Here is a 69,771-nt window from a genome sequence, read left to right as displayed (position 1 = left end):
TCATATCTATATGGCAATAACTAACTATGGAAAACATAGCCTTGCTTCCTGGAAATCATGTTGTGAACATACGCAAACATGTGCAAGTTACTGGAATGAAGTGCTTATTTGGTGAAACAAGTTTACATCTAGAAAAAACTGTATCTAGTATAGTCTAAGTCTAGTAACATTCAAGAACCACATACAAATGCTGAGTCCGTTAGCATCACCAATAAACACTTAAATCATGTCAAATACCAACACTGTTATGAGTCAAAATGTTCACATTTTTTCTTTTAAATAGAGGGAAGATGCGCTATTGATCCAAAGGCAGAAAAGTACTGAAGAGATGACATCCTCAAAACAGAGGTAAGAAAAAAGAAATCAACATAAAATCTCCAAAACCAAAAAGAAAACCAATACTAATAAGTCAATACCATTTCCTCAATTACATTGTACACAGTCAAAAAGATTTATCCCAACCCTGATGACCCATATAACAGTTAACAAATTGGTGATTAAAAAATTCAATTTTGACTGAACTCAGAATGCATGAAAAACAGTTGCTTACCTCATTCTCCTCTCCAATCTGTTAAATCGCTTCGAGGTGCGTATAGCTTAGCAGCTCGCTCTTCTGCCTCAGTATCATTTACTATACCTCGGCATTTTGGGAAGCCACAGTAACAAGGAAGCCGTTCATCAATTGAGAAAAATCTGTAACATGAACAAAAGAAAGTCAGTGCAACAATAAATTAGGAAGAATTAGAATATATTTGGAAATTGGATTGCTGCACACACACACACAACTAAAACTAATACAAAAGTGAGCTTTACATGGTTCTTTCATGGTCCGTTTGCGAGTTGGATTTTGGAGGGTAATGGAGGGAAGGGAAAGGTTTCAGAGCCATCAAGAACATTTATGAGATGGCTATGAATCCTTCTCTTTCTCTTCTTTCCTCTGCAAAACTCAACTTGCAAACAGACCCTCGGTGGACAACTAGGCATGTCTGTAATCATTTGAAGAGGGAAACCTGTAATCATATGTGAGCTCTTCCCATTGTTTAATGTCTCTCTTTGCAAATATTATAATATGTTCATCGCCATTAACACTGATAACTCTTGAATAGCAATTTGGCTGCATACCAAAAAAAAAAGCCAGGTAAGCAATTAATCAAATCCTGGACTTAATACTACACCAAAATACATACCAATGTAAACATGGTTCAGTTCTGAATTAAAAAAAATTGAATTGCATTATTTCCAAACTTCAGTCACCAACATGTTGGTTTTGACATTAAGACCATTATATATCAGCACTACACAAAGCAACATAGTTTCATTTGATGGGGCACCTATGTAAAGTTAAAGGTTGTCTCTTTTTGGAATTTGTGCAGCTGCCCGGGTTTGAACCCAGGTGATGACACTTTATGTCCCACAGCTCAAGCAACTGAGCTGCTTCTTAGGGACCTATGTATAGTTATAGTTGTAGTTATAGTTAAATGTCTTGATCAAAATTTTCCACACAATATGCTACAATGGGGCCAAATTTCTCTGAAAATTACAAACAACAAACATTAAAAATTGGAAACCTTCCAGAATCTGATCCTCAAATAATTACCACAAACTGTAAACTGAAAATACAATCATGTGAACCCCATACATCAAAGCAAGAAGGCTAATTAAAATGATAATGGTCAGCAAATAGTATAAGAGAAATGTTAAATTAGGGGAAGGACGCACTGCACAAGAATGATTAATTAGATGAGCAATGCTTCCTGCTCTAGTAGCATCAATGACTCTCTCATCATCAATCCTAAACATATATGTCCCAGCACCCTGCATAATGAAAAGAGGCACCAGTTATGATATCCTGCATAATCATATACTTAACATTCAAGAAATTTGAGAACACTTACCACTAATGAATTGTATATAAAGTGTTCTCTTCGATCAGCTATGGTAGGTCTAACAAGTTCACCAGTGTATTCAATCACCTAAACATATAAAATTAACATGTCTATCCCATTAGGATGAAATACTATAATACAAAGGAGGCACAATAAAATGGAGAATGTTCTCTTTACCATGTCTCCACCTTTATGTGGGTGCTTTGCAAAGATGCCAAATCCATGTATTCTTGATTTCCCTTCATAAAAAGTTCAAACATTTTATTCTAAGACCGGGTAATTCCATAGCTAAATCTCAAATTATAAGACTCTAGCCAGTAATAGCCAACATTCAGTAAAAATTAAAATTGCCATTCTCCACACCACTTCCAAATATAAATAACAGAGAACTATTCCTACCAAATGCTAGCCGTTTCCGAAAGGTTTCCCTCATGTACTTATATTTCTCGGCAGTAGAAAGTATGTTGTTCGAAGTATCAATCAGAGAGGTTCTCAGCCTTTCCTGGCTACAAAAGAATTTAGCACAGACTCCTCTGCCAGAAGTCTCTATGTTGTTTGATGATCCATGTTGACAGTATCCACCAACCAAGTAAGGTTGATTCTCTACAAAGGAACGTTTCAATGATGCAGCTGCAAGTGCTTCAGGTTCCTTTCGGCCTCTCCTTCCGAAGTAATTGTATGGCTCTGCTCAAGAAGGAAAAAGACAGACCTTATTAAGCAAATTCTATCTTTAATAATTCAAATTGAACAATTTATACAAAGCAATAAGAGGAGGGGCCAAATAGATATCAAGAAGTGCATCTCCTTTGACCAATATGAAGCCTAAAATATAGAGATAAGAACATCCACTAAAATCTTTCCCATAAAAGATGAAGCCTAAAAAATACAAAAAATCATCAAAAGCAGAAGGTGACTGTTAGCAAACCCCCAATCACCCAGGTCCAAAGAAAGAATAATAAAGGGATAGCGGAATTAGCTTCAAACATAAGTGAGGGAGGAATTATGGCTCTCACATAACATATGGTAAATGTGGTAGGAAAGAGAAAGGAAGTGAGGAGTTTGTTAGGATCAGCAGAATCCTTATATAAAAAATTAAAAAAGAAATTTATTAAGAAGGGTATTAAACAGAACAAAAGATACACCTCGAAAGAGGCAATGGGCAGAACAGCAAAGGGAAGCTAAAAACATAACTATGTCCTAAATGAAAACCAGGCTGGAAAAGGAGCCCTTGAAATTCTAGCCAGAATAGCAAAGAGAAAGCACATCCAAGAATATTGGCTTCTTTAAAAGAGCTGATTACATGAACAAGAACTTATATAAAATAGCAAATTAAAAAGTGAGCAGAGCAAGAAGCCATATAACAACAACAGCAAGAACAACAACCAAAGCCGTTATCCCACTAGGTGGGATCGGCTACATGGATCGAACAACGCCATAATGTTTTATCATATTCATTGACAATGCATAGTGCTCTAAGTCTTTCTTTATCATTTCCCAATGGTTTTTCATGGTCTATCATAAATCCTGTTCATTGACAGAACAAGAAGCAATGTAGCAGAAAATTAACTAAGAGTCACTAAACATAATTTTGATTGTTTTTCCCCGGTTGCTGGAGGAGAAGCAAGTAAAGATAGGAATGGTACAATTTGCTTTAGTGAACAAAAATACGGTCAAGTATTATACCAGTTCGAGCACAACCAGACGGATTGGGTGGTGGTTCATAGTCTGAACATGGACCGACAACTCGAGCAATACGACCATCGGCAAAAGAAGGTTCAATAGATGGCTGCCTATGTTTCTTGCAGAAAGAGAGTAGGCGTATGCACTGATCTTCATCATCATCAAAAGATAGTAGATAGAGCCTGTCCTCATTCTCGAGCTATAAATCATAAAATTATAAAAATAAGCAAACAAATGAAATCAATCTTTTAGCTAATTATTGTATAAAAGCCAACACAACACTCTTGAAGTCAAAATGAAATCACTAACAAAACTTGTATTGGAAGAGGTAAAGGGGAGAATTACCTCAACACAGAGACCAGCAGCACGTGCACAAAGTGGGTGATATGCTACTCGACACGAATTGTTTGAACACTGCAGAATTGATTAGGGAAAACACAATTTAGAAGAAAAATTGCTTAGTGTGACAAATACTAACTAGCTCCACATACCATGAGTCCCAAATATATATCCATCATACAATATTTTCAAAACGACAGTGAAATTTATGTATGTTTCATTGTATCTTTAGGCAAAAGGAGGTTGTTTGCTGTGGTTTAGTTAGAAGAATTTGGTGTTACAGAAAATAATTGACTGCCTGTTCACACCAACCAAGCAAAACTCTACATAAGCTACTCTTTAATTAAAACTTGAAAGTCTTACTTGGATGCAGGCACCATAAGAAACCCCACATATGCTACATAACAACTTCCAGCGGTCCTGTTCAGATACAAAATTTACAAGATAAGAAGGAAAGCAAATAAAAACAGTTGGAGCATGTACTGACTTAGAACTGATAACACAATCATCATCTGACGACATTATGGCACAAGCCAATTGGTGGCAATTTAAAAAGGAAACATATAATCAAATTTTGTTAGCAGGAAAACTTAGAAACACGTGAAAAGAATAATTAATCATAAAGGCCTACCTTGCTGATTCTATCCAATCCATCAATAGGCTCCATTCTCTTAACATCAGCCAAGCAAGTTTCTGCAAAAATTCTAATCCTTAGCACATATAAGCAAATTAAAGAGTAAATTGGAGTAAATTAGGTCATAGACAGACGAACCAGGTATCCACATTGCACAAGCTAAATGAGCCCACCGGCCATCTGTTGTAGGCTTCATTGCACCTCCTAGAAGAAACTCAATTACAATAGTAAATGTCATGTAATTAAACTTTTAAGACAACATAAATATTAAGAGGTCTCGGCATACCTATGAGTGGACATAAACAGCAAGGTGGTGGAGAAGCAGAACCAAAACGACATAATTTGCATAACCATAGCACTCCATTAACAGGTTCAAGTTCTCCATAACATCTAGCATGGACCTAAGGGAGTATCACAATTCAAAGCTCAATATCAATAAAAGGATATAGTAGAGCTTTAATGGTTCATTAAGCAATAGCAGACAGAAGTTAACCAATTATTATTTTTATATAATCCAGAGAAAAAATTGCATTAAAATTTCAGGGGGTCATACCATCATTCTGCATTTGTCACACTGCAGAAATAGATTGTTCTCGTACTCCTTATAACATAAATAAGGCCCGGTTAGCCAGCAAGATAGGATCAGATTATAAACAAACAAGCCATAAAATTAACAATATTTCTATTCCCATTGAACAAATTGGGCCACAAGCGAAAGGAAAAATAAGAAATAGAAAAAATAAAAAGAACATGCTAAACAAGAAGGAGCTTTATGGAATTCAAGAAGGAAAAACTCTGTACCTCATCCATGTGGCACACATTGCACTTATCAAGATCAAACCAATTAATATGAACCTGCCTATAACCAAGAGGCAAGCCATTATATCTTCTGGAACCTGACTTCGAGATTGAGTTCTTAGAAGAGATTTTGGATTTAGATAATCCCTGGAAATAACAACACTTTCACAGTGAAAATTATGTAACAGGTAGACAAGTAGAAAAGTAAGTGTACTACAGAAAACACACTGGTTAGCTCAAGAACTTGGATATGGCATGAACAAAAAACAAGCAGAGAGAAAGAAAGAAATCAAATATGAAACTACAAAATGACCAAATAACTAGCAAAATAAATTAGACAATAGAGAGAAAGGAGCTGGTGAGTAGGTTGGTATTGCCTACAAAAATGTCAACTCTTGGCAACAGCAACCAAGCGCTATCCCACTGAGTGGCGACAGCTACATGTTGCAATTGACACCATTAAGCTATATTTAAAAAGAAAGGTCTCTTCAGTTCACCAAGTCTAATATAATAGATACTGCTTTTAGTGCTAGAGAAAGAGAGGAGACTAGCCACTTACACCAGAATTGTGCATGCTAGACCTGACTCAACCCCAAAAGAATTGTGCATGCTAGACCTGACTCAACCCCAAAAGCTAGTTCATGGGGTGAGGAATGACTAAGCCTTATAAGCACTACTTTGGCCATATTTCCATTTGACTTAGGACTATCTTAACACACCCCTCACGCCCGAGACTGGACGTCTAGAGCATGAAGTATGCAGTAGCGGCCTAACGTCATGATTGGGTCTGACTCTGATACCATATTAAATTTGTGCAGGCTAGGCCTCACTCAACACCAAAAGCTAGCTCATAGGGTGAGGGATGCACAAGCCTTATAAGCATTATTTTGACCATATTTTCATCCAATGTGGGACATTCTTAACAAATGCTAACAGGACACAGAAGAGACCCTTAGAGAGAATCCCATCCCTAGGATAGACCAACCCCCACCCAAAACCAAGATACACAATTCTGTTTAACTCTCCCAACCCAGCCCTCTCACATTTATCGCACTCTCCTCTAACAGAATTCACTGACATTCCTCTCTCTCCCCTTTGCCATGTCTTGCTAGGCAATTACAAGAATATCCCCAATGCATATTCATCCACCGCCTTTTCTTTAATTTATCCTAACATAAACTCCAGTAATAAGATATCTATCAGTCTCTGGGATATGGTACAATACTTCCTGCTTAATTTAATAAATTTACGAAGTTTTGACTCTATGTTCTCGGTCAGAAGTTTAAATTAACTTATAATTAAGTAGCATACCTGGATAAGTTTAGACACTTTGGGATTGGAGAAACCAAACATATCAGACCCAGATTTGTAGCCCCTTTCTACCCCACCTTCTGCAACAGATCCTTCAGAATCATCATTTTCCATTTTGTTTATCCTTTTGTATATTTGGTTCCAGCAAGCAGATGGTGTACAACCATTGAACTGCAACAAGCATTTATAATTAGATTTACACACGTGATAAGCATATGAGGTTGTTTTTTATTTCCTTTTGCAAGACGAGGAAACACAAGCCAAATAGTATGTGAAGATGGTTAAGAAATTTAACGACTAACAAAAAAAGACATAAATCCTGATATCAAAAGGAGGCATATTGCATGCCACCTTAATCACAATATTTTTCTCATTCAAATAGGAAAATGGAAGGAAAAAAGTGCAAAAATGAACCAAGCAGAGACTGGAAGTGTACTGTTGCCCCAAGTGAACCTTAATACAATGTCAGAGATTCAAATTGGAGAGAGTTTTACCTAACTACAACTACCCTAGCCATAAATTGTATGAGCAAAGTGTCAAAAACAAAAAAGTATAGAAAAGACCCACAAAATAATTGGTCAGAGAATGTGAAATACAGATGCAAGATGTTCAAAGGGGATGTTTTAAAAAAATAGTTACAGAAGCACAAATATCAGATGATTAAATATAAAATTATCAGAGATGCAAATACCGACAGCTGCAAAATCATTTCTCATAGTAAAAACCAACCTGCTCACCACCATCAATCGTCACTCTGAAAAGAGGTCGGTCCTTGGATTCTGGATCTCTCAACACCTCCATCTTGTAAGGGGCAGATACTTTAGGGTCTAAAAAATTAGGAGGAAAATAACTACAGGATAAGAACCACAAAGATGATGACTATAACATGTTTAACAGTTTGACATTTATTCAGAAATCCAACAAATAATATGACATGCAAAAATCCCAAACAAAGTAAAAAATGCTTCACCAGTAACTGAAGTAAACTTCCTCACTGCTGTGTAGCCTTCGGGCCAGATGGATCTTCCATCCCTGAAAGATGCAGAATCTTTAACTATTTTTCCTGGAAGAAGAGTTTTGCCTCCATGTGAGTACATTGGCTGTCACCAAAATGCCATCTAATAAAAGAAAAGTAAAACTTTGCTGGCATATAATTATAAAACATGCATGAGTAAATCCACATAGAAAAATCATTCAGCCGTGGTATTTTACTGAAAAGAAAAGCAACATCATTTTTTGTTGAAAATGCTGTGGCCTGCTCATTCTTGCATACAAAGATACTAAAGAATTTAAGTTTGAGACAATGACTTGTTCATTCTAGGAATAGGAGATATTAACGAATTTAATTTAAATTTTATCCCCTAGCTGTATAAAATTCTTTACAATATCAGTAAGCAAAAAGGTGCCACAAGCTACATCATTGTAGTTGCTAAAATATTCCACTTGTAAAAAATGCTTAACTGACTAGTATACAGGGCAATGTGTTTTAAATTGCACGTTGCAACAGCAATTGCAGTTACGGGAGGCTCCACAAGGCATCCCGAATGCAATTGCGGCCTCATTGGCTGCAATTTCCCGCAATTGTGGTAACCACAACGTAACCACAATTTAAAACACAAAGGTGTCTGTCAAATTCTTCATGTGACCAATGAGGCAAAGTTATATCCAGGTTTCCAGACATCAATCAAGTAAAGCTCAACTAAAACGAAAGGTTATCATGACAGGAAGAAATTCATAAGAACATAAAATACAATCTTGAAAATTTACCAAGGCTTTTAATTTGCATGTCTCCTACTTCATAAGGAAAAGTTGAAGTGCTTTCCATTTCCATCCAAGTTCCTTTGTCATTTAAACGATCTTCATCGGAATTCGTATATCCCCCATCTTCTCCACTGACATTGTTACAGTCATCAACTATACATCCTTTTTGCAACTCGATCATCGCCCGAGGAAGCCTTTGTTCACCTAAATACCTGTTTAAGTGAAATAGCAAAATCAACAATTTTGAGAAACCAACTAAAAAATATAAATCTGAATACCAAAGCACTGAATTAAAATGCTACATTACAGAGAATGGAGGTTCAACCCATTAAATTAACCAGGCTAGGGCTAATATACAAATAGTGCAGGTGATAGTATCGGGAGACATAACGCCTTAAGAACTACCCTTAGCAATCAAAGCATGCACATCAGAGACAGTGAATATAATATCATGAACCGTTAAAAATCAGGTAACATTGCCAAAACTATTAAAACATTAGGTAAGCTTTATGAAAGAAGAAGAAGAAAAAGAAGAGGAGAGTTCAATGAAAGAGAATAAAATATCCCAAAAAAGAGAAAATAAAATAAACACCTAGAAGCCAATCTCTGTATCAATCAAAGGAACAACTCTAGATAGGCCGTGAGCAGAACAGCACAACAAGCTTAAAAAAATAACCTCATCAAATATATTGTTAGTTTAATCCTGTTAAGAAGAGCAGCACTGGAAACAAGATTAACACAAGAAAATTCCTGAGTCAGGAGACCAAAATATTTTATCATTGCCAGAAGAAATATTAACAGATTCAAACAAAACAAGAAAGGACTCTAGTTCACTATCTTCTGAATTAAGCAAGTTCCTAAAAAATGAAGATCCCAAGAGAAGATAGATGAGGAAGAAGATGAATTATGAAGAGAAGAAACTCAAGAAAGCTGAAAGAGCCTTGGAAATCAATTGACATGTGAATAGAAAGAAAAATCAGTTGATCTAAATGTGCTTCGTCAGATTAATATCGTTATTTGTATTCCAAAATATAAATTTTGAATAATGGCTACTCTAGCACAATAAGGACCTGAGATAAATAAACAAGAACCTAAAACAGCAAAACATGCAACTTAGCCCTAACCTTGTCGAACAAGAATGCAAATAGCAATAGTTTCCTCCTCCAACTTTTTTCATGTTTTAGTTAACTGAAGTGAGAAGTGAAGAAGAGAAAAGGAAAAACATAATTCATTACCTTTTTGCCTCTTCTATACCTTCAATAAAACTAAGTTTCTTGCACTTTGAGTGTAGGTCAGTAAGAAGTCCGCTGATAAATGATTTCACATGCTGCACTCTAACCCTGGAAAACAGGAAGAATATACAAATAGAAAATTTCGTCTTAAAAGGAGGAATGAATGAATCATATAAATACAACAGTTACTCACTGAACGTTGAAAACATTTTTTCTATTTTAACAAAATATTAAACCTTGCGAAGTCATGAGTTCCAAAAAATTGGACAGGAACCGATCTTCCTCCTAAAAGCATTTTCAAACCCTTGCAGTTGCTAGCAAGTGATTCATCCAGAACAACAGCTGGCCACATTGCGTAGCCTGCAAAAATAAAATAAAACAACCTATAAAATAATTGAGAATTATAATAACAAAAATAACTGCTATAGCAGTTAGAACATTAATAATATCTAGAAGTAACTGAAATTGCTGGGGATAAACAAACCAGGTCATTTGAAGCAGACATAGTGTAATATCCCTAAAATAGAGTTTAAAAGAAAGATCTAAATTCAAAAATTAAATTAACAATGGAAAGCTTATAGTTTTTATGTTTTCTCTATTCTTTGCGGACTAAAATCTAAATATAAAGGCAAATTAAGATATCCGCATCCAACAATAGAACAACTGAGCAAGGTTGAGTGAAACCTGTTAGCTTGGCCCATACAATATCCCCAGGCTCAAAATCTTGACAATCATCCAAACTTGCAGCCAATGCAAGCATCTCTTCAATATCATAATCAGAGACATTACTGTCACGAACTTTGGCATAACTCAGATTCAAATGTTTTACATCGTCATGAGAAACATGGAATTTTACATTTTCTTTTGAAAGTATCAAATTTTCCTCATCACCATCATCATACTTGACCTGCAAATAGTTATTGAATAAAAGGATGAAATCCCAATTCTGAAATAACAAGTTCAATAATGTGGAATACACATAGATCATCCAAATACAAACTTTTAGTTTGAAGACAAGTAAGGACCATACATTATGAATCTTAGTTTCTGTATCATAACCTTTGACATAGCCAGAATATGACTTATCATCCATAGGCCAATAAACCTGCAGAAAATAAGGTAGATATGAATCAATTCTAGTTGTATGAACAAACCAGTGGAATGAATATATAACTATTAACAACCCAAAAGAAAAATAAAAAACATTACCTTGCATCGTAATCCAATGAATGACTCTGGATCAGCATTATCAAAACTCAACCTGCAATAAGTGAAATAAACGTTAATGAATGTTTCTCGTGACGACCAAATAGAAACCACAAACCCAATAAAAACAGAATTGCAAAGCTATCACAGAGCCAAACAAATCCGATTCCCCAACATATTCATGCAAAATTCAACTTCATCATGTTTTGGCTTCTTCAGTCCAAACAAACGTGTATGAAGAGAGAGAGAGAAACACTAAAAACAAAAGCAGATAAGTGAATTTTCCCAATTCCAAAAGTAAGATTTTCTCTTCATAAATGGTAAGTGAGATATAATGTTTAGGTAAGATATTCTCCTTCCTACCATACAGAAATCATAAACCAAAGAAAATCACAGTCATAATCACAAAAATTGTTGTTTCCTACTTTCCTATACTTTTAAGCAAAGCTCAACTTTACGAAGCTCCTGTTTCTTCCATCCAAACCAAATACATGACATTTTATTTAAAATGCAAAAAAATGCAGATACTGAACACAAATCGCATCTCCGTAACTGATGCCTTCAAAAATCATGAGATATTTAACATTTATGTACAATTTTCTCCTTCCTACCATATATAACAGAAACCACATATCCCAGGTGGAAAAATATTCTGAGCATTAATTGAAGAGACAAACATTTCCTATTTCCCTACGCATTGAAACAAAGATCAACTCATGAAGCTTCTGCTTCTTCAGTCCAAACCAACAAACAACAATTTAATAAAGAGCTCATAAAAATAAAAGCAGATACTCAACAAACACCAAAATATATTTCACTAAACTTCACAGTGCTTATGTTTCTTCAGCACAAATAAACAACATTGTTAGTGACTCACAGGGTTTCAAAATGTAGACAACTCACATGATGTGACGGTTGCAGCAGCCACTGCAACCGCATCATGGCGTTATTACAAGCCATATAAAAAAAGCAACCACAAAAATTTAACATTTATGCAAAAATTAACCCTTCCTACCAAGCAATTTTCTTTCAACTAGCTTATGTTTCTTCAGCACAATGCTACATCACACAGTGTGGACTTCATTTAACATTAACATCATTCCTACCATGCCGAAATAATAAAACAAAACATATTTCATTAAACTTAACAGAACTTATAAACAACATTGTCCACGAGTCGCGAGATTCTAAAATGCAATCACAATAAGAAGAAGAAAAAGAGAGAGAAAGATAATTACCCTGCCCATTTCTTCAAAGAACGAGATTCCGAAACTAACTTGGGAAAATTCTTGAAAGAACTAGCACCTATTTTCTTCTCAGAATTGCGACATTCTCTAAATCTAGACGCATCAAAATTACCACTACTAAACGAACTAAAATCCACAGCTAATTTCTCCAATTCACTATTCCCAATTCTCCTCTTCTTGTTAAACCTAGCTTCATCGAAGTTAACTCGATCGTTCAATGAATCATAAAACGACTTCGTTTTGGAGTCTCTCTTGCGTCTTCGGCGAGAGTAAACATATAGAAGCGGTGGTTTAGGTTTCAGAATCGGAAGATGAGGTGGTGGTAAAGACGATGTCGTTTTGGTTAGTAGCAAAACGACGTTGTCGTTTTGCGATTGTTGAGCTTTAACCTTCTTAGACATGACGGTGACACGTCGGCATGGTGACGTGGCGGAGTAGAGATGATCGAGTGGGAGGTATCGAATTGGTGTTCCTTCTTCTCTTCTATCAATGTTCATATCTTCTTCTTCTTCTTCTCCTTCTGCCATTAAGCACAATTGGAAAAAGTGATTTTTGTTAGGGTTTTTCGAATGTGTCAAAAAGATTCAGAATTGTATTGTTCTTTGTGGATTGGGGAAAAGTGATTATTTCAACTTCACCAAAAATTATTAATAATAATCTGTTTCCCGCCGTGACAAGAGAAGACTCAGAAAATGAAACTTCATCATGTAATGCGATGGGAGTAACAAGAAAATAAATTATCCAATAACTTATACACAGATGGTGTAAGAGATATTCATACATTTACTACATTATCTATTATTCATTTTTTATTATTGATTTTTTAAATAAAAGTAATATAAATGGATGGTGTATGATGGGTTGACTGTGCATAAATCTTTACATTGTCAATACACAAATTTTATAATCTTTTATTATTATTTACTTTTTAAAAATATTAATATAAATAAATATTTACAATGGAAATAGATATTATACTAAAGGCAATAGATTATCAACTATCAATTTGACATAAAAAAAATGTTCATAGATTAACATAAGGAAATAGATTATCAACTATCAATACATGTATTGGTCTAGTTGTGTAAAGTTCAATAAATCTCTAAAATGACTAAAAAGTTAAAATTTCATCTTTGTGATCAACAACACTTATTTTGATAGACAATCACACACCCTATAAGTTTAGAATAGGTTAATTTCTTATCTAAAAAGTAAAAAATACTCTTGATACTACAAAAAACGTATGAAATCGAGATAACAAATGAGTGAGTGACATTCATCGTCAAGATAGTTTTAAAGGATTAAGAACAGGTAACAGATATTTTCTGTCATGGAAATTTGAAATTCACTATAATTTTCAATAAGAAATATTATATGTATTTTCATTAAAAGTTGGTGGATGTCATTTTTATCTATGAACTATTTGTTAATATACTTTAATCAAATCCCAGAAAAATAATATTTTGTGGGCTAACTCTCTTAATGAATATTTTTTTATTTACAAGATTCGAATCTAAGATATTGTTTAAGGAAAATCAAATATGTACCACTTGAACTAAATAATAAATTACATTTGACTTTACATAATAATTTCAATAAATATTCGGTGTATTTTCACTAAATCTGTGGTGGCTGTCATTTTTATTTATTAAACTATTCGTTAATGTACTCTTTAGTGAATCTAATAAAATAATAAATTACATTTGACTTTAGATAATGATTGCTTGTAGTGAATTTCGGTGAGATATTATTTTTAATATCTCGATTGTTATACAATAAATTTTTGTTTAGTTTATTTTGTTCTTTTCAATAATTAATTTATCAACTTTCTTTAAAATTTCATTTGCTTTATAAATTTGGATTTTAAGAAGATAAAAATACTTTATAGGTGGTGGAAAATAAATTTTGTAATAAAAAATGTGTTTCAAACGAGGTGAATTGACATATGTTATTATTATGATAAAGTCAAGCAATATCACTGATGAAGTTTATTGGTGTTTCTTTTTAAAATTAATATTAGTAAATATTTGTTTTATCTTCAACTTTATTTTCTTTTATATTTTTAGAGTGACATTAAAATGATTTGTATCCAGTTGAAAATTCTTTATACTTTTTGATTTATGTAAGGTCTTTAGAGATATTCATGTTCAATTAAGTTGATCTTTCATTATTCTTTTATTGACGATTTGAACTTTTCACATTAGAATATATCTCTCTATAAGGATATTAAATTTAGAGTAGTCACCATAGATGGATTATGAACATAGATCACATATGGGTCATAAATATACATGTACCATAAACATAAACGAGGCTTGAACATAGACGATTTATTATATTTATATTTTCCTAATCTAAACAATTCAATATAATCTTACTCAATCGATTTGTAATTGGATAGTTTTAATTTGTATGTTTAAGTACACATATAATGTTAACCATTTTGCATATAAATACAACATTAAACAATTTATTTGTAAAATTTGATATAAGAAATTTATATGATAAAAACTTTCATTCCAATTGTTTGCTTTGTTATATTTATTATATATAAAAATAATGAAAGACAATTGATATGATTTAACTTGATATATATATATATATATATATTTATTTTTTATTGATTTATTTGATTATATGTCAATCAAATTGGACAAGGTTGACTTAATATATAGTGTTCAGGTTAAAAAAAACCATAAACTTGGTCATTGTTACAATATAGTGATAACAATAATATTCTAAGTAATATCTATTTACTATATATTAGTGTAATTAGACCATTCATTACTTTTATGTTAGAGATAATAATATTTAAATATAATACAATAAAAGTAATAACATACAACTATCAAATAAAAGTTAAAAAACTCTTACATTATTCCATACATATACTTTTCTAATATAATATAGTAAATAGCAGTATGTAATAATATATAACCAAGTAGAGACAAAACATAAAAGCTAGTGTTGTTTATGTATTAGGTAGAGTTGGTAGCCAAACCTATCAAAACAATACCTTCCTCTCACTTTTTTATGACTCCAAAATAAGTGAAAGGACCATCCATAGTACAATTGGTCATAACAATCCACAGAACATAACAAACAAAGTCAGCTAAAACATGTTATATGCACCAAACATCATGATGTTGAGTTTCCATGACTATATCTGTTACCCCATTTTTTATATCACTCAACTCTGATTAGTTGATAAAAAATTATTTAAATTAAAACTATAATTATTAAATATTGTTCTGACTAATCGTACATCCTGATACATGGAGTGGTACAAAGCTAGATGATAACATATGTACTCTTTGAGTTCCACTTCTAACATTATTCTCCACAAGTTTAACATACCCATTTGCTAACACATCTACCTATCCATACACCCCAAAAATTAATAAATAGAGGGAAAAAAGTTTTGGTTTCTTTTGGATGTGGTTTATGGAGGATATATGGTTTACTTTATACTTTTGAAAAAAATGCATTTATTTATTTTTAGAATATGTTTAGTATATTTAACAATTTCAAGCTGCTTTCTCAGAAAAAGTAGTAGATTATATTTCTATTTATAACTCCCATAAGTTGTAAATTACTTTCAAGACTATTTTTCACTTTTAATTGTTAATTTATACAAATAACTGTACTTTACATTGTAAAGATAATTCATTTTATATAATTTAAAAAGAATCATAAAATTATCTTTCACCAAATATAAATAAAATTAATTTATAATCTAATAATAATTAAGAGAGTTTAACACTTATTTATACAAAAAATAACATAAAGTTTTTTATAGTATTTTATTGATATTCTTTCATTTTTTTGGTAAGTAAATTGTCTCTTTCAGGGTGTATGTCTGTTACTCCAACAAATGTCGCTTACATGAATCAAACTCTTGATATTTTAGTCTTTATGAGATTTATCAGTGTTTTACACAAGAATATTTATTGACATATTATTTTTATTATGGATTAATTTAATTGTTACATATTAATGGTAAGTGAACTCCTTTTAATGTTATTTTCTTTGTTGGTATTAATGAAGAAACTATTTTCTGATAGTTGTAATAAAAGGAAGTTTAATAATAGTTAAAATGAAATTGAAAACTACAATGCAAAGTAGTTAAAAAACCATAAACGGAAACCCTAATCATATAAATACCCTTCACACTCTTCTTCTTCTTTCTTCTTCTCATTTCTCTCTCACTCTCTCTCTGTTATTCTTTGTTACTCTCGATCGAAACGCATCGTTTAGGGTTTTGATTTCTCATATTTTGATCAGAGATGGATCTTCCGAATCTCACTCTTATACTTCAAGCTGCTCTTAGTCCAAATCCCGATCAACGTAAGGCAGCTGAACTTAGCTTGAATCAGGTATCTTAATCTCTGTTTTTTTTTGAATTTCAGTTATTCAAGCATGTAACGTTTCAAATTTGTGTTGTTTTTGTTTTCTGTTAATGTAACTAGTGAATTTTGCTTCATTGATGGATTTTATGAGGTTTATGTGTGGTCATTTTATTCTCTAAATTGTAGGTGCGAGTCTTAGTTTTATGAAATTTGGTTGTAGATCAAAATTGTGATCTGTTTTTGCTTGTGTTTGATTTGATTCTATGTGTTGATGATCTTCTCGAGGAAGTGTTTATAAAGCATGGATACTTCAAAGCTGTATCACTTTTGTTATCTGCTGCTACTGGTGTCTATTTTGTTTATCAATATGTTTTTTGTGAATTTTGGTGTGGGTGCTAATTGAATGTAACAGTGCTTTAATCTTTGATGAATTTTGTAATTTGTGTGTGTTTTGTTTAATATATGTACAGTTCCAGTATGCACCTCAGCATCTGGTGAGGCTATTGCAAATCATTGTAGACAATAACTGTGACATGGGGGTCCGACAAGTAGCTAGTATCCATTTCAAGAACTTCATTGCAAAAAATTGGTCTCCTTATGAGTTTGGTATGCCTTTTATCATCTGTAAGAATTGGATAATCTATCCGTTGTTTGCTGATCATACTCTTCTTTCCGCCTTGATGTAGATCCCCAGCAGAAGATCTCTCAGAGTGATAAAGACGTGGTGAGGGATCACATTCTTGTGTTTCTAACTCAAGTTCCTCCTTTATTGAGGTACAGTTGTTGACCCATAGCTGCCTGGTCTATTTTGATACGTCTTGGTTTGTTGACTTCATCACACCGGTCTAAACTTAGTGGAACATTTCTTTTTCATAATGCCTGTTTGTTTGCATGATATTGACTTCTGTTCTTTGCTCGTGTTGTGTTTATAGGGTACAACTTGGTGAGTCCCTAAAAACAATTATACATTCCGATTACCCTGAGCAGTGGCCTCATCTTCTTGACTGGGTGAAGCATAACTTACAGGATCAACAAGTCTTTGGTGCATTATTCGTGCTTCGGATTCTTTCGAGAAAATACGAGTAAGTTTATATCTATCTCATTTTAGTTTGAAGAAATTGGGTTGTTGTTCTTGCTAATGCCTTGTACTATGTACTCTAAGTTTTTACTTCAGTCTCTGACTGTTAAAATAAATTAGGCCCACAGAGGTCATCACTTATATTCCATATTTTGAAAATATTTTCTTAGCTGCTATTTTTGTCCAAATAATCATTTTCCTTTACAAACCACAGAAGTGATAAGTCCCTCTTGGATATTTTTTCCTCATTTTTATAGTGCAATGTCTATGAATATGGGTGTGATGTTTTGGTCAGGTCACACTTGTTATGTGTGTGGGTGTGTGTATATCTGTCTTCTGCCTTTGTAGTATGAAAAGAAAAGTAAGTTTGGCAAATAATTAACATAAAATATATTTTGAAGGATAATTTCAAGCGTCATTTGAACTGTTGAAGATGAATGAAAGTTCGTGACACAACCGTAAAAATGATAAGATTTTTTTGAAATGTCTGGATAGAAAAAATAAATTAAGACAGGTGACATGGTTTCAGTAGGAAGGTATGAATCCCATTCAAGCCAGTATTATTATTTTATCTCCACCAATAAGATTCAAAATTGTGGAAGGTTTTTCTTTCCATATATTTTGATGTCTTGTTTAACAAGATCCTTTTGATTTTTGAACTTTCCTGTGAAACTTCTGTAGTGGTCCAAAATTATTCTTCTCATATATGTTAATTCCATTAACTAATTCATTTTCCTTTCTCAGGTTCAAGTCAGATGAGGAAAGGACACCGGTTTATCGCATTGTTGAGGAGACATTCCCTCACCTTCTCAACATATTTAACAAGCTTGTCAAGATTGTTAATCCATCACTTGAAGTAGCAGATTTAATCAAGCTTATCTGTAAAATATTCTGGTCCTCTATATATGTAAGCTTTCTCTTGTCACATATATTTCTTACATGAAGGGTTTATTGTCTGCATGATGCTGTAGGGCAAATCTTGTTCAAGATGTATGATGCATTTATTGACAGCCGTTCTGCAACACCTGTGATTTGTTTCACTCAGCATGTATTTCATTTTTACCCAATGCGGGTATTCTTTTTTTATTTAGCCCTGCCCTTGGGTTGATGTGTCTTTATGGCTTGAATATTAAATCTTGACAAAAAAAGAATAGGAAGTATGTTGTGATGTTTATATCTAAAGTAACACACCCTTCACAGTATAGTGAATGTTGTCCTCGATGTCAAGTATAAAGCAAAGTTTATGTCATGAACCCAAAAATAAAGAAACATCTTTACTGTCTTCGTAAATCCTAGTCTTGATTAACGTGCTGTGTACTCCAATAATCTTCCCAAAATTTTAATTTATTTTGCTTTTGGTTGAATCTTGCTATTACTGGGGTAAAATGAAAAGAGGAGAGATGACCTCTTTTTAAATTCAGAATGCATTATCAGTTGTCACTTCTTTTGATGCCTTTCTCCACTTGAGTTCACATAATTGACATGTGCTATTCTGGTTTTTTGTATAATTTATTTAGCTGGAGATTCCGAAGCAGCTGTTAGATCAAAATATTTTCAATGCATGGATGATGTTATTTTTTAATGAATTGGAGAGGTCTGTCCCCTTGGAAGGTCAGCCTGTTGATCCCGAGCTTAGAAAATCATGGGGTTGGTGGAAGGTCAAAAAATGGACTATTCACATTCTAAATAGGCTCTACACTCGGTATGTTTGAGGTGTGAATTATTTTGGCTAACAAATGTGAGCATTGATTCTGAATTTCTGTGGGCATTTCAATTTATCTTGCTACAGTTTTGGAGACTTGAAGCTGCAAAACCCTGAAAACAGAATTTTTGCTCAAATGTTTCAGAAGCATTATGCTGGGAAGATTTTGGAGTGCCACTTAAATTTGTTAAATGTTATTCGTGTTGGTGGATATTTACCTGACAGGGTTATCAACCTGATTCTTCAATATCTAAGTAACAGGTGCTTTTTTATGATTTTTGCGTTAAATTGCGGTGTCATTCCATGCCATTGATTCACATCACATCATAGCTTCCTTTCAATAACTACTGGTATATTTGAGTATTTGTGCTATTAATTATGATTTACATAGGGATTTGTATATTTAAGTTAATTTTGTGCTAAGCTCTTGATTTTTATGAGTGGTTAAATGTAATGGAATACCTTAGTTCTCTGGTGTTGCTATTAAGCTTTCAGGATAGTTGTGCTAATGTGATCACTCTCTCTGATTCTCTGCTATTATTGTCCCATTCACTGAACTTTATTAGAGAATAAGGGATAGTTAGTTAATAGTAGGCAGCTTGCTGTGCACTTCTCCTCCTATAGAAGCTTAGCTAGTTTCCTTGTAATCATTCAACCAATTGAATAAGAAATCAATCAGTTTCTCTCTTTCACTCTCTCTATTTCTCTAGTCCAGTTTCTCTATTTTACAAACTTTATGTGGTCACCCATAATTTGAAAGCCATGGTTGGTAAAGTAAACTATTCTATATTTGTTTTGCCTCAATCTGATGACTACAGTACTTGATCCTTTCTCAGTCACTGCCTTCTCATAGAATACATTGTCTATATCATATATAAAAGTAGTTGCCCTATGTAGGTTTGTTTTTACATTTCTCTAGATGCGCCCTCATCTTCTTAATTACTTTTATGATTCCCAATACTGCTTTTCATTTTTTACTCCTAATGATACTCTTCCTCAATTTTTTTTTACGTCAAATACTGTGGTGGTTGAGCATGTATGGTCATGTTGCCTATAGATTTTGTAGCTATCATTGATATTGGGAAAAAGAAAAACCCATTCTTGATGTTAGCACATTTATGCTGTTGATGATGTCATAGATAACATTATCGTAGATGTAACTATTTCATTTCTAATCTAATCTCCCATTTAGAAACTGGATCAGGTTTCAGTTGTTTGGGTAGCTGGGACATATTAAATCTAGAATTGAGCTGTTATGTTGAATGCTTTTATTTACTACTTCTGAGTTGTCATGTTGGAATTAATTTGTTGCCACTGAATTTTTACACATGCAGTATTTCAAGGAATAACATGTATGCTCTGCTGCAACCTCGACTTGATTTCCTTCTTTTTGAAATAGTTTTCCCCCTCATGTGCTTCAATGATAATGATCAAAAGCTTTGGGATGAAGATCCACATGAATATGTAAGGAAAGGCTATGGTAAGTGTTATTGGTGTGTAACCATGGAAAAAAATATTTAAACTCATTGTACTGGCATTGTTTATGACTTCTCATTTCTTTGTTACAGACATTATTGAAGATTTGTATAGCCCTAGGACTGCTGCCATGGATTTTGTGAGTGAGTTGGTTCGAAAACGCGGGAAGGAAAATCTTCAAAAGTTTATTCAATTCATAGTTGAAATTTTCAGAAGGTAAATATGTTGCTTATTGTTAGATTGAATAATCCATAATTGGGTGCAGTATTTATGTATTTGTTGTGCTAGGTATGATGAAGCTTCTTTGGAACACAAACCCTATAGGCAGAAAGATGGTGCTCTTCTTGCTATTGGGGCACTTTGTGACAAATTGAAGCAAACTGAGCCATATAAATCTGAACTTGAGCCCATGTTAGTGCAACATGTCTTTCCCGAGTTCAACAGCCATGTTGGCCACCTTAGGTCTAAGGCACGTTCTCTTATTGTACTTTTTATCTACATCTCTTCCCATGTTGGCCAAGTGTGCATTTTTTCCTTCCTCCTTTTGGGAGTGATAAGATTATTAGAATGACTATGCTTAACTTTACCCCAAAACCTAGCTCATGAGGGAAGTTGGGACTGTAGGAGAAATATAAACTGAGGTTGTAAAGAGAAGTGAGAAACGAAGAGAAAGAGAGAGAGAAAATGTAACTGCTTCTTAATGTGACAGTTACAGAAATTTGTTATTACTCAATTCAATGAATTACAAGTGTGTACACCTCTATTTGTACACGTGACAAGCTTGTTTAGTAAGCTAAACATAAGAGTAACTAAAATATTAGCTTTCATAGGAAGCTAACCTAATTATAAAGTGAAAATACAAGCCAAACCCTAAATAACTAGCACACTGTTATAAAAAAGATAACAATATGCTCTAATACGACCCCTTTGAAACCAAAGGTGGGTTATGGACAGATACAGTGTCCCAAACTTGAAGCTGATTCCTGAGAGTGATGAATCTAGTTGGGGATAGAGGCTTGGTAAGCATATCTGCAGTCTGAAAATTGACTGGGACGTGCTTGACTTGAATAGACTTGTTATGAATCTTTTCTCTAACAAAGAACAAATCAAGTTCAATGTGTTGTGTTCTTTGGTGGAGAAAGGATTATGAGCCGTGGCCACTGTACTAAGGTTGGTTGTCCATAGAAGTAGAGGTGCTGTGTAGGGAAACTGTAGTTCAGTAAGAAGAGATTGCACCCACATGAACTCTTGAGCAAACAATGCTAAGCTTCTGTATTCGTCCTCTGTACTGGATCTGGTGATAGTTTGCTGCTTCTTAGACCACCAAGTAATTACATTAGGACCTACAATGATACAAGCTCCTGATGTAGACCTCCTATCATCACAATCTGATTATTTAATTTAATTTCTTTTATTTGACTTCATCACAATCCTATCATCACAATCCGACTTCCTATCATCACAACATGAGCTAGAAATTTAATTTCTTTTATTTGACTTCATGTCAATTTCTCTATTCTTTATAATATAGGCTATGCTGATATTTTCCTTTGGAAAACAGGCGGCATGGGTTGCAGGACAGTATGCCCACATCAACTTCTCGGATCAGAACAACTTCCTGAAGGCATTGCACTGTGTTGTATCCAGAATCCAAGATTCTGAACTTCCTGTGCGTGTTGATTCTGTTTTTGCTTTGCGTTCTTTCATCGAAGCTTCCAAAGGTGTTTTTTACACCCCCTCTCTATTTGTGTTATTATATTTGAGCAATTCCTTCCATATTTGACAAAGGTTAATTTTCTTTCCTTATTAATACAGACTTGAATGATATCCGTCCTATCCTTCCTCAACTCCTTGATGGTATGCAATGTAAACTTTTTATCTGCATTTCTCATTTATTTGGCTTGCTGAACTAGTTTAACAAACATTTATACAGAGCTTTTCAAACTTATGAATGAGGTTGAGAATGAGGACCTTGTATTTACTTTGGAGACTATCGTGGACAAGTTTGGGGAAGAGATGGCACCTTATGCAATTGGGCTGTGCCAAAATCTGGTAGGATTTTTTTCCAGTACCTCTGTAGGAGACTGTGATTGGCTTTGAGAGCTTCTACTTTTTTGTAGAGTTACATTTTAGTTTTCTTTTTTTAACAGGCAGCTGCATTTTGGAGGTGTATGAACACTACAGAAGCTGATGATGAAGCTGATGATCCGGGTGCTCTGGCTGCAGTTGGTTGTTTACGTGCTATTAGCACAATCCTTGAATCAGTGAGCAGGCTTCCTCACCTTTTTGTTGAAATTGAGCCAACTTTGCTTCCCATAATGCGTAAAATGTTAACAACCGACGGTCAAGGTACTTTTCCCACCCCCTCATGTTTGGTTCTTGATTTGTAGGAAGAACTTGGGACAATCGTTATCCTGTAGCTTCAATATATCTACAGTATGCTTCTGTGCTTTAGTTTCGGTATTGTTAGATTGTTATTTTACTATAGTTTTGTGGCTTATTTCTACCATTTTTGTACTTGCCTACAGAGGTTTTTGAAGAAGTTTTGGAGATTGTCTCATATATGACTTTTTTCTCTCCAACAATATCGTTGGATATGTGGAGTCTTTGGCCATTAATGATGGAATCTCTGGCAGATTGGGCAATCGATTTCTTTCCAAGTATGGTGATCAACTACATTTTAAGTTTATTTCTGCTCTACTCATGTTCCAGTGCCTACTATAGATAATTGCTGGACGGCTAATTTCTTTATTGATGTTAAAGTTAGAGAGGGCATGTTTAGAAGCATCATTTAACAAATAGGTAAGCCAAAAGAAATGACATGGCCTTTTTCAGGTCAGATGAGATAATGTTTTTGTTGATAAGAAGATAAATATTATTAGAAAAGAAGGGAGAAAATTATAGGAGCATAAGAAATCCTCAGACAGAAAGAAACACCTAGAAAGGGACGTGCAAAGCATGCCAAATTTCCTCATATCTACCCCATGTTACTAAAAAGCCCATGGGTTTTACACCAGAGAGAAGCCAAAACTTAGCCCTGTCCCAGACATTAATCCAGGGGCGAAAAAGAATAATTGAAATTCTAGTTCCTTTCCAACCAAACACACCAAAGGACCGCAAAACCAAAACACTGCCATAGAATTTTGCCATCTTTACGAGATCCAAAACCTCTGAACTTAGTAAGCAGGAAAAAGTGCTGGTCCAAATGGGCAAATCCAAGACTCCTGGAAGATATGAAACAATCTACTCCAAAGAACATTCGCCGAGCAATGTAAAAAAAGATGAGGTTCACTTTCAGATTCTGAATGACAAATTATGCACTTATTAGGAGATAAAGCAGGTGGAGTTCCTGTTAAGGACAACATTCCAAACAAAAGACTTCCATATGGCTTTTTCCAAACAAAAAAAAAAGTTTCTTTTGTGGAAGTGTCTAGAACTGAGAAGGATTTTCATGTGAACTTTCCCGAGGGAACGATGCAGTGACAAATGAGATAAATTCTGTCTTCAAGCTTCCAATCTATAGTTCAATACGTTAAAGTATGATCGTCTTATGATGTCTGATCAGTTCTACAGTTTTTTCTATTTTCCTTTTCAAGCCATATAGGGAAATTGAGTCTTGAAAGTTTGGTTTAGAAACTTTTGCCTTGGTTGCTAAATGGCATTGGCACTTATTCTTTGGAGAGTAATTTATAACACTAAGTTGTTTAGAGTAAGTAGGGTTATAAATGAGATGTATATATCAACTCTGTGATTTTTTTAGGTCTCTGGTATCTTGTAGTTTGAGTGACAACACTCATGAATTCTTGAGAGAATTCGTTTGTTGGTAACTCCTTAGAGGTCTGTCCTTATCTCCAATTCTTTCTACGTTGCATACTTTGTGCCCGCGTTGTAAGTTGTGGTTACTACGATTGTGGTAATTGTGGTTGTTGCGATACAAATTACGGCCTATGTTGGGTGAATCTTTTTGTGATTAAAAAAGGCTTTTGAATTTGATGCCTCCGTCTGGATGCGGTCTAATGCGGTTGGTTGCATTGTGGCAACATCATTGCTATTTAGTGTTACACTGCAATTGCGGGGTGATGCAGTTGTGGAGGTCACTGCAACCACAATATTGCGGCCGCATCCACAATTTGATGCAATGTTGTGTGCATAAAATATTTCCTTTGTACTCGGACTCCCCATCTGAACTGGGATATCTAATTTAGTTAAACCTGAGTAATCAATTTATACTTGCTTCTGCTTCTATTTTATTCTTCGCACTTCTTTGCCAACTAGATAGAGGAGTTTAGATTCTGGAGTATGGACTCTCTTATATACTTTTTAGTTTTTTTTAAGTTTTATGTCTCCTACTTCTCTTATATTAGATGGTTCGTTGTTTACAAGGCCATCTGAAATCCAGACTGGTATTGGTCATATTCATTTAACCAAGGTTTCAAATAATGATATATTCATAGCTGTCTAGATAAAACATTCCAACATTTGTTAATCATACATATCTTGACCTAGTTAAGGATTTTCAGTCCTTATATATACACTTCGTCATTTTGATACAGATTTGTTTGCAATTTTGAACCTCTGCAGATATTTTGGTTCCTTTGGACAACTATATTTCTAGGGGAACTGCTAATTTTCTTACTTGCAAAGAGCCTGATTATCAACAGAGTCTATGGAATATGATTTTATCTGTGAGTTACCGTTACATCTTTACTTTAGCCAGTACCTGTTAGGGTGGAGTTTGATAATTGAAATGATTGTTATTATTTTGTCTCTTCTATTACTTATGTCTATATGATGTCTACTTTGTGTTGCAGATTATGGCTGATAAAAATATGGGGGACAATGATATTATTCCAGCTCCAAAACTTATTGAAGTTGTCTTCCAGAATTGCAGAGGACAGGTGGATCACTGGGTTGAGCCATATCTGAGAACTACAGTTGAACGCTTGCGTCGTACTGAGAAAATATATTTGAAATGTCTTTTCATGCAAGTGGTAAGGGATCTTTACAGTCAATAATTACATGAATGAAATTTGAATTGGCTTCTGTTGTTTCTTTGTTACGACATGTTCAGTCTACGCTACTTTTGATGCATTTGGTTTGAGTGTTCACCTTTAGTGGCCATTTGGTATAGAATAGTAAGGGAAGAAAGAAAAGGGGGAGAGAGGGTTACAAGAGAAAGTGTCTATTTCTGCAGTTTGATAGAAGAGAACTAGGCGAGAAGTAAACCAAAAGTGGTGGGCCCCATCAGGAGGGTAAAAAATTTGCCCCTCCAACAGTGTAACAGCTTGGACATCTTTACAAACTGCTGGATGCCAAGACTGTGAGACACAATTGCTTCCCAATGGAATATTATATGTTAAATAGCTGGATTTTGCTGGGATTCCTTTTACTTCTTTTCATTTAAAAACCTTTGTTCTGGAGCTTTATTAACTCAACTTCACATCATAATTCTATTTTGGAGTTACAAGATATATTTTGAACTTCCTGAAAGTGGAGGGATGGCTTGTATAAAGTTTGGATGGAAATAATTTTGTTTAGTAGTTTTCTTCTCAAACGCGTAGTTCTTTTAGTCCATGCAGACTCATCCTTTGGTGCTAGAACTTCTAGGTTTATTTCTTGAAGAAAAGGAGGAAGATATATGTAAAGAATTGTTTGTCAGATTTCATTTGATCCGTTTTCTGATCGACCAACGGGAGTTTAGTTTATCTATTGCAAGTTTTCCAAGCTTCTCAAAGATTATAGGTCAGACAGGGAAAAACATCGTTAGGGTACTTCCTACTAAATGACATAATATTTTCAGATTGCAGACGCTCTTTACTACAATGCAGCACTGACTCTCAGCATATTGCAAAAGTTTGGTGTTGCATCAGAAATTTTCAGTCTTTGGTTCCGTTTGCTGCAACAAGTCAAGAAGAGTGGTGCACGTGCAAATTTTAGAAGGTCTCTTTTTTTTCTCTGCTCTTTTATTGTGTCTGGCAATTTGGAGGTTTTATGATGATGGTAAACTAGCAACGTTTATGCAGGGAACATGAAATGAAAGTGTGTTGCCTTGGTTTAACATCGTTAGTCGCACTCCCAGCTGATCAACTGCCTGGAGAGGCTTTAGGCGGGGTGTTCCGGGCCACACTTGATCTTCTATTGGCCTACAAGGATCTAGTTGCAGGTCTTATGTCTGCCCTTTCTCTTTTTAACTTTGAGATGTCACATTCATAAATATATTTATACTTGGAGGGTAGATGTAAATATATATTCTCTTTAACTTTGAGATGTTCACATTCATATATATATATGTGTGTGTGTGTGTGTGTGTACAATATATGTCCTGGAAATAATCTATCCGTTTGCGATGATAAGACTATATTTTTACCCTCCTTAGATACCACTATTTGGAAGCTTCGTGCGGGCCACCCTTTTTTTGTATATTTATATATCCATGAAAAAATAGGATGAGACACCTGTCTTGCTCGGTCATGCTAACGTTAGTTTAATATGATTTGTGAATGCCTAATTTTCACTCTCTCGCTGCAGAAGCCGCAAAGGAGGAAGTAGCTGAAAATGATGATTACATGGATGGTTTTCAATCTGATGATGAAGATGAGGACGCCAATAGTTCTGACAAGGAAATGGGCGGTGATGCTGAGGATGGGGATGGTGCCGACACTGTCACCCTTAGAAAGTTAGCCGAACAGGTGTGTGAATATGAAGAAACATTCACATGCATGAAATATAGCAAATTTATTCTATACAATGTATACATATATGATATATGTGCTCTGCTATAGGAGTTCTACTAGTCTCAGTTTATTCACTGCTCAGGTTATTATTCTTGTCCCGAAGGTTTTTTAATTGATAATTAAAGATCCAACTCATTGAATTAGATCATTATATGTTTAACCAGAGTCTGATTCAATGTTTTAAAATTTTGACTGGTCTTGAGTTGGATAAGGGAAGGATTCATGATTAAGTGGACTGACCATGGTTGAACTATAGTTACTTTATATTTTACTACGAGTCTATGAACATCAAGTTTAATTAATGTACATTATTAATAGGACTGAAGAGCCCAAGGGTTAACAATATTATAATATATTTTTTTTAGTATTATGCTCAGTTCACTGGCTTCGCAGTTGAACTGGGTGGTCCAGTCCAACTAGAAATATTATGCTCAGTTTGGTGTAAGTTTATATTTTCGAAGATGTTAAGCTTTTTTACTAAACATATTCTGTACCTTTTCAATATATATATATATATATATATTATTCATTCACCATTTATTTATTTTGTTTTTATTTATCATTCATTGTTGAATATTAGAATCTTCATTTATGTCTGTTTCCCATAGGTGAAGTCATTCCGGCCTAGTGACGTGGATGATGATGACTCAGATGATGACTATAGTGATGAAGAGCTGCAGTCACCACTTGATGAGGTGGATCCTTTTGTTTTCTTCGTGGATACAGTCAAAGGTAAGCTGTGTTAAGGTTCACCATTGCCATCATCATCATCATCATTGTTATTGTTCTTGTCTAACATTCCCACCTTTCAAAATCATTCTGCTTGTAGCGATCCAATCATCAGATCCACTGAGGATTGAAAACCTCACACGTACACTTGATTTGAATTATCAAACTCTTGCTAATGGTGTTGCACAGCATGCTGAGCAGAGAAGAGCAGAGATTGAAAAGGAAAAACTAGAGAAGGCATCAGCAACCATAGCCTCTTAAAGCTTCTGGATGTATATTAATAGTGTTGATTTTTTCTCAAGTTCCCGGCTTTTCCTATTTTGGAGAATCAGAGGGTCGCCTATTTATTTGAGGCATTTGCTGGCTCCGTGGTCACTAGTTGGTCATTGAGCTTTGAAGAGTTTGCAGTTTTGAAGTGCTCTGAGCGTCGTGCACTTGAAGACTTTGCAGTTTTGAAGTGCTCTGAGCCTCGTGCACTTGGAGAGTTGGCACTTCTCCCAGATCTGAGATTAGCTTATTGTTCGGTGCTATGGGGCCCTCCTTCGAAGGAGCATGCTACGGGGCCATACCTTTGAAGGAGCGTTCCCATTCTTACCATCCATCTTGGTACGTGTTCCATTTTCTCTTATTCGCGTATTGTGGGTCTCATTTGTAGTCTCCATGAACTAGCCATTGTTTATTCGATGGGTAAGAGTTCTGTGATGTTTCTTGCCTGTCACATAGACGGGTATGTAGAAGTACCTATTTCTGAGTGGTAATTGATTGGTTTGGGAGGGATGGTATATAAATTTTGCTAAACATTCTTTATATATGTTTGTGGTTGGGAGTATCAATTTGTAGTGTTTCATAAGCTTGAACTTACCACGTCATCAACAAATTCGGTCACTTCCTAATAAAAATATTCTGTTGGTTTTGAGTTGAGTAGAATTCAAGTATTCGTTTGTTGGCATTTGGTAAGCTTTTCACATAGTTGAACATTTACCTAACTTTATTTTTTGGGTGAGATGGCCTAAAAGATGCCCCATCACATTAAATGACATTTGGACTAAAAGCAAAATTAAATGTCCATAATAAAAAAGTTGATTGTTCACTTTATCTCATTCTCCGGGTCAGTGTTATTAATACCATACTGGTCAACAAATCAGTTAGGGTACTGATATAGAGGTATAGCGGTTCAACCTATGCTTAACTAATTAAACTAATTACCGGTGAAATTAGATATGCCATTAATTTTGAAATATTAATATAAAACCAATAACTTTTTTGTTTTAATTAAAAAGATTAATTTTAAATAAAAATTGTTCGATATGACCAGTACAATTCAATTGAAAAGCAGTCGGTATGATTGGTTTTAGTTGGTTTTGATTAGTTCGATTGCATAATTGGTATAATTATTACTGTATTGGTATTGGGATCAACTCACTGGTTGAACCGATCAGCTCGAACCGGTTTTTACAGTGCTTCCAGCTGAGAACCATCACCATTTCTATTCCTCCATCACATTCATTCTCATCATCCATCTATAACTGCATCTCCATGACTTGTTTGCTTTTGAACATAACTGAGATTTGGAACCATCTTCCACCAATGGCTACCACAGTGAATAAATGCCTTCATATTTAATGGAGATGAAGGAAATCTCTACAAGCATGACTTCCCTTAGGCCACATCATTTTTCAAAACTATATTATTGCACCCAGAAAGAAAGAACTATATTACACATTATCACAATAAAATTCAAAACTAAAAATGTGGCACAAGATGCAAGTAAAGCAACAAAAACCTCATTCAATGAAATCCAAATCTTTCTGTTCTTGACTAAATTGAAAATATAAAAGTACAATTTCAGAATAATGCAAATAAAAGTGACAACCGACGAACAAACAATGTAGTATGGATCCAAAGACTTGGATTTACAAAAAACTCCAAATCTACCTAATATACAAAACGAAGGAAATGACCCCTAGCACAAAAAATAAGCCCGGTACCTTTTTTCCTCCTGATATATAAAATACATGTAAACTTCACCATGATTCTCCCAACCTTCTCAATAAAACATGTGAGGCTAATGAAGATACATGATAAGAAAGCTATGCCTATTGTGCATCCCCTCCAATTCCCTTCTCGCCAAGAAGAGATGAATGCTCAGATTGCTCAATTGATGCCTCTGGTATCGATTCGTCTGTTGTATATGAAGACTTCAACTCTGAACTTGAATCAAAGAAGAGGCAAACTGCAGCACAATCGTCGATCTTAGAAGAAGGGTATTTCGTCTTCCATGCTTTTACAGCCGACTCAACAAGTACTCGAGCAGCATTAGACTGTGAAGCAGATGCCACAATGTCCACAACTTCTTCATTTGATAAAACATCCCAGATCTGCATAGAAGAATCAAACAGGAAGAGGTATCAATACAACTTTTGATACTGAGTAAGTTCATGTTATCATTTATCTCAGTGGATAAGTTAAATAGTATTTGGTAAATTTAATTGACAAGTTTTAAATGCACTCAACTTGGAAGGTAAGAAGCAGTATGACTACCATTTAGTCAACTGCATTCTAAAAATGCCGACCCATATGATCTTTGAAATGAATCAATTTCAACAAATATATAGATTATAGTCACAAGGAAAGAGCCAACTAAGGCCTTACCCCATCTGTTGCTAATACAACAAATTCATCCTTCTCAGTAAGGCGGTGATGCGAGACATCTGGAACAGCAATCAATCCAAAGTCCTTCAGACAAAAATCTCCAAAAGCCCGTGCCATAGCAAGTCCAGGGAAATCATTGTTAGGCAGCCAAACACGAAAAACATCAGGTTCATTCTGAAGGGAAAAAACCCTTCCTCTACGAAGCTTGATCCTCTCTTCTTCCCCTAAGTGAAAACAATTGCATGTATCAATAATCATGTAGATGTGCCTCTACTGACTTGAAACAAGTACATAAATATGACTAACAATATAAACATTTGAGTTCCATAGAAGTTTATTGTTTGACATGACTTATACTTAAAGTAAATATTGAACAAAGAGTCTTCTAGTAGTTATCAAGAAAAGGCATAGAAGCATTGTGAAACTTGCAGATTCCCATAATTGACAATCAGAAGTCCATTTTTCTAAACTGGACAAACACTATCATGAAACGTTGTGATCACTCATCATAAAGTTGGTATTATCAAACAATGAAGTTGCACAAATTTTTAAGGTTATTGTTGAAATTATAAGGTTTAGATATGGAAGGAGAAAAAAGAATGATCAAAATAGTAAATTGTATTGATAATATTGTGAATAATGGTGTGATGATATTGTGATAATGTAATACCAAACACATTACATTAACCTCTATTATACTCCTATATGAATAAGAAAACAAATCATAAAATAAAATAATCTCAATGCTAAGATCTTCTGAGATAATCTAAACAAATCTAAGATATGGTCGTAATAATATGAGATATTATCTCAATATCTAAGTATCTCTAAATATTTTCTAAAAGACAATTTAAGATATTCTAATATACTTTCATATATTCTAACTGTTAGCATGAATTATTTTGCAAGTTGCGAACAGTCAGGTGTTGTTCATCTATTGATTAAAGGGTAAAATATAAGGAGATGAAGTTATTCAGTTTACTTCATCAGGTTCATTCACAACAATGTGAGCACAAACACACAGATACAGGGAGGGAAATACTTGGAAGATTTGGCTTAAGGTCAATGGTCAACTGAACAGCAATGAGAGAATCGTTATGATCTCGTGTACCCAATACAGCTCGTGAGTCCCCAACATTTCCAATAACAAGGTCCTTCCCCTAAAAGAATACAAGGAATAAAAATGAAATGAAAAACAAATACGGAAATTATAGAAAGAACATTTCTTTGTAATCTATGGCATACCTGCTTGACTAACGTAACTGCTGTAGTTCCACTGCAAAAGCAATTGATATCAGGATGCAGTTTCAGTTCTTTATCCATAAACTTAGAAGCCTTCAAAAAAGATTCTCTTAATGTTAAAATAGTATCTGTTCCATCAAGCTCATTATCAGTCAAAGTAGGTTTCTCATCAACCAGTCTCCCAATATCAGAATTATAACTTCCAGCAATGCTGCTGTGATCACTGAGTCTATCTTGATTCTTATGATGAAGATCCAATTGAGCAATAAGCTTTAAAGGAAAAGAATCCCTAACTGCCTTTGCAACCCTATGGCCATAAGGTCCATGGCCATCAAAAACACCACAAAATATGGTTCCCTCCTTTGAAGAAAAGTTCTGCAAAAGGAAAATGACAATTAGTCTTAGTGCAAAGTGAAAGAACAAATAAATAGGAATTTAATGTGTAAACATGTCATAGGAGGTGACTACACAATAGCCACAGAACTGACCTTGTATCCTAATCAGCCAATGAAGAAATTTAAAATATGAAACAGTCACATTTAAAGGTGACTTACAAGGAACTTGATAGAAATACTATTGCAAAATTGAAGGTTTAGGGTTTAGAAATGCTATTTAGAATTTATTTTAGAATTTAGATAACAGAAGAACTAATGGATCCTCTAGAGATGTACATCTATAAATGAATTGGGATTGACCAAGTGATCTGCACCTCTCCATTGAAACCATGCTCAGGAGGGAAAAGATGGACAATGATCTTATTAGAAAGCAAAGGAGTTGGTTATATTCCAAAGCCATGACATTTCTTTAGGTCAACAAAAACAACAACGACAGGAGGGGTTAGCTACATGGATCACCTAACACCATAATATCATGTGGTACATCATGTCTATAGAGACAGATCATTAGTATTTTTTACATTAACAAAAATAAGAGAAACGAAACCTGATCCAAATAATAAGATGAGCATAACACACGATCATGGTTGCTTTCAAAATTTGCAATTTCTAATTATATTAAGCAGACTACCTTTGATTAACTCTTAATAATTATAGAACATCTACACTTACAAAGAAAGAAAGAAAAAAGGACAGCCCACCGCCTAGTGAGGTGTGTCTGGGGATAGATATACACAACCTTACCATTACTCTCGCTCTCACAAGCGAAGAAATTGTTTTCAGGATTCCAACTTAAGACATTCAAAACACAAGGCAAGCAATCTTAATGTTGTATCGAGGCTAACACTCCCGAAAAATAGCAAAAAGTTAAAAACCATAATTCCTATTATAACCATTATTGTTGCAAGACTAACCTCCCAGACAAGCATGGCATCTTGGTTGATCCCTTTTTTACCTTGCTTACTATACAAAGATGCAACTTCACTAGATCCATTATGGAACATTCTCCCAGGTACTAATTTATAATCAAATGAAGATGAACCCTTCAATCTCCTTCTCTTTCCCCCATCCAAATTATTATTACTAGTACAATCTGCAAGAAATGGTGGGGACCCACCATCTACTCCAATACATGATCCCATTCCCAATGCTCTCACTACATTCAGAAAACATTCAAATCCTGAACTTCTACCTTCTCCAACCAGATCCGTTCCATAACGATTCAAAACCTCCACAGCCTATACCACACACAAACACAAAAACGTCGTCGTTTTAGAAAACATATCAGATTCATAAACAGACAAAATCAATAGCAAAAATATTGAAAAACAATGAATAGAACCTGAGTCATGGTTGAAATGAAATCCGATTTGATTGAATTCTGATGCAAAATCCAAATTGAAATGTGAATCAGCTTATATAACAGTAACTTTGTTGAAAAGACGCGTGAAATCAGCTGATATACCTGTAAGTTGTTGAGAAACGCGTGAATCGGTACAACGAACGCGTATATAAATCAAATCGGGAAAAATGGCGAAAATTGTAAGAATCTTGATTCTGAAAATTCTTCGTTTTTCAAATCAAATAAAAAAAATCTTAAGATTACCGAATAATCGATGCGAAAACTGAGGAGCGAAAATCGAAAAATCGAATAAAATAAATTTGAATTGAATCTTCGGAATTGAAGAAAGAGTTGCGTTGTTTCGTGTTGTATAACGTTGAGTGACTATGAGATGAATGATAAGTGATAACGTCACTTGCGGGTGACTCAACTGCAATGGCGTTGACGCTGGCTGTGACCGTGGTTGTTGATTTTCCACCACAGAAAATAAAAAACGGAATATATAGTGATGAAAATAGATGAGTGGATCAAAACGGCGACGTATGAATAAAAATAAAATAATGTTAGTATAGAATGAACGGTCGAGATGGTTTGATTGGATTTAATTGGATGGATAGGATTAAGGAATGAGAAAATGATGATGTCATGGTCGAAAATACAATATTTAATTCCTATAATACTTTGATTGGTTGGCCAGCAATTGTTTTTTATTATTCTAAATACTTCTCCTCATTTTACTTTACATTTATATTTTTTTCTCCACGATAACATTGATAAAAAATATTACAAACAATAATGCTTAAATATTTTTATATAGTTGTTCACACTCATTAGTTATATAAAATTACATATCATATATTTATTTTGTTCAGGTATAAGAAATAGAATTCCTCATGGTTGTGATCTTAACACTTTTTTACGATTAAATAGTTAAAAATTTATATTCAATAATTGTACTTGTAATATATAAACAAAATTAAATTCAATAATTTTATTTTGAATATGTTAATTACACAATATAGCAAGATACTTGTTGTCTCAGAAACTTAAGTCTCCTACCCTATTTTCTTGTTTTTTTTAAATAAGTAAGTGGAATATGTGAAATAAGTAGTTAATTTTAGAATGATTGCTCTACGACGTTATGATTTTTGTTTTATTTTATAAATGAATTATTTTATTGATTTTCTAAAGTCAAGTAAATCTATATTTTCTAAAAAGTGAGATTTGTGTATAAATGTTTTTGAAAATATTTTGATTTAGAAATATTATTTTATTAATATATTTAATTATTTCTATTTTTTGAAATTCCTATAAGTAAATGTACATTAATATCTTTTATGGATATTTATTATTTAGAAGCTAATCTACTAATTAATATTTTCTATTATTATTCTATTTAATAACATTAAATTGCTTTTGTTTTTTGACTCCAACCATTATAATTGACTAATTGTCATAATTTTTATTCTGAACTATTTTGACTTATCATAATTTCATATGTTTATCCATAAACTATAGAATTTTCATCTTATTATTTACATTATTATTGATTTTATTCAAACTCTATTCATATATACTAACTAAATGTTTGAATAATAGTGTAAGGTTATACTAGATTTTCAAAATAACTAAAAGATTAAGTATTTGATTCAGTCACAAATTTCAAAAGAAATTTTTTACCTAAAAAGGTGAAAAATACATTTAATAATATCAAAAAAAAAAAAAACTCTTATCATATATGTATTTTTCTTTATGTATTCATGTTATTATATATATAAAAAAAATATATATTAGATACTTCATTATAACTCCAACAATAATGACCTACCACAAGTCAATATTTTCTATCTATATTTTCAGTTATTTTCAATTAAACTAGATGAGGAGTCCGTACAGTCCATACCATGCATAGGGTCTACTTCAATTTTTCATTATTGCTTCAATATTTAAAATTAAAATATGCATACCAGGAATGTAAATGAATAGAGAAACTGATGTATATACTAATAGTGTATGAATTTTATACATTATTATTAATATTATCTATCGTTTATATTTATTCATTATTGATTATTTAAAAAATAATGTAAATGAATAGTAAATAAAATTTTGAGTATATTTAAATTTTTATACTAACAATATATAAATTTTCTTATATTTATAGCATGGGCATGTTAAAATCAATTTTCATAACCAAAATATTGTGATGATGCAAAATACTTTGTGTGACGATCTTCTCTGGCTAATTAAGATTGTATTATTGTTCCCCCCAAATAATTTATAATAAAAACTATATTCATATAACACACTTGTTGAAAGCGATTGATATATTCTGTTTCAGAATCATTCTATATGTCATTATTCAGAAAAATATTTTAACTTAAATATATTTTTCAATCATCACAAACAGTTACCGACACATAGAGTGACCCAATGGAATAATAGATATACTCCATATTGGGAGGAATAATCATACACTCTAAGAGAAATTAGATTAGAGCATAAACAGAGCTTATAAATAGAGCATAAACAACAATATTATGAGCAAAATTCTGAACTCAGAATATGTTTTATTTGAAATAAACAAATTCAAATTTACATTACAACATTAATGTATCATAACAAAACCGTGCATAACTTACATATATACCTGATAAAGTTATTTTCATCAAGTGTGATAATATTACAAATGACTTTACTTCTACACCAACAATGAAGAGAAGTTATAAAGAATCCACACACTGCCACACATTTAAAAATCATTGCATACCAATAACTTTAACAACCCTTATTAACTTACCATTTTTGAAGGGTTTGGCACAATAATAATATCATATATATGCTAATAAATATAATCCAATTTAAGATGATGAAGCTTTGGTAATTGGGTTGAAAGCTTTTTGTTCAGCACATGAAACAACTTCATGGGGCCCAGCTTGTTCACGACCAACACCTAGAAGATCAAGATAATACAGATAATGAGAAATAATGTTGTTCATTTGATCAACATCACCTTGTCCACAAACACCTTCTCCGTAGAGAATGTTCATTGTAACGCCAAAGCCGGGAGCACGATGTTCCAGTGTGTCGTTCTTGCTAGGCTTCCAGTTGCCAACAAAGGCTTGATGGGCGGATGGCTGCGACTTTTTGATCGGTGTCATCCATCTCCAAATTGCAGCCTGGAAGGCAAGGGTTGCATTCTGTTCTATGTATTCTGGATGGCTTAGTAAATCTATCTTCAGCGCTTCTCCAACGGCACCGTAGTTGTAGTTCCTATATCGACAATACTAATAAGTACAGCTTCAAAATTCAACAAGCACAATCATGTATACACAGATTTAAATATATGTTGTGATACACACATAAGTTTATTCACACAAATCATGCTATCATTTCAAAGCATTTATGTAACCCGATACACATTTTCTTATTCCAATTCTTTATTTCTACGAAAATGTGCATGTGATACTAGTTGAATACAACTTTCCGAAAGTTTATATACAGTCGAAGAAGTCAATGATGTAAAAAATGAATACAATTTGACAAAAATATACTCATTTAATGCATAGTCGAAACTGAATTGAAAAAAATGGAGAAATAGGGGATGAAAAACAGGAGTAATAAGTAAATGTATAATTAGAAAGTAAAGTATAATCGTGTATTGACTAAAACATCAAAAAGTTTGTAATAACATGGAAAAAGTTAAAACATCGAAAGATATGAAACGAGCGAAGTAGATACCAGTAAATAGGTATAGCACCGCGTCCGTAGTAATCAGCACCAGGATTACAAGGGTAAGTGAGTTTGTAATAGTCGTCACAGTATTTCTGACTAGGACTCATTTCATGATTGTAACAAAGACCCCATGCCAAAGGTCCTCCGGTTGCAACTCCATAACCACCTGGGATCAAATATTATAAGAATCATCGACAACATCGATAAAGCACAATTGAATCAAACCACTGCACTATTTGTGAGTCACAGAACAAAAAATCCAAGTCAAATGTCTCTGAAGAATGAACTTTCGCCTAGCTTAGTTCATAAGCAACCATACAACCACACAGAAAATGGAATTTATGCAACATAAATCAGCTTTTACAATAATATGATTCATTCAAAGCCTCAAACTTTAGAGATCCACATTTTCTGCATAACTATATTCCAATAAATGAAATCTAAAAACACCCCATTTATATCCACATACCCTTCCTCTTTGCAGTGGAAATTTCAGACCTATAAATGCAATATCATTGGATTAATTTTTGGGAGAAAAAACTTTTTTTTATATATTTTTCAAAAGATCTATCAGCAAGATTTTCATTGCAGTCATAAACAAACACCATACTAAAAATAACTACAATAAGCAGACCAAACACTATCTGGTTATACACAACAACAACAACCATGTCTTTACCTAACCGGTCTTAATCCTGGATAAAAGGTAAAGCTTGTGTTACAGTATCGACTCGACTCGACAACGAAGATAAAACCTTGTCGAATCTCTATGATATAGATCAACTATAACACCATCTAGTTATATGAAGTTAAAAATAAAAATTCAAAATTTCCTACACCACCCAATCTGGCTTCAAACTAGATCTATCTATTAGATTACACTTTGATACAAATCTATTAATTGGATCCCACTTTCATACATTAAAACCCATCATAATAAGTAACACAACATTATAAATCAATAAATAAAAACATCATAGAACAAAGAAATGAACACTCACAAGTTGTCTTGCTTCCAACATGTCCAAGAAAAGCAGCAATCTCCATCATCTGCATAGTCTTATTCCCAGTAGTTCCAAATCCCAATGGCTCATAAAGTGAAGCAGCATTAATAAAAGAATGATAATCCCAAAACCCAACAGCATGAGCCAATGGGGTATTCCTTTTAGAGAACAAGTTCTCAAATTGATAAACTTGAAAGTAATCAGTTATAGTCAAGTTACAACAATATATAGACCAACCTTTACATTCCCAACCTTTGTCACATAGTTTCTTACCACTCTTAGTGTACTTAACAATGGTTTTGGTGCTTGATTCATCACAGTTGATGAAGGGTGTGAAGAGAGAAAGAAGGGTTGTGAGAATGAAAATGGTTTTGGTTATGTTCATTGTTTTTGTGAATGAATGAAAGAAGAAGAATGAGAATTGTTATTATTATGATAAAAGTGTAGTGGAAGATGGTGTTAGTGAATGTGATTAAAGTGTGGAAGATGTTTGAGAGATGGACGGTGAGGATTGAATGATGAATGAATGAGTTAGGTGTTGAAGTGAGAACAGACTGGATTGAAGACAAGACTCCACCGACACCTTGGGGACACTGTGGAATGCCATGTGCTATTTTAGGAAATCATCGGTATAAATGTTGTAAGATCCCACTAAATCTCACAAACATATTCAATTCCCGAGAACGACACGTGTTTGGAGGGGTAATCATGAACCTATTGATCACTATGAATACCATATAGTATTATCATATAATGATATCAAAATTTAAAAATATTGATCAAGTTTTGTTTATATGGAATTTTTTCATATTATTCAAAATAAATATTAAAGATTTAAACAGTGAAAGGGCTGGTTGTTAGTGATATAGTTAACCATTGAAACATTTTAGTAAATAATTTATTTTTTATAAATAGTAATATTTGTATTTACAAATTTATTGTATTTATCATAATATATAAGTTAATCGGTATACAATTTATTTATTGAATTGATAATTAGGTATTATGATAATAGATACAAGATTAATATGAAAAATGTTAGATTTTAGATCACTCTTGTCATATGCCAATAATGAGTAGTAAATATTCAGGTTTTATTTAATATGATGTGAGTTGGAATTTGAACCTACTAGTACATAATCTATAGTATATTTGTAAATATTTATAGAATTCTGAGGCATAGTGAATCTCAAAATCTAAATCAACTACTCTTTAAACATATACCACTCTTATGATCGGTCATAAATAGCGAATATTAGCTAATAAAATAAAATAAATAGAAAAGAGGAAAATTAAAAGACATATGTTATTAATTGTTAATATTAATTAAACAAAATACTAGTTCTTTTATTTTTCTTTTCCGTACTTATAAAATCTTGTGGTATAAGACTTTACTAGATACTCATATACTAGAATGAAACTTAAATGATTAATTATTGTGAACAATAGAGAGAAATAATATAAATTATGGCAGCCGACAGGAACTAATCAACTACTGATAGTTGTATTGTACTGAACAAGCTCTACAAAATATCATAAACAAACAAACTCTGAAACTTTATCTCAAATGAAATTAATGGGACAAGGATTTGCTATCCTAAACTCTGTCCCAAACTCTGTCTCAAATCAATCATATTATATCGCGTGTTAAAAAAATTAAATATTCTTAACTTTATCAGTTTTGTTTCATTGTGATTGGTCAGGGAGGTGGTTGGGGACGGCAGGTCCCCATTCACATTAATAAAATGATTAAATACTCCGAATCTTAGCTTAGTATATTGCACGCAATCACATTCTTTTCTTCACAAAATGTACAAATGCAACGGGAGAAAAAACACATTTGAGTGAAATAAAGGGAATACAAATATTTACATGTTAGATTAATCACTAAAAGGAAAGTTTATATGTTTTAGATTTAAACTCAAAATGCTTTAAGAAAAAAAAAGTCGTGTATAATACATGTATTAAAAGCAAATCAGAGAAATTATTTTTCAAATATGGTATCCAAAGAAAATTACGTGTTTAAACTCAAGCATCTTTCACTTAGAAATTACAATTTTGATAGAACCAGGAGCATTGAAATTTACAACAACAGAAAATGCAATAATTTATCTCATATACACAATTAATATTTTACACGTTTGTCAAGTGGTGTAAGGCTCCACTACTAAAAAGTCGAAGGTTCGATTTCTGTGAACAATTCATATTAGAAGAAGTAATCACACATATCGAAAGAGATTAGTTCTTTAACCTTATTAGAACATTAAATCTACCTGTCTATCACTCTATATTCCTAGAGCATGTTCTGAAAACATCTTCAATTCCCCATTGATTTTTAGTATCTTTATACAAATTTCAGAACACCTAACTTAAATCAATGGTGTACTTGACTAAACAGTCCACACAAACCAAATCCTGAAGGAAAGTTAAAAACATTACACAAAATAAAAAAGACGACCCAATACACCAGACTTTTACTTAGTAGGGTTTAAGATATGCAGTTTTTGCACCACTTCAGTCATAAAAAAGACGACCCAATACACGAGACTTTTACCTAATCTTTCGGTCATCACAAGTGAAAAGATTATCGAAAGCGTATGTACTTAAAACATTTCCATCCTATGAGTAACTGGAGTTTGAATGAGTTGAAGTATTTGCACCACTTCAGTCATAGAAGGTCTGCTAGAAGGTATTTGAGAGATACAAACCATTGCAAGCTTCAGAACTGGAAGCACTTCATCATTTGGATACTCATTCATTGTTGAATCCACACATTCCAATACACTTCCTTGTTCAAGAAGAATCCTTACATGTTCATTCAATATCAACACATTATCTTCTCCATACTCAATTGGTCTTTTTCCTGTCACTAACTCGAGGATCATTACTCCAAAACCATACACATCACATTTTTCATTGACCCTTATGCTTTGGCATGCTAATTCTGGTGCAACATATCCTAGTGCAGTTTTAAATCTATTGCTCATTACATGCTTTTCTAGCTTTGTTAGAAGCTGGGCCAACCCGAAATCGGAGATCTTTGGGTTGTAATTTTCGTCGAGTAAGATGTTGCTTGGCTTTATGTTGTAGTGGATTATTGGTGGACGGTACGAATGGTGCAAATGTGCTAGACCCTTTGCTGTTCCAAGCAAAATCTTGAATCTATTAGGCCATGAAAGAGGAGGAGTTGAAGGAAGCCTTTCATGTAGCTTGGATTGCAAGCTACCATTTGGTGCATATTCTGTTACTAAAATCTGAAGCTGAGGAGTCCAGTAGTATCCTTTCAATGCTATTAGATTCGGATGCCTCGCTTTTCCTAGGATCCGAACTTCCCTGTCGAAGTCTTCGGGATATTGGATTATGTTTGAGGTTATAAGCTTCTTCATAGCTACCATTCTACCATGTGATCCTAAGGGAATCTTGTACACTGTTCCAAACACCCCTTCACCAACCTCAGATGCCTTGTTGAGCAAGGATTCTAGATTGCTGATCCGATCAATCGAGGAATGCGAATCAAACAGAATAAATTTTCCTGAGGGTGGACTTGAAGATCTAGAAGAGCTTGAGAACATGCTTTCCAAAGCATTATCCACAAATGATAGTCTTTTCCTCACAGAAACATTAAGTATACAAATAGCAACCACTCCTAATATGATTACAAAAGATGCCGAAATTGCTATGATAGCAGAAACACTAAGGAACATGTGGCGATGAATTGTGCTAGACATCGATGATTCACTTCTGTGTCTATCAGAACCTGCTTGGTTGTTAAATGCATTTGGATTAAGCACTAGTGGCTTTTGCACATTCATCTTACATGGACCCTTCAACAAAGGTGAACAGAGACCAAGGTTTCCTTCCAATGAAGTTTTGTCCAAGTTCGGAAATATGCTACCAGTTGGAAGCCTGCCAGTGAGCCTGTTATACGATATATTCGCAGCAAGAAGATTTTGTAGCAATCCGAACTCCATCGGTATCTCTCCACTTAGTTCATTGAATTCTAATCTGAGGATTTTGAGTTTGTTTAGCTTTGACATTGACCTTGGAATAGCATCACTCAAATTATTGTGAGACAAACTCCTGCATAAAAAAATCGATATGAATTAGTATCTTTCGAGGCGGGGAATGTATACGAAAATGATACTAGATCTTGAGAAATAGGAGGCATACAATAAGTAAAGAGATGAACAATTCCCAATCTCATTAGGAATAGACCCCTTCAATGAATTTCCATCCAGTTCAAGAATGGCCAAATTGCCTGAATCACATATACCATCCGGAATAACGCCATATAAGGCGCTGTTTCGTAGATCTAAAACCGTTAGATTCCGAAGGAGGCCAAATTCTGGAGGCACCTGTGAATGAAGATCATTCCAAGACAAATTCAAATATCTCAGTTTCGAAAGAAGACTGATTTCTGCAGGGATAGTTCCCTGGAGATGGTTCTTCGAAAGGTCCAAATCGGTGAGAGTTTCCAAGAGCCTGTTTGAGCCTGCTGGAATTGAACCTGTCAGATCATTATTGGAAAAGTCTATTTCCTCCAATCCTAGGCCAAACAGACCCTCCGGTATGCTGCCATTGAAACGATTACCATCGAGCCTAATCACTGATAACTTCGTGCAAGAAACCATTGACAACGGAATATTTCCTACAAGCTTGTTATTTGAAATGCTTAGATAAGTCAGTGATATTAGTCCCCCTAGTGAATGAGGGATGCTTCCAGTGAATTGATTGTTTGAGAGATCAAGGTATTCCAGACTTGTCATATTACCAATCGACTGCGGCAATTCACCGGTTAAAAGATTATTCGATGCCTTGAAATAGCTCAATGAACTAACCCTCCCAAGTGATTCTGGTAGTTCTCCACTGAACTGATTATCACTAAAATCCAACCTATTCAAATGCCTGCAGAGGCCAATATCCGAAGGTAATTGACCCGAAAACTGGTTACCTTGTAAGAGGATCTCTTTCAGGTTATATATGCCTGAAACTCCATTAGTTAAGTACCCAGATAAAGAATTGTTGGATAGATCCAATTTCCTAAGTCTTTTGAACGACCAAATCGCGGTAAACTCAACATAACCATCGAATCGGTTATCGGAAACATTAAGGCTATTCAAAATGGCACATCTAGAAAGTGTGCTAGGAATTGACCCTTCAAACATATTCCTAGCTAAAGAAATGTAATGAAGGAAAAAGCAGCCGTCGAAAAAATTGTAAGGGATTGGTCCTGAAAATGAATTCTCAGAGAGATCAAGAAACCTTATTGAACTCATATTCACAAAAGAACTTGGTATTGGACCATAAAAACCATTATGACAAAGATTCAACCTTTGAAGAGTACTAGGAAGAGTAAGTGCTGAACTAATACTACTACTGAAGTTGTTATATGAAAGGGACAATACCTTAAGATTCTGCAACTTTTCAAGACCTCTTCCTATCTTACCAGATAATCCTAAACCATCTAATGATACCTTAAAAACTCTTCCATTTTGAGGATTGCATTGTATGAATTTCCATGAACAAGGATTTACATCATTTTCATTCCATGAAGCAAGATAAGAAAAAGGGTCATGAATGTCTGATTTGAACATAACCAGACCAAGAACATCATCATTCAACTCAACTTGCATGTCATTGTTTCCTAAGCAATAGGAAACTGAAATCAACAAACTTAACACTTTCCAATGAAACTGAAAACTTGTCATTCTTTTTCTTCCTGAGATTATATTGAATGGTAGATGTAATGTTACACTACTACTAGCTTATAGAAAATGATATTACATGTGTGTTCACGAGAAAGAATAAGAATAATTTACTAAAATGGGGTTTGAGATAGGGAATTTGGAAAATAAATTATGGGTGAATATGGTAATAATGTTAAGTATATTCCGTGATCAAATATTTTTGGTCCCGAAAACAGAGATAACCTGTCCTAAATCGTGTCTCACTTCATGTCTCAAGCCAATCAGAGTATTCCATTTTATTACTTTTTGTTTTTACAAATTTTATTTTATCCACATGTTAATATATGATTAGTTCGGGATAGAGAATGAGACATCCTTGAACACGTGTGATCCCCATCAATGAAACATGGCTTAGCTTAGTGACAAAATTGCCACCCCAACACAACTTACTAGGCTTTTGTCCAAACACAAAAAGGCTTTGTCGTGTTCTTCAACCTCTTGTTCTCATATAAATATAAATTCTTCATGAATCATGAACTAATATATTCGATAAAATATGAACCATATAACTAAGAATGATAATGAGTATTCGGACCCACATATATTATTGGCAGTTATTTGGTCTGAATACATGTTTTTGGACCTATATATAATTGGTATCGAAGATTTTGAAACTCACTATTAATGGATCTACCTAATGAGATACTACTCTCGTACATATCTGAACCCATAATTCCTAAATCCATGTATATATACATGTATGTATATATCTATGTATGTATGCACTAACATAAATATAATATATGATAATAATCATAAATGTGATATTATAGTGTTAATTCATAAATATAATATATGTTACTCCATAAATGTAGTGTTATGTTATTAAGTATGGTGTTATGTCTGTAATTCATTACAATGTTATGTTGTTAAACAGTTATGTTATGTTGATTAATTCATAAATATGATGTAATATTGTGTTGATTAATCATTTCTTATTAAATAATTTTCTCATCATAATATTGAATTAATAATTTTGTTTTGTATATTTGTTTGAGTAAAATGAGTTTTGTTTAATCAACAATTTAAATTATGTTTTATAACTTCATATTTTTTTCTTTCAATTTTTTATTATAAAAAATAACATAGAAGATTATAAGAAAGATGCACAATTGCATAACGTACTCACAATTGTTTTAGTATTTTTTTTTAATTCCCCCTGGATCTATTGGCTACTCAATGACCCACATGTAGCAGACCCATCGGTATTGTTCTTGCTCTCTCGAAGTGGGGAAGTCGATGCACGACTAATGCAGTATCTTTTGCTATTAATTTCACTTTACCTAAAAATATGTTTTATGTAATAAATTAAATGTTTAATTAATAGTTTATCTTGAGAACCTAATAGTGAGTTATGACTTGTGTCATATCTTAATCTCCACTTTGAGCCACAAAAGATTGTGGTCATTAATATTGTTTCTACTATATCTCAAAGTTGGAAGTGAATTTAGGACCAATGAGATATCTTATACTATCAATTCTCCTTCAAGTAATTAACTAATTTCTTAAGTAGAAGTTAAACCAATTTATTAATTAATGTTCAACCCAAAATCATGTAATTAATAGAGTATCATTTTAATATGAGTGAATGATGTGTTAATACCTTCGTCGACTTGTGATCGACTCCAAAGCTCTGAACTTAGGTTTGAAAACCACATTTTCCAAACTGAACACAAAAAAACTTTCTACATTTTGACGATGAAAAACATGGTGACAACATCAAATCAATTGAAAAATGTTTGTATTTGTTTCTCATGCTTCCTAAATTATATAGTTGATAATTTGTCTCAGGTCACAATATTTCTAAGGAAGTCTTATGATTTATAGAGACGATAAAGAAACTTAGAAAATGGTCTGCCAACAATCTCATGATAATAATATTAAAAGTCATAATAATATAAGTTTGCAATAATATAAATTTTTTTTTGTTATTACATCATATTATTCACTCATGCAACATCATAAGTTATATTTGTTTGTTGCACTTGTAATATCAATAATATAAACTAAAGAATATGGTATATGACCATATTTAGAATGCTGAGAGCTCCTGGTGGTGGTGCATCCTAGAGCTTCAGAGAGACTTGGAGATCCAAACTAAGTTTTGTCATGAAATCTGTCATCATGTTTATTTTCTAAAAAATATATTGAACATAAACCTCACAATTTTTTTAAAGCAAATCAATGATGTTTTGAATAATTTGTTCTATGTAATATGCATCTTTTTAATGATGAAGTTGATTGTCTCAAGATAACCACTCTCTAAGTTTACAACGTGACCCTAGTTCCAAGCCAACTGAAACCTATGTCATATAGCAAACAACTTTGTAGGATGAGAGACCAAATTCTAAACATATAAGAGAAGCATGCCAACCATTTTCCATCCTAGTTGCGGATAACTCCTCCTCCTCCATTTTTTGTCCGAGAGAAAAAACCTAGTTTTCTAAAGTACTCTTCCTACTATACTAAACGTGTAACACAATTTTAAATGTAACAAGAATAAAATAAAAAGGTAAACATTAATGGAATAGTTTTAATGCCCATTTAATACTTTTAAAGAATATTTTTAGTATAGCATACTAGTTAACATTTCCTAAAATTAAATTAGTGACAATTTGGTATTACCCAAAACTAAAAAAACTAGCTCCCTTATGTTTGGGGTAGGTAGGCATAGAAAATAATATCTACATTAACGATCTAATAATTTTTTTAATTATATATATTAATATATCATTCACTTAAACATGTTATATCATTGAGAAAAATCAAAATATCAAAGATCATATAAATATCAATTTGGTACTACTAAAAGTATTCATGAGTATGAAATTATTTCTTTGTGGGGTTTGTGACTGTTACTTACAAGAATCAAACCTTTTCAACCATAATTATCTAACAAAACTTTATACTATTAAATCAATTTCTTGTGGGTTAAAAACAATACATATTAGAAATGACGTTCATATTGTATAAAAATATATGGTTGGAGTGAATGAAAGACGATTATTTTGTGTTTGTGCATGAGAGTGAGGAAAAGTGACCTACCTTTCGGAGATATCAAGGTTGTTCCTCTTCTTGTTAACAACACAAACACAAACACTTCACTTTTATTCTTTCTCTTCTTCTTATGGCGACCCTTTATTCAACGCAGTGTCGTTTACATCCATCACTTCAATCCTCTTTTTCTTCTTCTTCTTCGTCGTTTATTCAATGCGTTACTTTCTCTTCATCGCCAAAGCGTTTTGTTGCAGCTGAAGCCTCTCTCAAATCTCAACCCGGTTCTCATCATATCCCGGTTCAGACCCACCAACATCATGGTTCGCTTTTTTCATTAGATTCTTCTTCTTCTTCTTATGATGTTTATTGATTTTAATTTTTGAATCGTTACTGCTTTTAACCAAATACCACTTTGTGTAATTAATACTAGTCAGATTTTGAAACCAAAGAATTGCAATATGAATATTTTTTTGAAAATACTTCAATTCGGACACTCGTAACAAATAGCCTAATTCTGCAGCTTGTTGTTCAATTTCTCGTGGAATCAAATTCTCGACCGATGGAATGGTACAGCCTCCTCGGCGTAACAGTAAGGCTGCTTGGCTTGTGACATGGAGGTTGCAAGTTCAAATGGGCAGCTCAGTGCATGAGTCTCCGACTTACTGGGCTGGGAGGGTGAATGTAAATAAATTCAAATCATGTAGATAAATTCTTAGCTATGTGAAGATAAGACTGTATATATCTGATATGCTCAGACTTCACTAGGTCGAAGTCTCGTGTACTGAGCCGCTGGTTTTAGTGCTTTTTACAATATATGTAGTATGTAATTGACCAAGAAAGGTTTAAGAGAGAAGTTGTTAATTACTCCCCATTGAAACTTTAGGACATGCTACATGCCTCACCAGGCTCATGTAACTATGAAGCACTAGATATTTGCATTTACTGTTTGAATGTTTTATACCATTATAGATGAAAGTGCTATAATAAATGGATAACTGTTAACATTTTATCATGTTTACAATGACTTATGTTCACCTCAACAAAAACAAAATAGTTAAGATTTGTGATTTAATGTTAGTCTTATACTAATCTTATGTTTTTGTAAGATAGTCGTGTCATGCCTTTAATTTTTAGAAACATTTGAGTTCCCATGTCGATGTAGTCCCTTGTAGTATATGTGCTTCCTACTTTGCTAGTACCTATTTTTATGAATTAATAACTTTAGGATTTAAAAGCACTGGTAGGAATCAAACCAAGGACCTTTTCATTGACGTAGTTCATTCCTATCAGCTGAGCCAACTCTTGTTAGTTGTCACCTATATTTATGTTTTTGATCCGTCGATTTGTAAATGTCTTGGCATGTAATGAGAATTTCAGTGTAAAGGAGAGATCAGAGAGAATGAAAATGTGATGTTTATAATTATTTTATACAGCTATGTGGAGTTGATATGCATATCTCCTTTAGTGGCCTTATGTAGATGGTATACAAATGTATTGTAGGTGCCGCTGCTGCCGCAGTAACCCCCATTGAAAATGACACTTTTATCGAGGGATTGAAATCTAAATTATCGTCAGTTACGTCATTGGAGGAGTCTCTAGGTGAAGTCGGTTTTGAAAAGGATGAAAATGAGTCCACTGTTAGTATTACTGTCGTTGGAGCCTCTGGGGACCTTGCCAAGAAGAAGATATTTCCAGCCCTCTTTGCACTTTACTATGAGGGTTGTCTCCCTAAGGTTTGGGTTTCCGTAGATAATTTTATTTGTCTTTATGTTTCATGGGAGATTTGATTCTGTGTGTGTGGTTGGGCTTGAATTGATGAATTGGTTTATGGCAGAACTTCACTATCTATGGTTATGCTCGAAGTAAGATGACTAATGCCGAGCTGAGAAATATGGTTAGCAAGACCCTCACTTGTAGAATTGATAGGAGGTAATTATATCCTCAACTGTTCTCTTTGGCCTTCTCGTTAGCTTTAATGCCATTTATGTTAGTAATGACACAAAAATAGAGTTGCTATGATCGTTTAACTTGATTTCCTTATTTTATGCTCGTGGGGAGCATCTTTAATGTTTGAAATTTTATGTTGTTGAATTTCAGTGAGAACTGCAGTGAAAAGATGGACGAATTTCTTAAAAGATGTTTCTACCATTCTGGTCAGTATGATTCTCCGGAAAACTTTGCAGCACTAGACAAAAAACTGAAGGAACATGAGGTAATTGGAGAAGCTGATAATCTTAATGATTATAATCCATACCTTTAGATGGTTCAAATGCCTCCATGTGCTTTTATCTGTAGGAAGTATGCAAAATTTAACCCAGAATTGGTGGAGCAGATAATCATTCGTGGTCTCATGGACCATGAAGTGCTTGCACTATCTCGGCCCACATAATGATTAATCTGATGAGTAAAATAATTTTAAACTGAAAGTCTAAATGTCTAAGGTTCAGCTTAGAGTCATTTATGGATAATGATGTCACCGTAATAAAATGTTCTTGAAGTATGTGTTGTTATGTTCACATTCATAAATAAAGCTTGTAGATTGCCTTATACTATGCTGTGCATGTAGCCCAATGTTTGTAATGCAGTGTATATACAGCTATAACACTAGTTTACTTGGATGTATTTGGGTCCTTCCCCATGTTATTTGTTGTAGTTTCCTGCTGCTTGATTCCTGGTATGCAAGGGAAAGAGGTATTATCTAGTTTTCTGAAGCAGAATTATTTCACCGATGGAGAAGAAATAAAATTTGTCAACGAAAGCTAAATAACTTATCGATGTCAAGAGCAGATGAAAATGATGAAGAAAACAGGGTGGAGAATATAGAAAACATTGGAAAAGGAATTAGCGCTAATTAACTATTATATATGCCATCATGTCTATTGTTGATAACTACTATGTATTCCGGCCCTTTTCATGGGTTGGGCTCTGCCATCTGTTAGTGTTAATTTCCTTGATGTTCTAATCTTGCTGATAAAACTTATCCACAGTTTTCTATATGATATTATTGAAAGAAAAACCTGTTTTTTCATGTTACAATTCAAGTGAATAAGATTAAATGTTTAATAAGTGTAATTCCTTGTTGCTGCGTTTTTTCCCTTCTGCTGCTCCTACTTTGTACTTTATTCATGTTGCAGGAAGTTATTATTTGCACAATGAGTGATATCTGACAAGTGATGGATGAATGAACTTGCTTTTGTTCTTTTTTGATTTAATGTTATTTTTATTGAAACTCATGTGATAATTTTTTAATCTGAACTTAACCATTCTTTTTTAATACGAAAATTGCTTTTGTAGGGTGGGAGAATTTCTAACCGCTTGTATTATCTATCAATTCCTCCTAATATATTCATAGATGCTGTAAAATGTGCAAGCTTGTCAGCTTCTTCGGGTAATGGTTGGACCAGGGTCATTGTCGAGAAGCCTTTTGGCCGTGATTCAGACTCTTCGGCCGCTTTAACGAGATCGCTTAAGCAGTATCTGACAGAGGATCAGATTTTCAGGTTTTCTAACTAAACTGATTATTTGCAACTTTAAGAACTGTGAAGTACATTATATAAAATGGAAAATATTGCGCAGGATTGACCATTATCTTGGGAAAGAGCTCGTGGAAAACCTTTCTGTTCTCCGATTCTCAAATCTCATTTTTGAACCATTATGGTCAAGACAGTATATAAGAAATGTACAATTGATATTCTCAGAAGACTTCGGCACTGAAGGACGTGGCGGGTAACTTTTCTTCCTTAGAAACACTAACACTTTCTGATCACAGGGTGATTCTTATTCATTTCCATATCTTTACCGTATGTAGGTACTTCGATAATTATGGTATAATAAGAGATATTATGCAGAATCATTTACTACAAATACTGGCCCTCTTTGCAATGGAAACCCCTGTTAGTTTGGATGCAGAGGATATTAGAAACGAAAAGGTCTTGTATGGTCATATATCTACTTTGGATTCAGATTTTTAAACGTTCATGCTTTTTCACTATTGGAATTTCTATTTCTTAATGGATGTCAGGTCAAGGTTCTTCGTTCAATGAGGCCTATACGACTCGAGGATGTGGTTGTAGGCCAGTACAAGGGTCACACTAGAGGAGGTGTTACATATCCAGCCTACACCGATGACAAAACTGTACCAAAGAACAGCTTAACTCCAACATTTGCGGCAGCTGCCCTCTTCATAGATAATGCAAGATGGGATGGGGTTCCTTTTTTGATGAAAGCTGGGAAAGCGTTACATAACAAGGGGTAAGTTGTCGGAATAAATTTGCTTATATATATTTTGTTAGTTTAACGTCACTGTCACCGATGTATACCTCAATATATATAATATTTTTTTATAACTACTTTACTATTTTGTGCTTTTGGGTTCAGAGCTGAGATTCGGGTGCAGTTCAGGCATGTGCCAGGCAATCTGTACAATAGGAATATTGGAACTGATCTTGATCGGGCTACAAACGAACTTGTTATACGAGTTCAGCCTGATGAGGCTATTTATTTGAAGATCAACAACAAAGTGCCAGGCCTGGGAATGAGGCTGGACCACAGTAAGCTGAATCTTCACTACGCCGCAAGGTATTTCATTTTACTAAGTATAAAACATCAAGTTTATAGGACCCTTGAAAAAATCGTTTATGGGACCCGTAAAATAATTTAGTTGCTGCAAATTCACTTTGTTCTTACCATCATACATGGGCTTTGCAAAATTTAACATCGATCTACTCTTATATATTACATACGTTTGCCACTTCGGGAATGTAAATGTTTTTTCTTGCCCCGTTAATGAAATACAACATTTTTCCTGCTTGTAAAACTCCATTTGCCATATTAAAAATACTCCATTTTGTATTGAACATTTTCTTTTGCCATTAAAGCAAACATTTCATGTTTATTTCAGATATTCAACAGAGATTCCAGATGCTTACGAGAGACTACTTCTTGATGCCATTGAAGGAGAAAGAAGACTCTTTATACGTAGTGATGAACTCGATGCTGCTTGGTCATTGTTTACACCTGTACTGAATGAGCTAGAAGAGAAAAAGATAATCCCAGAATACTATCCATATGGTAGTCGCGGTCCTGTTGGCGCGCATTATCTTGCAGCCAAGTACAAGGTACGCTGGGGTGACCTTGGACTAGACGTGGACCACTGATACCGAATTTTTGTTACAATTATAATCAACCTCATTAGGTGGGAGCCTCGTACACTAGAATATCGCTTTTTATGATTAACCTCAGATGTTAGCTAAGGTTCATGTCGTCGATTGTCAGTTACATATTGGAGTGAATTATTTTTTCATGCTTTGGCATGGTTACTTAATTCCCTGGAAGACAGGTATGAGGCATACATGAATAAAGCATCAAAGCAGTGTAATAAAGCACTGAGATCATTACTTTTTCTTATTTTTTCTCTCCCTTTCTTGTTGCTATTAAAGGGTTGGGGATCGAGGGGAGCACATCTTCTATCCCAAAAAGTGTGTCACTCCATGTGTCACTTTATCTGATTTGTCAGAGAGGTGTTACATATCCAGCCTACACCGATGACAAAACTGTACCAAAGAACAGCTTAACTCCAACATTTGCGGCAGCTGCCCTCTTCATAGATAATGCAAGATGGGATGGGGTTCCTTTTTTGATGAAAGCTGGGAAAGCGTTACATAACAAGGGGTAAGTTGTCGGAATAAATTTGCTTATATATATTTTGTTAGTTTAACGTCACTGTCACCGATGTATACCTCAATATATATAATATTTTTTTATAACTACTTTACTATTTTGTGCTTTTGGGTTCAGAGCTGAGATTCGGGTGCAGTTCAGGCATGTGCCAGGCAATCTGTACAATAGGAATATTGGAACTGATCTTGATCGGGCTACAAACGAACTTGTTATACGAGTTCAGCCTGATGAGGCTATTTATTTGAAGATCAACAACAAAGTGCCAGGCCTGGGAATGAGGCTGGACCACAGTAAGCTGAATCTTCACTACGCCGCAAGGTATTTCATTTTACTAAGTATAAAACATCAAGTTTATAGGACCCTTGAAAAAATCGTTTATGGGACCCGTAAAATAATTTAGTTGCTGCAAATTCACTTTGTTCTTACCATCATACATGGGCTTTGCAAAATTTAACATCGATCTACTCTTATATATTACATACGTTTGCCACTTCGGGAATGTAAATGTTTTTTCTTGCCCCGTTAATGAAATACAACATTTTTCCTGCTTGTAAAACTCCATTTGCCATATTAAAAATACTCCATTTTGTATTGAACATTTTCTTTTGCCATTAAAGCAAACATTTCATGTTTATTTCAGATATTCAACAGAGATTCCAGATGCTTACGAGAGACTACTTCTTGATGCCATTGAAGGAGAAAGAAGACTCTTTATACGTAGTGATGAACTCGATGCTGCTTGGTCATTGTTTACACCTGTACTGAATGAGCTAGAAGAGAAAAAGATAATCCCAGAATACTATCCATATGGTAGTCGCGGTCCTGTTGGCGCGCATTATCTTGCAGCCAAGTACAAGGTACGCTGGGGTGACCTTGGACTAGACGTGGACCACTGATACCGAATTTTTGTTACAATTATAATCAACCTCATTAGGTGGGAGCCTCGTACACTAGAATATCGCTTTTTATGATTAACCTCAGATGTTAGCTAAGGTTCATGTCGTCGATTGTCAGTTACATATTGGAGTGAATTATTTTTTCATGCTTTGGCATGGTTACTTAATTCCCTGGAAGACAGGTATGAGGCATACATGAATAAAGCATCAAAGCAGTGTAATAAAGCACTGAGATCATTACTTTTTCTTATTTTTTCTCTCCCTTTCTTGTTGCTATTAAAGGGTTGGGGATCGAGGGGAGCACATCTTCTATCCCAAAAAGTGTGTCACTCCATGTGTCACTTTATCTGATTTGTCAGAAAAATACTTTGTTATTAAATTTTAAACTTAAATATATGTTTTCCAATCGATCAGAGGAAGTGCCACATGGAGTGGTACACTCTTTTGGTACTGACCTGACATTGAGACACTAAGAAGGATGAGGATGTTTCAAGTAGTTGGAAATCAATCTAGGTAGGTAATGTAATATGATTCTGAACTAATAAACAATGTATTGCACTTCTAGAAATATAAAATTAATAAGGGGCATGAATCTAATAAACTAGAATAAGTCACAAGTTCCCACTTATAAAATGTGTAGCTCACACTCTTCTAATTGAAACCAGTTTAGTCACACTATTACTAATCTCACACCTTATAAAGTATAAACATAAAGAGGGGCCAAAAAGGAGAAAATAATGTGTTAGCCATCATTGAAACCAACATTTCTAGTGCATATTTTATACTCTTATTTTTCTGCATATGTAACCAACTATAAACCTAAAACAAAGCAAAACTATCATTGTCTACGGGTGTTAGTTCAAGTGATACATGCTTGATTCTCCTTAAGCAAGGTCTCGGATTCGAGTCTTGTGGATAAAAAAAATACCCGTTGGGAGAGTTAGCCTCATACTTGTGGATGTTCTCAGCTCAGACAGGATTGCCTCCGGTACGAGGATACATGTGGAAACCAAAAAAACTATATCCTTGTCTATTCACACCTACTGTCATTCTGAATTTAAGGTCATGACGAGTTTTGATATATGACACTTATATCCTTTTATATGTTCATAACTTATTCCAACTCATTTATAATTGGTTTATACGAAAGGGACACACACTCTAGATATTCCAACTCATTTGTTTACTTTTGGATTATTCAATAGTTATGAATATCTTGGATACAAATTTCTGTTTGAAAATCAGAAATGAATAGTAACAACATGGATGAGGTAAGGGTGATATAGAAAACTACCCACCCTAGATGATTATTCAACATGCATATGCATCAACTTTAGATGATGACATATTCATAAGTGACTTATATGAGTAAAAAAAACCAGCTTGGAATCTAACCCATGTGTAAGTGGTTTTGATTCTCAAGCTCCAACCACCAAAATCAAATGAAAACTTAAAATAATGATGAGGAAATAAATGGACACAATTTATAGAACTAGATATGATATGCTTCTTTACTATCATCTAAGAGATTAATTTTTTATCCAAATCATAAGTTTTTTTTTTGGTACAAATCCAAATGATAAGTTGATACCATATCATTAACACATGAAGCTAGATTTTGATAAATGTAATATAACGGTAAAAGATTTATACACACTTAACATATATATCATGTATCATTCATTTGTATTATTTTATTAAGAATCTATGATAATAAAATGAGTGTAATATATATGCAACAATGTAAAAATGATTTATACACAGTTAGAGCATCATCGGTTATTCATTTGTAATATTACTTTTATTTAATAGTAAGTAATAATTAAAAAATGAATGAGGTGATACATCCTTTTCTTTTCCATAAAATATTATCAATGATTTGTATTATTCATACACTTTGCATACATCATTTTGTCTTAAGAATTTATACACTAACTACTTGATTTGGTGTGTTATTGTTGTGTAACACTGAGAAACAACCTCAATTCCCAGAGTTACAAGGAAAGTTCAACAAACCAGACACTCAAATCAAATTCAAAAATAGTAACACAAACACACTCTGTTCTGTTCTGTTCTGTTCTGTTCTGTTTGCAGCCACACCCACAATGGATTTTTGGTGCTCTTCTTTGTCCATGGATGATGAATTCAAGAAGTTAGTCATTAGAATGAATCCTCCAAGGTAACAATTCTCAAACATGTTATTATTGTTCTAACATATAGATTATGTACATTGTTTCTTTTAATGTTGTTATTGAATTGAAATGGTTTTATTATTATGGTTCCTTCTTTGTTGCAGAGTTACTGTAGATAACAATTCAAGCAAAACAACTACTCTGATCAAGGTTCTAACTTCTAAGTTGAAAAATTGGATTTTTATTGGCTTATCTTTTATGCTTTCAAAAGGGTATATTTTGCAACCAAAATTTTGATTGGAATTGCAGGTTGATAGTGCAAACAAGCATGGGAGCTTGTTGGAAGTGGTTCAGATTCTGATTGATATGAATCTCATTATAAGAAGAGCTTACATTTCCTCTGATGGTGGTTGGTTCATGGATGGTATAGTGTACCCTTCTAAGTAAATTCTGAATTATCTATTTTCTTACATCTAAACAACAATAACCAAAACATTTTTCCCGTGCGGTCGGCTACATGGATAATGCTCTATCATAAACTATGTTTATCTCTAAGTCTTAATTATTGCGTCTATAGTTTTTATTTGTCTCCACCTTCCGTTAGGACTTGGACTAACCTCCGTTGATATACTCTCTTAAACAACATTGCGTTGCTAAATATATGTTCATCTAATTTTTATTTTTTTTACTATGGTTTTTGCACACTACCTAGTTTTTCATGTTACTGATCAAAATGGGAATAAGCTTCTTCAAGATGATGTAGCTGATCTTATTCAACAGGTAGATTTGCAAAACTAATCTGAAACCATTTTCACTATGAACAAATTTTATACTTGTATTATTGTGCCAGAGTCCTTATTTCCTCTTTAACTTGGCAGTTAAATTGAGAAAGAATTAGTGTTTTAAAATTTAAAACTTGAATCTGAAATTTTGCTCTAGCATGTCATCATTCTCTGTGAAGCTATGTGAATTAATCTTGTTACTGATAATTTGTTATGCTTGTTCCAGTCATTGGGTGCAAGAGGCCATAGTTTCCTATCATTGAGAAAATCGGTTGAGTTCCAAGGTACAGCAGAACATACTACCATTGAATTAATCGGTCGAGATAGGCCAGGATTGCTTTCAGAGGTTTTCGCTGTTTTAGAAGACCTCAAATGCAATGTGATAGCAGCAGAAGTCTGGACACACAATTCAAGAATGGCATCGGTTGTTTACATCGCGGACGAGGCAACCGGATCATCAATTATTAATCCAGATCGCCTCGCTAAGATTAAGCAGCTTCTATTACATGTGCTGAATGGTGACATAGATAAGAGGAGTGCCAACACTGCTGTTTCTGTTGGTTCTACTCATAAGGAAAGGAGGCTGCATCAAATGATGTATGCCGATCGCGATTACGACATATATGATATGGATAATGGTTTATCAATTGACAAGAACAACCTCAATCTCAATGTAACTGTTGATGATTGTGCAGATAAGGGATACACTGTGGTGAATTTGAAGTGTCTAGACAGACCAAAATTACTATTTGATACTATATGCACAATCACAGACATGCAATATGTTGTATATCATGGAACTGTCATTGCTGAAGGACCAGAAGCATACCAGGTTTGTTCCTTGAATTGAAATCTAGTTAGTACTTGTGTATCATAGCATCTTAGAGTTACACAAATATCACACTTCATTACATGTGTAGCTATAGATCTAAAGGCTTTGTTGTTGATTACATATCATGGTTTAGATTGGTTTCCTTATTCTTTGATGTTAGTCCTACAAACTTCATGCTCCAGATGTCCAGTTTTAACATTAGGGGTGTGTTAAGATAACTCTCACATCAGATCAGATGAGAATATGGCTGAGCCATTGCTTATAAGGATTAGACAACCTTCACCCGATGAAATAGGTTTTAGGGTTGAGTTACACATAATCATTCTAATATAGACGAGGATCCTCTCTTGTACTATACGAGGAAAATTGAAGTTAAAATCAATTATCTTTCTCCTCATATTCTAGTACTGGAGAGGAGCTCAACTCTTATCTCTTGTATGCATTTAGTTTATTCACTAGTTTGCTACTTTACTAATAGGAGTGTGAGTTTCGTGCAACATTAAGGTTATTGTCCACTGATAATGAAGTCACGAGTTCAAATCTTGGAAACAACCTCTCCGCTTGTGGATTGCCTGATAGTTTACTATTAAACTTCACTAATCTGTCTTGCCTTGTGTAACAGGAATACTATATAAGACATATGGATGGATGTCCTATAAATTCTGAAGCAGAAAGGCAAAGAGTAATTCAGTGCTTGGAAGCTGCTATTAGGCGAAGAAGTTCTGAGGTATTGAACATGATTTGGATGCTAATTCCTTAATATTATTACTTTGTGTTATAACAACACTTATCTTAGGCCAAAAGTTATAGTTATTAATCAATATGCAACTTTTTCTTCTTAAGGAAACTTAGGAAACACGTAATATAATTGCATGCATATTATTATCAAATTCAATAAAGAAACATAATGTATCATTCTGTATTTGATATAGGGAACACAGTTAGAACTCCATGGTGAAGACAGGGTTGGACTTTTATCATATGTTACTCGCATTTTTCGCGAAAACGGTCTTTCGTTCATTCGTGCTGAGATTACAACAAAGGATTCCAAGGCCATGAATGTTTTTTATGTAACTGATGCATCTGGAATTCGAGTTAAGAGTGAAACAATTGAAGCAATTCGTAAAGAGATTGGCTTAACCACAATGCATGTGAAACAAGATGTGTACTTAAAATCTACATCCAAAGAGAAAGGAACATTCTCTTTTTCTAACATGTTTCTATCAACCTCCGAAAAGTTTCTTTACAACTTAGGTCTCATACCCATGAAAAAGTGACATATGTTATAACATAATACTTTATTATTTATTAGTGATGGTTTAGTAAGAAGATTTAGTAGAACGATATAATAGAACGATATAGCATTACTAATTTGTAAATGGTAATTTAGTTTTACCTTGTGGAATAAATACTTAAGTGAAATGAAAAAGGGTCTTTATAATTGTTTTCTGCCATTCACATTATAAAATTATTTTTTTACTAAAATTATTTGTTCTCCCTTCAAAGTAGATGTGAAAATAATCTCTACATCAAAGATAATTTTTATGTCAAATTATCAAATATTTATGCATATCTTGAATACATGTTTCTACTTGTAATAATAGGAATAAAAACAAAGGTCGTATAAGATATTAGTTGACATTTCCCACCTTTAGATAGATAGTTTTGGAAATATTAACTAAACTAATTTTTATAACATTTGAGTAAAGATAAGTCTACGTAATATTTTATTTCTTAAACAAAATAACAAATCAACTAAAAAAACGAAATGATAAATCGAACTAAACCATTCATGATCTATTCAGTTGCAAAGAAAGTTAAATAACTACAAAGATTTAATATATATACATTAATAGTATAACTGTTTTTTATATTGTCAATTTATTACCACCATTTATATATTAATTATTATTGACTGTCAAATAAAAATAAATAAAACCAAAGATAGACGATATGTTGTCAGTATAAATTTTTTACACTGACAGCACACATATATTAAACTTATAACTACAATCCATCTAAATCATTATTTTTATTAGTTTAATTGATGAAGTACCTAAAAAATGAAAGCCTAGAGTCGTGAAGCAATGAAGTGTATATTGGGTTCAAAAAATGAGAGTACATAAAAAAGAAGAAAAGATGTGTGATTTCCAATGCATATTCGAAGAGCACAATTCATCCTAAAATGTCGCATAGTGAGTACTATTCCGCCGCCTGATTCAGGAAAATGTTGGGAACATGTCATTCAAAATCCACAGCCACGCCTTCCTCTTCTATTTCTTAGGTCAACATCCCCTTCCCCTATATCCTATTCCTAATCTCTATATTTTATTTTTTTACTATTCATGATTTTCTCTTTCCTTGTTTGTATAAAGAATTAATCTTTTTTCTCAAGATTGTGTCTGTCTCTTTCAATAAATGTCGTTTCCAGAAATTGAATTATCGACCTTGACGATCTAGTAAGCTTTACACAGCTAAATCAGCGCCTTGTTGGTCCTAGTCTCTAATGTACCATCAATAAATTCATAATCTATATTATATGTTTTTTAATACAAATTAGATTAGGAGAAAGACTTGTGTCTCTAGACGTATATATGTATGTATAGATCATTAATAAAATTATGACGACATATTAAAAAAGATAATTCTAATTAAAATTTAATCATAAATAATAGTTTAAAAAGACATAAATGCATTTGTTTTTAAACATGACATGTTATATATGTATCCATGTAAGTTTTTCTCATTAGATTAGATAAAATAATGTATACTAAAATTATTTAATAGTATTTAATTCATGAATAATGATGTATAAAAAATTATTATTCTATCGGTATAAATATTATTTTCTGAATCACATTATATATGTTATTTATATAATTCTATTACCTCTGATTTTTCAATTTAGAAATATATTATGCAATGATCATTTTCTGTATACATCTTATTGTATATTTGAACTTAACCTCTTATTTCTTATATGATAAAGTTGATGTATCTCAAAGATAAAATTATCACCCCTAAAAAAATAAGAATGTCACCCTTAGGGAATCATATGATTGTTGAATCTCTACCAACAAATATGATTGATGAATCTGCATGATAGAAAACTTTATGTAAAATACTTGATTCGGCAACAAAGATTATATATGATTGAGCAATCATGTACTGTTAGAAAAGTTTAAGTAATAGCTTACCATAAGAACAATGATTAAATAAAGTAAACATTTACTTTTGTGAAATTGTGTATGATGATAATAATAAACTAAGTTGAATGTACAAAAAGTATGATAGTCTTATCGTTCACTAATGATATATTTTTATGAAATTACTTTTAAGAAAATTCTACATTATAAGAAAACGTTAGTCTCTAAATCAATAATTAATAAATAAAAGTGTTATTTTACATATGTTATTTTTATTATATAATGAGTGAATATGTAAATAAATTTTAGAGCGTAACATTTATGAACTTTTAATGTAAAGATTTATATATAATCAGTAAATTTCCTTTTTTTGTAAAGAAAAATTGTATTAAAACGAGCACAAATATATCTGTTGTCCCACACTTTGTGTCACTTCATTTGTCATGCGCTTATGATTGGTCAGAAAAAATATATTTAAGTTAAATTTTAATTATTAAATATTTTTCTGATCAATCAAAATCGTATGATACATGAAGTAGTACAAAATATGGAATAACAGATATGCTCTCGTAAGGGTGATGTGAGAAAAGAGAAGGAAAAAAAGAGAGATGTGGGTGGTCGACAAGAAGGACTACACTCCTTATGATTCCTTTTCACTTTCCCAACAAAAGCGTGATTCTTATGTCTCTCTATTCTTCAATACCTTTCATCTTCTTTTCATCTTCCTTTTTTCTTCTAAAACATTAACAAAACCAATAACATATATGGTATATATATAATAATAAGATATTATTTTATGCATATACTTTCACTCAATGATAAATAACTATACACTACAAGTATCACTCAATGAATTCCTCTATTTTTTTATTAAACAAAAAAAAAAAACAGAAGTAGCATTGTTAACTATACTTTGAATAAATGCCAAATTTATTCTGACTTTTATTTGTCTTTGTTCCCTTCATTATTATATTCCTACACTTGGACAAACACACCCCAGAACTAGGAGCCACTTTTCACAGCTCATAAATCTGCTTCTTTTCACTTTTGCTACGTAGAGTAACTATTCTCCTCTCTCCTTTTTTTGTTTTCTTTTTCACTGTTTCACAAATATGCATGCAAAGCATCATCATATGCATGCAGTCATAGAATGGATGGAATCACTTGTTCTTAACAGTGTCTCATTCTCTTTCTCAAGCCAATCACACATTGACACGTGAATAAAAGATATTTTTAAAAAACAAAAGGTAATAGAAAATAAAATTCTAATTGACTTGAAACATTGAGTAAAATGTCATTCGAGATAAGTAATCTTTGTTCGGATTTACCATTATAATGTGTCTCAATCTCTATCCGGTGTTCCAGCAATGAACCAAAAAACATAAAATATAATGAATTATTTTTTTTAATTAATCTAACATGTTTTAGTTGATACTGAACAAAGTTTGGGATATACTTTGCTTAATCATTATAAACATGATACATTTTTTAATTGTATTTTGTAACTACAATTATAACCACAGAGTCTCTCGAAACCTTACCATAATCGAAATTACAATCTTATTAAATTGTATTTTTCTCTAATTGCTATAAACACAACTACAACTTTAATTTAGAGCACCTGGATGCCAGTATATATACGCCGAAATATTTCATTCTATTACATTTTGCTTTTAATTTTTTTATTTTATTTACGTATTAATATATAAGTTTATGACAGGAAATGAGACACCGTTTTTTGTGATTTCCATTGGTGAGAAAAGTACACTAAAGACATAAAATAGACAACAAAGTCTATGAATCTTAAACAACAACTAGACACGCGGTGAGACAGCAACAGACAAAGCACCTTAAGGAGGACCCATTTTGTAAATTTCAGCCTTATCCTTCTCAAACACTTGCTATGACCCTTATAAAATGAACCCTTCTCTTCACCATTTTCACAACTACACATACATAACATACTTCATTTGCTATCATCTTTCTATGAATTCCATGAATCAAGAGAGAATGATGCATTACCAAATGGAGCCATCATGGGGCTACTACATGAGGGTTAGGAACATGGAAGACCAAATGGAGAGAGTTGTAAGGTTAGCATCTGAAAGTGCTGTAGTGATATTTAGCATTAGTAGTTGTTGCATGTGCCATGCATTGAAGACATTGTTCTGTGGAATGGGTGTTAACCCTAGTGTAGTTGAGTTAGATGAAGATCCAAAGGGGAAAGAAATGGAAAGTGTATTGATGAGACTTCTTGGAAACTCAACTTGTGTTCCTGTGGTTTTCATTGGAGGGAAGCTAGTTGGAACAATGGATAGGGTTTTGGCTTCTCATATCAATGGTTCACTTGTTCCACTTCTCAAACAAGCTGGTGCTATGTGGCTTTAGTTACTTCTTAATTTCTTGTATTAATGAGGGGGAAAAAGAAGAAAAATGTGTCATTAGAGGTTAAGTTTGAGTCACAAGTTACATGAAAAAAGAAATAATGCATGGGTAAAAGGGTTTTATAACTGAATTTATGTATGTGATATGGAAAGAAAAATACAATTTTCTCTATTGCACTTTGTACCATTGTTTCAATTTGCAATTGTGTTTAAGTTTAGTTTATTTATTGTAATTGTGTTTAACTTTAAAACCACAACTATTATTATGCTTCATAATTACATGTTTTTAGTGGCAATACTTTCTTAGTACATTTATAGTATCTTTGGTAATTAAATATCTAAATATGGGTTATGGTATAAGCCATTAAAACATGTAAGTGAGAAATTAAATTATTTATTTATTTTTCTATAGAGTACATATATAACTAAATATATACTATTTTCTAATATAAAGTTATCGTTCAAAATAATGACATTCCCAAAAGTGTTGAAAAGGGCGTGTGACTTTTTTCTATCCCATGTTTTCCTAGTTGAATTTGTATATAAGGATTTTAAAATGAAAATAATGTATATTCCGAGATAAATTATCTCTTCAATCTCATTCAATAACTAATACTTGTCATATTTCTATTCATATCGGAGGCTTTGAAATTACTATTCACTTTTAAATGGGAAAAGGGTCAAAGACTAAATTGCACCTTGTCTAAACAAATTCATACTTTATTTCAGTATCACATATGGAAAAAAATCCCAAGTGACCTCAATTTCGTTTCATTTTTTTTGTAGGGTTTATTCATGTGTGAAATCTCACATTGGAGGAGGAGTGAAAGAGTTTATAAGAAGGAAAGACTCATGAAACTAATATCTTAAGGTTTTGGTTCAAGACATAATGTTTCACTTATACTCTTCTCATACCCATATAACAATGGAACTCCCCTATCACTGGTTTCATGCATTTTAAAAAGCAATATACCCATTGTATGTTATGAAGGTTATATGCAAGACAAAATGAATGTTACAAATATGATAAAGGAATGCTATTTTTAATATTTTTTGAAAATAATGAGGTTTTGTATATACATGTGGCAAGGTTTCTCATGCAATTGGTCTTCTTTATTTTTGTTTTGGATGCTTAAGACTTTTTTTCTTTTTACCAAACCCACCTTTCTCTTTCGGCCCAAAACAAAGAAAATCATTTGCTGCTTTAAAAGTTGAACCAGACCCATCCTCTTCAAAATCCTGCAACATCAACATTGCTTATTATCCATAAAAAAAACAACTTTCTCCCATGTTAAGAAAAACTCCCAACATTTTATCCATAAAAATCCCAAGCTTAACAAGTCAATTATTGGAAGGGATCAACTTACTCCAAGAGTAAGAAAAAATAATTTACTTCACATCCTAATCACTCATTCTTCTTGGGAAACCTAATGGTTTAAATTAATGAGTAAATTTAAACTATTGAATTTCCCAAGAATAAATGAATAGAATATAGAGTAAGTTATTTTCACTTATTCTTTGAGTAAGTGGATGTTATATTACATAGTTTTGTGAGTCTACCTCACATGCTCATATTTTCATACTCCAACATCAACATTATTGTTATTTGGTACGTACCAAATATTGATCTAAAATAATTAAATAAGAGTTTATTATGTATCAGTTCTTATTCTAGTCCCAATTTTAATTGAAGTTACAATGAGCTAATAGGTTAATTGATCCACTTTAAAACGGAAATTAGTTTTTGAATCCGTTTAAATAGCCAGTTTTAACAGGTTTAACTACCTTAATATTATTCATGTTTATCAACCATTATTCCTCACTTTTATAACATCCTTATTAGCTTATTTAAATGCAGAAATATGTGTTGCAGCACAAGTTTCAATACAATGATTCATCCTATATTAGCCACTCTCACATTAAAATTCAAATATAAAAATTATATATATTCAATTAATTTTGCTTTATACTATTAGGATGACGTGAGCAGGAGTAAATTATCAAAATGAAGCACGAGTAAATTGTTTAACATGGTATAACATTGACTCTTTATCTGGTAACTCACATGTGTATAGATAAAATATTGTAATGTGGAGAACACATTTTCTATCTCATAATTTGTATCATTTTATACAATATGAGATATGGTTGATCATTAAAATACTTAATAATTAAATTTTTAATTTAAATATATTTTTTAATCAATCACAACTCATGTCATATGAAGTGACACATAATATGGGCACAAGATATGCTCTATGTAATATCTATATACCATAATGTAAAGATTTATCTGTGCATCATCCAACATACATTTGTAATAGTTATATTTAAAAGTTAACGTTCATGTAAAAAGAATGGTAGATGATATAATATAATATAAAATTTTTTTAGACTGTTAGTCATATGTTTTTTCTACTTGAAATAAGAGTGAGAAAAAACATATACAGTACTAACCATACATAAATTTTATATATTATCACTACATTATATATGATTTATATTTTATTATTATTATTCTAAATAATATAAATGAATTATAGATAATATATTAACTCTTTGTAAATTTTTATAGTGATGGTGAATAGATATTTTCTGGCTGAATTATTGTGGCCTTCTGAATTATGAATTATTGAAATCCCCACTTGTTGAATTATTGGCCTCTGAGTTGTTTATGGGACCATTGCTGAACTTAAATGAGAAGAACCTCTTAACGATATATGTATCGATAATGATGAATTTTATATATCTTATTATGTTATTTAATATTTATATTTAATTATCATTCTTCAAAAAGAAAATATAAATACTTATTCACAAATAATACATATAAGTAAATAATTAGTACTAGTAAAATTGAAATAATTAACAAAAATGTGAGTTTAGTTATTCTTTTGTTTTCAAAACATTATTCTTAGGGGCAGATAAAAGTTAAAAAATATATATCTTTCTACATATATAATTGCGAGAAGTAAAATGATTGTTGAAAATTTTACATTTATTATTTTTATTATTTAAATATTTCACATTTTAATAAATAAAAAATATGTTGGTTTGGTTAAGAACCATGGCATGGTTAGTATTTGCCAAATTAGAAAGAGAAGACCATGCATATAATAATATTTTTTATACTCTCATAATGTATTAATTATATATAATTTTTTACATACATAAATAGTACACTTAATAAAAAGCACATACCCTAACATGCTTCCCACATGGGCGAATATAATGTATGAAAATGTAGAATGATTGTGACATATGAATATGATTACATATAGAAGTGACAATTTAAATTAAAACATGCTTCCCCACCATATATCACTGTTTTTTGTCCTCCTTTCAATCTGAATATTTATCTTCTTTTTTATCTTTTTTTCTCTTCCACCCATTATCTTATTCACCCATTTATCTTCCGTACATTCCATTTTACTTCTAGTAGCAACATAAAGGTTATGACACTTTTCCTCTTTTGCTATTTTTTTCTTTTACTTCCTTTCTCATAATTTGTCTCAGCTTTTTATACAACTTTCAAAATAGAAGATAGAAGATGTCGGACAAAAACAAGTTGAAAGGAAAAATTGCATTAATAAGTAGAAAGTAATTTAAATAAAATTAACAAAGCTTTCTAAAAAAAAGTGGTTGAATTTGTGAAAATCAACATTTGCTATAAAAATTAGAAAGTAATTTAAATATGTGAAAATTAACAACACTGGCAACAAAAAGCTTTGTTGAATTTCTAAAGATCAATGTCACTTGCAACAAAAACGTTATTGCATCTATAAAAATCAATGTTGTTTACTACAAAAATGTTATTGATTTATCGCATTAACAAAACTTATTTAGATGAAGCATTGTAAAGTTTATAGCTTGTATCTTTGTCTAACAATTAACATCATTCACACACACAAATTCTTTTAAAAAAGTAGTTGTAAAATAACATTATTCCACAAATAACATCAATGAGAAAACTTTATTGTTTGCAATACAATTTCAATCATGGATCCATTCACAAAATTAAAGGTACATCAAAGACGAGATACACCTAAGATATGCTCATAGTGAGTTACCGCAAACCCTTTTGCCTTGACTCTCAATTCATGTTTTTGAACCTTACCAGTTGCGGTCTTCGGTAGTTCCTCTACAATCTTGACAACCTTAGGAGCCATGAACTTTGGCATGTTCTTGCTGCAATAGGAAATAATATCTGCCTCAGTTACATCATTTTCTGATTTACCTATGATGTTCTTCTTTAAGGTTATAAATGCACAAGGACTCTCACCCCATTTTGGGTGTGGCATTGCTACTACTGCAGCCTCTAACACCCTTGGATGCTTATATAGGATTGATTCCACTTCCACACTACTTATATTTTCCCCTCCTGAAATGATCACATCTTTCGATCTATCCTTTATTTCGATATAACCATCAGAGTGAATAATCCCAACATCTCCGGTTCGAAACCATCCATTGCATAAGGCCTTTGAGGTTAACATAGGGTCTTTGAAGTACCCTTTCATTATACCACTTCCCCTTATTACAATCTCCCCTAAACTTTTACCATCTCTTGGTACACTTTCCATTGTATCCAAATTCTTCACATCCACGTCCGCTAGCGTCAACACACTAACGCCTTGGCGCGCTTTTAATCGCGCTTGTTCTTGTTTTGGTAGCTTATTCCATTGTCGTTGCCACTCGCATACGAGGGCAGGACCAGTTGCCTCTGTTATCCCATAAGCATGTGTCACATGAAAACCAATAGACTCAATTTTTTCTAGCAATGTTGGTGGTGGTGGTGCTCCCCCAGTAAGTATTTGTACCGGAGATTTCAATTTGATCTCGTTAGGTTCAATACCCGACTTCGATTCAAGAATGATGTTGAACACAACAGGAGCACAACACATGTGTGTTACATTATGCTTAGCTATGTTCCTATATATGTCTTGCGCTGTCGTGGTTCTAAGACAAACATTGGTACCGCCGCGAGCCGCGACACCCCAAGTTAAGGTCCAACCATTACAATGGAACATAGGTAGTGTCCAAAGGTAGACAGGTTCAGTTCCCATTTCCCATCCTAGTATAAGGCTTAGGGAACTTAGATATGCACCTCTATGACTATAAACAACTCCTTTAGGTGCTGAGGTTGTTCCTGATGTATAATTCAATGCAATTGGAGCCCATTCATCTTGGACTTGATATGGAACAAAATTTGGATCACCATTATGGACTAATTGTTCATATTCCAACTCACCAAATCTAATGCCATTGGGTGAGTTTATGTCATCAATCACAACTACTAGTGGTAAATTAGATGAATAAGAATACTTGTTTGTGGCTTGTGTTCTAGTACCTTCCTTTTCCATGAGTAATTGTAGGGCTTCCTTAGCTTTTGGGACAAATTGATAATCCACAAACAAGAGTTTGGCTTCAGAGTGGTGAAGAATTGTGGCTATGTTATTAGCATCTAGGCGTGTGTTAATGGTGTTAAGGATTGCACCAGCCATAGGCACTGCAAAATGCATCTCATACATTGCTGGAATGTTAGGGGCCAACACTGATACCTGAACAATCAAATATATATATATGTTATACATGCATACACAAGGAAGTGTCCGGGCTAATGATATAAGATCGACTAAATCCTTAAGTACTGAAATAGGTTAAACGTCTGATTAATGAGAGTGACACTTGTTGAGAGTCACAATCACATGCCTGAAAAGATATATTTGGTTATAATAAAATATATATGTTATACATGTATGTAGAAGATCTCAAAATCAATTGACAATGAAATAAATGATATCTTAAAGTTTCATATCAAAACCAATTGACAACGAAAGAAATAATCCAACAGTTATTTAAATTTGACTAATAGAATGAAATAAATGATGGGAGATTTAATTCTAAAGGCTAATGCATATATAGTTTCTCAAAGATCTTTATATTTCAAGTAACAATTTTGTATATACTTTTACAAAATAAATAATTTCCCCTTTTCTAACACCTAGTAGCAATTTAGTTAACTCATACTTGTTTTTTTCTTAGTCATCCCAGCCTTAATTGAACTTTTACCCTTTATCACATTGCCAACTATTAGAAACTCAAAATAGCTTTTCTATAATTGAAATTAAAATCATTTAGTTTTCAGTGCATCACACAAAATTAACTTAGTTATAAGAGTGTTAATCTTAACTTGCACGTTTTCAAATTATTATCTTAATAATAGGAAAGGATAAATCTTTAATAGTACCATGTGGGTTTTGAGAACAAGATGAGATATTGAGTATTTAATAAGTGGCAGATCTTAAATCTTAATTGTAGCATGTGAAAGTCGAGTGTAAAAAATGTATGATATTATCATGTATTAAATTATTGTAAGCTCTACGTTTTGGAATGATATTATTATAAGATGAAATATTGCCTTTATGGGAGCTCCCATTTTAGAATTGCCACGTGGAAAATCGGCAAATGGTGGATTTTAAAATGGAAGAACCTCATTCATTTTAACATATATCATGATTAATCTTACTAAAAATAAATTTGAAGGGAATATTCCATATTTTGCTTCAAAAAATCGGCTGAAAAATGTAATATTTAAAAACTCTAATCAATTTGATATTGATTGGTACTAGATGGAGATAGTG

General features: G+C 33.1%; 9 protein-coding genes across 23 annotated transcripts in view; 4 read left to right on the top strand and 5 right to left on the bottom strand.

The window, feature by feature from the left end:
- The window catches only part of LOC109330127 (histone-lysine N-methyltransferase ATX2-like), a 13,828-nt gene extending 1,051 nt beyond the window's left edge, over positions 1 to 12,777 (bottom strand). For 4 of the 6 annotated variants that reach the window (XR_002105631.1, XR_002105630.1, XM_019564189.1 and 1 more), the window contains exons 1-24: positions 12,086 to 12,777; positions 10,851 to 10,902; positions 10,672 to 10,746; positions 10,326 to 10,548; positions 9,878 to 10,001; positions 9,645 to 9,749; positions 8,416 to 8,621; positions 7,619 to 7,711; positions 7,378 to 7,475; positions 6,649 to 6,819; positions 5,341 to 5,499; positions 5,093 to 5,140; positions 4,826 to 4,940; positions 4,678 to 4,743; positions 4,537 to 4,598; positions 4,269 to 4,325; positions 3,912 to 3,980; positions 3,570 to 3,765; positions 2,286 to 2,570; positions 2,064 to 2,125; positions 1,896 to 1,973; positions 1,720 to 1,815; positions 1,011 to 1,114; positions 551 to 693 (exon numbers count right to left, since the gene is read on the bottom strand). Coding sequence is in view for 4 of the 6 variants with exons in the window: in XM_019564189.1 (XP_019419734.1) it covers positions 552 to 693; positions 1,011 to 1,114; positions 1,720 to 1,815; positions 1,896 to 1,973; positions 2,064 to 2,125; positions 2,286 to 2,570; positions 3,570 to 3,765; positions 3,912 to 3,980; positions 4,269 to 4,325; positions 4,537 to 4,598; positions 4,678 to 4,743; positions 4,826 to 4,940; positions 5,093 to 5,140; positions 5,341 to 5,499; positions 6,649 to 6,819; positions 7,378 to 7,475; positions 7,619 to 7,711; positions 8,416 to 8,621; positions 9,645 to 9,749; positions 9,878 to 10,001; positions 10,326 to 10,548; positions 10,672 to 10,746; positions 10,851 to 10,902; positions 12,086 to 12,621 (3,222 nt within the window). In the remaining 2 variants the exon portion in view is untranslated. The remainder of the gene's footprint in view (positions 1 to 550; positions 694 to 1,010; positions 1,115 to 1,719; positions 1,816 to 1,895; positions 1,974 to 2,063; positions 2,126 to 2,285; positions 2,571 to 3,569; positions 3,766 to 3,911; positions 3,981 to 4,268; positions 4,326 to 4,536; positions 4,599 to 4,677; positions 4,744 to 4,825; positions 4,941 to 5,092; positions 5,141 to 5,340; positions 5,500 to 6,648; positions 6,820 to 7,377; positions 7,476 to 7,618; positions 7,712 to 8,415; positions 8,622 to 9,644; positions 9,750 to 9,877; positions 10,002 to 10,325; positions 10,549 to 10,671; positions 10,747 to 10,850; positions 10,903 to 12,085) is intronic. The other 2 variants (XM_019564174.1, XM_019564206.1) reach the window with 2 other exon arrangements.
- On the top strand, positions 16,271 to 29,075 carry LOC109330083 (importin beta-like SAD2). Of its 6 annotated transcripts, none has more exons than XM_019564116.1 (22): positions 16,271 to 16,470; positions 16,914 to 17,049; positions 17,130 to 17,217; positions 17,376 to 17,525; positions 18,266 to 18,428; positions 19,039 to 19,223; positions 19,296 to 19,484; positions 20,558 to 20,703; positions 20,792 to 20,915; positions 20,988 to 21,168; positions 22,285 to 22,420; positions 22,515 to 22,556; positions 22,633 to 22,751; positions 22,850 to 23,048; positions 23,228 to 23,359; positions 25,281 to 25,384; positions 25,511 to 25,690; positions 26,500 to 26,639; positions 26,723 to 26,862; positions 27,228 to 27,388; positions 28,042 to 28,165; positions 28,263 to 29,075. In XM_019564116.1, exons 1-22 carry the CDS (start codon positions 16,381 to 16,383, stop codon positions 28,421 to 28,423), a joined length of 3,090 nt encoding a protein of 1,029 aa, XP_019419661.1. In that variant the 5' UTR covers positions 16,271 to 16,380; the 3' UTR covers positions 28,424 to 29,075. The 6 variants fall into 6 exon arrangements, with proteins under 6 accessions (XP_019419661.1, XP_019419644.1, XP_019419670.1 ...); XM_019564099.1 differs by having other exon boundaries at positions 22,261 to 22,420; XM_019564107.1 differs by having other exon boundaries at positions 16,272 to 16,470; positions 19,311 to 19,484; positions 22,261 to 22,420.
- Positions 29,986 to 34,283, bottom strand: LOC109330068 (probable protein phosphatase 2C 33). Of its 4 annotated transcripts, none has more exons than XM_019564085.1 (7): positions 33,794 to 34,283; positions 33,366 to 33,689; positions 32,247 to 32,431; positions 32,060 to 32,201; positions 31,857 to 31,974; positions 30,815 to 31,038; positions 29,986 to 30,540 (listed from the first exon to the last, which is right to left on the bottom strand). In XM_019564085.1, the coding sequence occupies exons 1-7, from the start codon at positions 33,800 to 33,802 to the stop codon at positions 30,259 to 30,261; spliced, it is 1,284 nt and encodes a 427-aa protein (XP_019419630.1). In that variant the 5' UTR covers positions 33,803 to 34,283; the 3' UTR covers positions 29,986 to 30,258. The 4 variants fall into 4 exon arrangements, 3 of the variants coding, with proteins under 3 accessions (XP_019419630.1, XP_019419617.1, XP_019419607.1); XM_019564072.1 differs by having other exon boundaries at positions 32,060 to 32,431; positions 33,794 to 33,916; positions 34,058 to 34,283; XR_002105621.1 differs by having other exon boundaries at positions 30,082 to 30,097; positions 30,191 to 30,540; positions 32,060 to 32,431.
- LOC109330059 (chitinase-like protein 1) lies at positions 36,410 to 38,969 on the bottom strand. The gene is made up of 3 exons (XM_019564050.1): positions 38,530 to 38,969; positions 37,535 to 37,694; positions 36,410 to 37,066 (listed from the first exon to the last, which is right to left on the bottom strand). The coding sequence occupies exons 1-3, from the start codon at positions 38,915 to 38,917 to the stop codon at positions 36,655 to 36,657; spliced, it is 960 nt and encodes a 319-aa protein (XP_019419595.1). The 5' UTR covers positions 38,918 to 38,969; the 3' UTR covers positions 36,410 to 36,654.
- On the bottom strand, positions 41,117 to 44,260 carry LOC109330049 (probably inactive leucine-rich repeat receptor-like protein kinase At3g28040). The gene is made up of 2 exons (XM_019564040.1): positions 42,703 to 44,260; positions 41,117 to 42,612 (listed from the first exon to the last, which is right to left on the bottom strand). The coding sequence occupies exons 1-2, from the start codon at positions 44,238 to 44,240 to the stop codon at positions 41,136 to 41,138; spliced, it is 3,015 nt and encodes a 1,004-aa protein (XP_019419585.1). The 5' UTR covers positions 44,241 to 44,260; the 3' UTR covers positions 41,117 to 41,135.
- LOC109330040 (glucose-6-phosphate 1-dehydrogenase 2, chloroplastic-like) lies at positions 47,300 to 54,109 on the top strand. 2 transcript variants are annotated; one of them, XM_019564028.1, is made up of 11 exons: positions 47,300 to 47,596; positions 48,777 to 49,009; positions 49,111 to 49,205; positions 49,374 to 49,488; positions 50,571 to 50,776; positions 50,853 to 51,002; positions 51,085 to 51,205; positions 51,298 to 51,376; positions 52,796 to 52,946; positions 53,073 to 53,273; positions 53,596 to 54,109. In XM_019564028.1, the coding sequence occupies exons 1-11, from the start codon at positions 47,407 to 47,409 to the stop codon at positions 53,849 to 53,851; spliced, it is 1,797 nt and encodes a 598-aa protein (XP_019419573.1). In that variant the 5' UTR covers positions 47,300 to 47,406; the 3' UTR covers positions 53,852 to 54,109. The 2 variants fall into 2 exon arrangements, with proteins under 2 accessions (XP_019419573.1, XP_019419564.1); XM_019564019.1 differs by lacking the exons at positions 52,796 to 52,946; positions 53,073 to 53,273; positions 53,596 to 54,109 and adding exons at positions 51,654 to 51,854; positions 52,177 to 52,690 and having other exon boundaries at positions 51,298 to 51,527.
- Positions 54,538 to 58,874, top strand: LOC109325609 (ACT domain-containing protein ACR4-like). The gene is made up of 8 exons (XM_019558063.1): positions 54,538 to 54,552; positions 55,896 to 56,030; positions 56,148 to 56,193; positions 56,293 to 56,407; positions 56,696 to 56,763; positions 56,992 to 57,597; positions 58,220 to 58,324; positions 58,530 to 58,874. Exons 2-8 carry the CDS (start codon positions 55,957 to 55,959, stop codon positions 58,872 to 58,874), a joined length of 1,359 nt encoding a protein of 452 aa, XP_019413608.1. The 5' UTR covers positions 54,538 to 54,552; positions 55,896 to 55,956.
- On the top strand, positions 62,706 to 63,157 carry LOC109328606 (glutaredoxin-C1-like). The gene has a single exon (XM_019562159.1). It carries the CDS (start codon positions 62,730 to 62,732, stop codon positions 63,129 to 63,131), a length of 402 nt encoding a protein of 133 aa, XP_019417704.1. The 5' UTR covers positions 62,706 to 62,729; the 3' UTR covers positions 63,132 to 63,157.
- LOC109330033 (butyrate--CoA ligase AAE11, peroxisomal-like) overlaps positions 67,029 to 69,771 on the bottom strand; it is a 3,884-nt gene continuing 1,141 nt past the window's right edge. Inside the window, exon 2 of the mRNA XM_019564005.1 lies at positions 67,029 to 68,688. Coding sequence (XP_019419550.1) covers positions 67,156 to 68,688 — 1,533 coding nt within the window. The 3' untranslated portion in view covers positions 67,029 to 67,155. The remainder of the gene's footprint in view (positions 68,689 to 69,771) is intronic.

This window comes from Lupinus angustifolius, chromosome LG02 (genome assembly GCF_001865875.1).
Source record: "Lupinus angustifolius cultivar Tanjil chromosome LG02, LupAngTanjil_v1.0, whole genome shotgun sequence".
In the NCBI taxonomy this organism is placed as follows: Eukaryota; Viridiplantae; Streptophyta; class Magnoliopsida; order Fabales; family Fabaceae; genus Lupinus; species Lupinus angustifolius.
Note: the sequence above shows the minus strand (reverse complement) of the source record. Positions and strands in the feature narration are given on the sequence as shown.

Coding starts and splice junctions, on each gene's coding strand:
- LOC109330083 (XM_019564099.1), top strand. CDS start 16,381: ATGGATCTTCCGAATCTCACTCTTATACTTCAAGCTGCTCTTAGTCCA. Junction 19,485..20,557: donor CTTCAATATCTAAGTAACAG/GTGCTTTTTTAT, acceptor TTACACATGCAG/TATTTCAAGGAATAACATGT. Junction 21,169..22,260: donor TTGGCCACCTTAGGTCTAAG/GCACGTTCTCTT, acceptor TTTGGAAAACAG/GCGGCATGGGTTGCAGGACA.
- LOC109330059 (XM_019564050.1), bottom strand. CDS start 38,917: ATGAACATAACCAAAACCATTTTCATTCTCACAACCCTTCTTTCTCTC. Junction 37,695..38,529: donor TGTTGGAAGCAAGACAACTT/GTGAGTGTTCAT, acceptor ATTTGATCCCAG/GTGGTTATGGAGTTGCAACC. Junction 37,067..37,534: donor GGTGCTATACCTATTTACTG/GTATCTACTTCG, acceptor TTGTCGATATAG/GAACTACAACTACGGTGCCG.
- LOC109328606 (XM_019562159.1), top strand. CDS start 62,730: ATGAATTCCATGAATCAAGAGAGAATGATGCATTACCAAATGGAGCCA.
- LOC109325609 (XM_019558063.1), top strand. CDS start 55,957: ATGGATTTTTGGTGCTCTTCTTTGTCCATGGATGATGAATTCAAGAAG. Junction 56,194..56,292: donor AAACAACTACTCTGATCAAG/GTTCTAACTTCT, acceptor TTGGAATTGCAG/GTTGATAGTGCAAACAAGCA. Junction 57,598..58,219: donor AAGGACCAGAAGCATACCAG/GTTTGTTCCTTG, acceptor CTTGTGTAACAG/GAATACTATATAAGACATAT.
- LOC109330040 (XM_019564028.1), top strand. CDS start 47,407: ATGGCGACCCTTTATTCAACGCAGTGTCGTTTACATCCATCACTTCAA. Junction 49,489..50,570: donor AAAAACTGAAGGAACATGAG/GTAATTGGAGAA, acceptor TTGCTTTTGTAG/GGTGGGAGAATTTCTAACCG. Junction 51,003..51,084: donor GGCACTGAAGGACGTGGCGG/GTAACTTTTCTT, acceptor TACCGTATGTAG/GTACTTCGATAATTATGGTA.
- LOC109330068 (XM_019564062.1), bottom strand. Junction 32,432..33,365: donor ATGCCATGCTTGTCTGGGAG/GTTAGTCTTGCA, acceptor TTCCTTTTGCAG/AACTTTTCTTCAAAGGAGGG. Junction 31,975..32,059: donor CAGTTACGTTAGTCAAGCAG/GTATGCCATAGA, acceptor GTATTCTTTTAG/GGGAAGGACCTTGTTATTGG.
- LOC109330049 (XM_019564040.1), bottom strand. CDS start 44,240: ATGACAAGTTTTCAGTTTCATTGGAAAGTGTTAAGTTTGTTGATTTCA. Junction 42,613..42,702: donor TGTTCATCTCTTTACTTATT/GTATGCCTCCTA, acceptor TTTTTTATGCAG/GAGTTTGTCTCACAATAATT.